Source organism: Lytechinus variegatus, chromosome 11 (assembly GCF_018143015.1).
Source record: "Lytechinus variegatus isolate NC3 chromosome 11, Lvar_3.0, whole genome shotgun sequence".
Classification (NCBI taxonomy): domain Eukaryota; kingdom Metazoa; phylum Echinodermata; class Echinoidea; order Temnopleuroida; family Toxopneustidae; genus Lytechinus; species Lytechinus variegatus.
This window is the reverse complement of record NC_054750.1, coordinates 19,162,092-19,234,180: the sequence shown is the minus strand read 5'-3', so window position 1 is coordinate 19,234,180 and position 72,089 is coordinate 19,162,092. Positions and strand designations below refer to the sequence as shown.

The following is a 72,089-nucleotide window of genomic DNA, read 5'->3' as shown; positions in this document are numbered from 1 at the left end:
CAACCAACCAAAATGGCCAAGGCTCTGTTCATCGTTCTCGCCGCCGTCCTATTCGTTGCTGCCCTCGCCGAGGTTGAGTTCGACGATGATCTCGAGACCGACGTCGAGTTCCTCAAGCGGGATCCCTATCTTCAGGAGTACTTTGAGGCTGAGAAGAGGGGAAGGAGTCTAAAGAAGTACAAGAGTGAGTACAACAAATTTCTATATTGATCATGACTTGATTTGAAATATTTTCGAATGTCTTTTTATACTCTAAATAATTCACTGTCTAATCCCTTATATGCTACTCTCATGACCAGTGATATAGCTTGGATAATCTCGCCAGGAAGGAAACAGTTTCTATAAAAAAATAGAAGAAGTTAAAAATCACTGCCATTTCCGTTAGCACCCCAACCCCACCCCAAAAAAAATTATGACAAGTAACAAAAGAAAGAAAAAAGTGGGGGCACTCTGCCCCTGCCTTAACATGATTTTATGAGAATTATGATGAGAATTCTCATAGTTAAATGGATGGAGAGGAATAGGGCTGGAGGCAGGGAGGGATGGAAATTACCCTCTTATTTTCAAAATTAGGGGACTGTTAAACAAAAATAATAAATAATAAATTCGCAGTCATTCAAGTTGATTGGCTCACAAGAGAGATCATGGAGATTGTGCATTGTTATTAAAAGTTTTTATGACTGGGGTTCTCGGATGTGGCAAACAGTGTACTGGATTTGAATTCAGGACCTAACGGGGTTGTTTTTGTCATCTTCTCGTCTTCATGTACATAGGAACAAAAACAACTTAACAATTTCGCCATTGGCTGCGATTTGAAACCGACTCGAACATTGCTGCGACCACAAGTTTGGCAAGGCTTGCCAGTAAAGAAAAAAAAATTCTTGACTATTTCTGACATTTTCAGCCTTTGAAATAACAACGTTTTTATTGAAACATCAAATGCAGATTGCAATTTGGTATAAGTAAAGCGGGTCGGACTCGTAGTGTCAAGTGTTAAGCAGAAAAGAGGAAGAAATTTGGTTGGAAACGAACCCAGCCACCCCAGACAAATACCAATTAAAAAAATAAACGAGCCGACTTTCCCATTCCAAATTTTTTTTTTCATTTTTGGTCAATTCAGTGACGATTTCTCTTGAGAGCCATAATCAATGTTTGTATTAATGAAAAATATAGGGCATACACATGCAAGCGAAGATCCTCATTTTGGTCTAATTTGTCGTAAATCACCTTTATTAGCGAGTGAAGAATTTTTTTGTTAGATTTCTCTGAAAAAAGGCCTCCTTATATGAAATAATCTTGGAGCCGCACCTGAGTCGATCATTTCTTGGAAGTAAATAGTCTAATTCGCGTATAGGAATGCATATGAATCATTAACTCTATACAATTATTTCGTTTCTTTCTCCCATTTGTAGCCTGCGAGATGTTTGGCCAAAGTTGCTACTGCTCAAGGAGGAGCAACAAGATTGTCTTCTGTGGAGGTGAGTAAGCTGAACCATCAAAATGATCAGTGATAGTGTAGTGATTGCAGTTTAGGTGCTGATCTGAAGCACTTGGATGGCCACAAAAACAAACAATCACAGCACCCAAAGTGCTGAAAATCAGCTTCTGAAATGCAATCGATATGCGGGCGATTCCCGGGGGGGGGGGGGGGGCACTTACATTGACGAGTGGATACCATGCGCGACCAAAAAAAACACGTAAAAAGGATGTCTTTTTCATGATAGGGCACGTTACGTACGTAACGTGATAAGGGTGTCAAAAACACAAAAATAATGAAAAAAGGGTATCTATTTTGCTAGGAAAATTACGTGTTTAGGGTCGAATTTGCGGGGATGAAAAAAAAAACAAAATTAAAATGTTTTATAAAGGATGTCCTTTTTGCCACAACACTTTGTGTTTAGAGTCCGATTTGCGCGAGGTGTAGAAGGTGGGGTCGTACTAAACCAAATACGGTAAAGCCGACGACCGAAGGACCTGTAACAATAAAACATTCCTGTACTTGTTTAGGGGTTCATTTCAGGGAATATTTGCCAAGAGTATCGTTTTGTTTCCAATACTTGTTAAGGGTAGGGTTTCACACGCCAATACTTGTTTAGGGGTGCATTTTCAGAATATGGAAATTACGTGTTTAGGGTGCTTTTCGAGACCCCATGGTCGTGCATGGTATCCACTCGTGAATGGAAGTGGTCCCCCGGGGGCGATTGAGCGCTTTATTTATCATTATCAGCTCCGCTTATGGTACTTAAAGAATCACCAGTCCCATGAAAGAATGTTCTAGAGTCTTGGAAAATTATATTTTGTTCTTGGAATCAATGTCATATAATGGTGGAGCGGGGGTTCGATTTTCACTTGGTGCGCTAGTGTCCTCGGAGAGGACCTTAAGCCGTCGGTCCTCTGGTTATGTGCTTACATAATTCATGCTTCCTCAGCGATCAGGTAAAACCAAAAAATCACCACCATTTAACAGAATGTGTCCTCTTTCTGCTTATTTCTTCATGCAGGAGTCGCTGGTGGAGAGAACATTTAAACACGTGACTGATCACCTGGAATCTTATTGGCTGACGCTTCTCTTACCGGAGGTGTAATCATTGGCTTGACAATCGCTCATCGGACTTAGTTAGATATTATTTTCAGTGAGGAACCCCCACCCTTAATAGATCCTAATTATATTTTTTGAAGGAAAAATTACCAACTTCCGATCCCATTCCGAACCATTGTAGTCGTCAAAGGATGAAATAAATCAATTTGGATGCAATCAAACAAATGTTGTCTCACTTATTTTGTTTCCTCGATGGAGTACGAGTTATTTTAAGATTATTTAACTATTAAAAAATTCTTGAACAATGCAGACTAGTGATCTATTGGGGAAAAGAGTAAAATTAAAGAGTTAATGAACGATTTGAAGATGAGATCTTTTGGAGAGAGAAAGAAGGAGAGATAATAATGCCGAGTGAGTTAGAGATATAGAGAGAGATGGGGGGGGGGAATATTGGTTTAAGAAACGAAATAAAATATTAAGAATATGAGAAAGAAGTGAAAAGAAAAGGAAAGGAAGATAAAAGAAGTATAAGACAGACAAAGAGAGAGAGAGAAAGCGAGAGAGGGGTGGGGTGGAGAGGAGAGGAGGAGTGAAGCAGGAAGGAAGGAAAGAATTAATAAATAAGGGTATGTGTGAGGGTGTGTGTTTGTTTGTGTGTGTGTGTGGGTGGGGGGGGGGCTTTGATAACATTAGGTGGGCCCTGATGTACATTTTATCGGTTATGTCATGAACATGGTCAAGTTTTAGGTGTGTATAAATCGACATAACAGCTTTTTAAAAAGCCACATTATCAAAATATTGTATCTCACCGTGTCGATAGATATTTCATAAGTCGACTTGAGAAGATAACTTAATAAGGATACTAAATCGATTTGGAAACATGAAACATTTTCCCATTTCGTCAAGTGGAAGGCCCTTTAAAGCCTTCTTAAATCGGGGATATAATAAACAACTCAAAGGGCATGCATAATCATAAGTTATATAATCATTTGCGGATTTAAAATTAAGAATCGTATTCAATTTTTTCCTCATTTATGCATGATTATTACATCCACAATGTTTTTCTCAACAATCCTTATAAATTTGTATCAATTTCAGACAGAAATTATATGACCTCTGAATAACGATCGATAAGTAGGCTACCTACAAGGCTTCCTCCAAACTAATTAACAGTTGGCCTTGAAACAACATTTATCTTTGAAAAAGTGAGTGTGCATGCATTCTATCTTGCAGTATTTTTAACTCGTTAAAAAATTCATTATATACATGTAGTTGCAGGTCTGCACATATCACGCAACAAAATCTGTTTGAACTGTACTTATAGTAAAAAAAGGAAATAAAAATGTATAATTTTGTGATTTATCGGTATTTCAAAAGAATGCCCAGTTGATTGATAGTAGAAGTTAGAAAAAATTTCTTCTATTTTGGTGATTTCGTTTTATATGGCGAATGCCAGACCGAGACGTAATTAAAGTGATTGGTTAACATTGGTTTGACTTTTAAAAAATCTGAGCTAGAAGGTCACTTTTGTCACCTGTGTTTGTGATATGTTACAAAAATGAAGCCCAGAAAAAATTGAGTTCGAAAGTAATTATTTAGTGCTTCAAAAATTGAAATATAAAGTGACCGGAAACACCATCTTAATTTTTAATCTTAATACTATTTAGGTGTCTATAAGACGCCTATTTACAAATCGGGGCTTGCCTTGTAGTTTTCGCTTTTCATTCTCAGGGTTTATTCTAATACATGCACTTGTACACATGTTTAATCTTCGTTTGAGAATTTTTTTTAAATCGGCTGCTCACAAAGTTAAACAATGCCTCAATGCTTGAATACAGAATGACAACATACGACAGACAGAGAGGCGGGCGAGTAAAACAGGATGGAAATAAACATAAAAAACTTCTGTGCTCTATGAATTCATAATTGATAAATTTATCTTAATAAAGCCAGGATCGACATTGCATCTTTTAATAAGAGAATTATGACATGGTCGATATTATGCCCATTGCCTTTTTATCGTTTTTATTTTTTAATTATTGCTGGGTTTTTCCTTGCAATATTGATATCCATAAACAGGAATTGAGGAAGCCAATTTCCGGGAACGTTAACTCGTAATTAAAAGGGCATTATTTCACAGGAGACGCGGGTAAAGAAAAACAATAATTTCATTCAATTTGATACCGAAGATTTAATTTTAATGGACAATTACAAGACAAACTGATCGATGAAAGACGTCCTATAAATTGTATGACCCCCTATGATATCAATAATATCTTTTTATGTTCACTGCATTTTTACTTACCTAATATATTTTTCGAATTAAAAATCGGATTCTGCTTGAATTTTTTTTTTACTCATGACTTTTAAAAAAAGTTTGAACGTGATTCTACTCCGTGGTGGGCCTGACACAATAATTGGCATTGACTTTCTTCCTTATTGGTTAAAAGTAAATATAAAGAAGTATTATTTATCGTATGGAGATGACATTGAAAATGTAAAATGTAGACATTTTCACGCCAATATGGCCTTTTATTAATATATTGCAATTAACGGAATAACAAAACTCGTTAATTAATTAAGGTCGTCAAAGAATTCGTTAATTTATTGTTAGAAAGTACATCTGCATCTCATGAAATAAGGCACGAGCGGTGATCGATTTACATGCATGGCGAAATACATATCTCGCTGGTGGAAATAATTGATTACTGAACCTCGATACACGTCTGCTTAGGGCTCGAAACATTCATCTCCTGAAAAATGGAACGTTTCCATTCCTGTAGTATTCAATATTAAAATGAAAATCCCGAGTATGACCCCCCAAATTTCATATACAGTAATTAACGAGCAATCTTAGTGATAATTTCATTACCCTTGAACCCGCCCTTAATGAAGCATTCGTTTTTATGTTTCAATTATCTTAACGCATGTATATTGACCTTCCAAAATGACTTTTTTTTTCTCTTTGTAGAAAATAGGCTCAATTGCCAATGATAATCTAAATAAACATGATAACGGGACAATGGATCATTTTTCCTGCCCCCCTCTCTCTCTTTCACTCACTAACCATCTTTGAAAAACACTCTTACAACTTCAAAAAATAAACAAGACAGTGGGAAAGTACCTAGCAACCCTAGAAGATGACTGAATGTTACCTAAAATTAAAAAAAAATCAATTATCCATGAGCCTCATACATATATTCTTGAAAAAAAAAAGAGAAAGATGACTGGAGCTAATCAATATATGTCCGTCTCACATATTTCAACTTTCACTTAACTAAATATTTTCTTATGGAAGATAAAAAAAGTATCCGATTTTATCAATGAATGTCTGCAAAATATGGTATAAATAAGAGCTGAATCGTCCCCCTATCATACAACTGTTGAAGTAAAGCTTCAGTATATATTTTATTCAGGATTTCTTTCGCTTTCATCCGAAGTGATCACCATTCGACTTCATTTAGACAGGTACGTTTTTATATCTATATATTATTTTTGATATGCTACATGTGGTAATGATAACATTTTATGCATGTATACAGCATGCCCCACAAAAAATGTGGATTGCACATTAAACGAGTATCATGTGAAAATTACCAAATCATATTGTATATAACTTCATAATCGCAAACTAGCATTTGTTTTATACAACTGGCTTAAATATTTATGCGATATGCTGAACACAGAGATATTAGCCTTCTTTCAGCACGGTATAAAGAAAACATCTCAATCAAAGTTTCGTTATTACATTGAATAAAGTATGTAGTTCAATCATTTCTTCATTCACTCACAAGCCGCCTTTTTTATAATTTTTTGGCCCACAAATTGCATGCCAATATTTAAATTTTAAAAAACAAAAAAGAAAATTGGCAAAATATATTTAATGAAACATGATATCTTTAATCAAACATTAAATTGATCGATTGATTATAGGCCTATATATGAAGTATAACAAAAAAGAAATGAATCAAAATATTTTCTTAATTCATGATCTCATCTTGATCTCATTTAATTATCAGAGAGGGATTAATAAATAGGCGATCCCAAAATCCTGAATAATATAAGATCATTGCAGATTTATTCCTGTTGCTGAACGTGAATAGACATAATTTGAACTACTTGAATTAGATAATGAATCTTGTTAGCTGAACCCGACGACGCATATTACTTACCGCAAAACTTGGATGGAGAAGTTTCCTGATGTGTAATGGAAAAATTACCATATCTTCGTGAATATTGAAACATATCACATACGATTTCACCCAGTTATAGAAAATGAATTATAGTTAACGGGTGTAAATGATTTACATCAACAAATCATTTTTTGTGAGACACACTGTATTGTGCATTATACGAGCTTCGGATGGTAAGACCGAGGGGCTCAAATCTTATTTTGTTGCTAACAACTTTTGAAAATCTTTTCCCAGCAGAGGAAAAATGGCGTCCAAGATACTCGCCCTCATCATGGTCTCAATCGTGGTCGTTGCCGCGGTCACTGACTTCGACGATCTCGACGAGGAGACCCAGAAGGAAATAGATTTCATCAAACGTGATCCGGAGTTGCAGGATCTGTTTAAGGCAGAGAAGCGTGGTGCCACATTGAGAAAATATAAATGTAAGTGCATATTTTACTTGTTGTTATTTTGAAATTAATACCTGCAACAATTGGCGGCAATCCAGGCGGGGGGGGGGGGGTTTCAGCCCTTAATTTTTTTTTTCAAATTTAGAACAGATGCCTCAGGGAGAAGGTCTTATCGCCTCCCCCATCGACCAAACATCTAAAGCTATGGTCATAAAACGCATCGCCCGTATGAGTCTGACTGTTCGTACAAATTCTAAAGTACGTATCTGATTCGCAAGAACAACTGAAGACCTTATTGAGTTACGAAATGATTTTCGGTTATACAGTGGCACTATATATAATTCTTTTATGTTTTTTTGTAAGAATGCCCTGAGTAATTCTTTTATCTCGTCAGACTTACTGCCTGTCACGATTTATGTCGCAAGACGATCTTGCGTGCAACTCAGGCCACTCTCAAGTCATTCGTAACTTTTTTTTAAAAAGGAATTTTTGTATATTTTGTCGAGTCGTTAAAAATATCCATTCGGTTTCCTGTCTAAGATCTTCACAATGTTGAAATTTTGATACTTTCAAGATGTCAGTTGTACAGAGGAGACTACGAGATCCTTACGAACGCCTTACAAATGCAAAAAGTTGTTCGTATAAGGGCACCGTATGCCACGGCAAACCCTACGACTGGTTCACGATCCAATTTTGGAACAAATCACATTTTGCTCATTTTCTGAAAATGAGAAGGAAATGCATTTTGTTTTAGTTGAGGTTCAAATTATTACTGAAAGAATACTAATATAACAATTTGGATGATTCCAAGCCTTTATTCTGGATTATAAAAGGCGAAACTAGTTTCAAATCATAGTCAATCACACGATTGCTATGACGTCATTACGACAGATATCAGATTCACCTATAGATTCTAGTAAGGATGATTGCACAAGACCCTTCCACAAATGGTGATGCGTCTCCTTACAACAGTTACGATTGTGTGCAATATATTGTGACCAAATGATCTCAAACGATCGCAAGAGCAATTGTGGAAGTCAATTCAGTGACCTATTTGAACATAGGAATTCGTACGATGATTTAAAATTTTATCTGTTTCATAATCTCAATATTCGCATTTTTTTTATTCTATAAAAAAAATCGGGTCGCAGACCAATTATAAGGTGTGCAGTGGCCTTTAGATCCCTCTACGGTGTCCTTACGATCACTGTAATAATTAAATGCTTCTAGAATTGTTTCTCAACTCTACCAAGCTCTTTAGTAGCTCTTACGAAGTTCTTAGGACGTTTGTACGGCCAGCTCATAAAGAGAGCGTTTCGTAAGAGTCCGACGTTAAAGAAATTCTTACCACCGACCACGCAGCGAATTTACGAATGTTCTGCGAACGCTGGTTTCGTATGGCCTTCTTGAGAAGATCTTGCAAAACTGTTCGTACGGCGTTATTAGCAGTTCTTCATGGTATTTGTGACCGAGGCGTAACGGAATCGGTCACCTATACCTACCAACATCTCATCCAGAGCATATATTCATGTCCATTTTTTTCTTATTCTTGAGAATAGTTTGTGACATTCGAAGATATTTCCAAAATATGAATTAAATTGAGTATAGTGATATGACAGAAAAGGAACAATGAATGCAAAACAACTGTATGGATACACGTTTCTTTTTTTCGAAGAAAGTGATAAAACTTTAATATATAGGGGGGAAAATAGTATGCCTACCGAAAGAAAGGAGTGAATTATTGCTCATCTATTCTAGCTTCATAACATTGCTCATTGCAGTATCTCAAAATGCTCAAACCATTATAAATAATCATACATTACCTTTATAGGCAAACAGTGCTGAAAATTCTTTATGAATATTCTATGATTCTGTTTCTTTAATATTTATTTTGTCAACAGACTGTCCTCAGTTTAATCAAGACTGCTGGTGTAGCAGACGATCGGTTAGAGTCCTTTTCTGTACCGGTAAGATAATTTTATTATCGTTTTCAGGGGCGTAGCTACGAGAGGTAATAGGGTCCTTAATCGGTTGTGTGTGTGTGGGGGGGGGGGGGGGGCAAACAAGAGAGGAGAAAATGGAGGTGAACACTGTAAGGTAAAGCGAAAAAAATGAATAAGAAATGTATTAAAACTGAAGTAAATTTAGAAACGAACCATATAGTTTTTACTTTCTCTCACATCGATGAATACTTGTTCAATTTGTGGATAATCGTAATAGGTCCATGCTCTTACATAAAGTATTATTTATTTCATGAGTTTTCATTTGGGTTGTCATTTTTCTTTCTGCTTATGATGACAATATGTCTCCGAATTCCCAGTTAAAATTACGACAATTTTCCACTGGGTCAATCGATTGATGTTCACAAGCGTGACCCAAAAAACGGATTTAGGTTTTTTGTTTTCAGTTTTGGACGCGGGCAGCACTTGCACTCGTAAAGGGTATAAAAAACACTGATTTTCAAAAAAAAAGAAAAGAGAGGTTCCTTTGAAAGACTGGTCAATGGCAATCACGGGGTCAGACGTATTTAGGATATTTTTTTTTCCAAAGCTTTTTTTAAATAAGACGTTCTTAGAGTATGTTTCCCCCTAGCTTTTTCCCGGGGCCTTTTCCTCGTTTCTGAAAAGTGTTCGGGTTCAACGTTATTGCACAAAACTTGTTCAGGGGTCATATTCAGGCGACAACCTATTTAGGGGCCAAAATGTGTAAATGAAGCCCGCGAAAAAAATTGTTTAGGGGGTTATTTTGCACACAGAAGAAAACCCTTTTAGGGTTTTTTTTTTAAAGTAATTTGGTCATGCATGTGTACAGCAATACACTTGTGGGCTAAACCAAAAATGACATATTTGACATTATGTCCTGTTTTATTTTCTTACGCAGGAGTAGCCGGTGGTGAAAATCTCTACGCCCCTCGAGACTAACTGCAGTCAGTACCGTCATCATATTCAAGAAAGGATGAAATATCAATGTTTACTCTTTGTACTAAAGATATGTCTTTATCACTTTTGTTTGTAATGTTGGTTGTTTTAGAATAAGGGCCTTTGGTTACATCAATTGATTTATCCCCCAAATCGTGAGACAATCAGGAAATTTGAAGGTGATATGGTAATTCTTATCATTCGTATTGCCACATAATTTGTTTAACTCTATGGCCCGTATTCTAAAGTCAGGTTTAACTTACACCATGGTCTAACTCTGTGCTAAAATTATTGGAAGCCGAAAGTGACAAAATTTCTATTAAGTTGTATGTTTCTAATTTTTCACTGTGCTCTTTCCTGATTCATCAATGGTGAAGACAATCATCTATTTATACTTCCTAGACAATTACGAATGATTTGAGAGCCAAAATGAGCTGAGTATGATATCTTTACTATTAGTGATTTATGTAGCAATTGGCTTTCCATACTTAAACCACAACTTTAAACCTGAGTTTAAGTTAAACCCGACTTCAGAATACGGGCATATTAGTTGAATGTCAGCTACACAGAAAGAGAGGTAAAGGAAGATGAACTATTTTCGTTTGGTCCTTCATATATATATTTTTTCGAATTTCATACCTTCCAAACGAACTGCTGAGATATCAAAGCACAATTTGGAATACCTTCATTTGGTATTAAATGATTTCTTAAACATTAGTCAGATCTCGAAGTCAATAATTATTGTCGTCTTCTATAACTTATCGAAAATGAAACAATAAGTTTATCAGAAAAATCGCTTATAGCGCGTGTCTATTCGGGGGCACTTTATTATCTATCATGCTGGAAAATATAATTTAAAAAATGCGAAATAAATTTGTTTTCAAAATGTTCATCGTGGGTAGTGACAAAATTTATTATTTGCCATACATGGTAAAACAGAACTACACGATTTGGGATAACATTTTAATAATTTGGTGTAGTTTAAGGCATAGGGACTCGAAAGTTGTTGTTTTTTTTTTGCTGATATTTATGGTTTATTTTGATCAAGCCTGTATACGTGTATACAAATATAAAAAGTGTGTATAGCTTTGTTCTCACCAGTCACTAATGCCACGTGGTACTGAACAGGGTGGGCAACTCTCAAATTACCCATACGTTGTAAATGCTGAAAAATTATATTCACTATCGATTATTGAATAATATTAATGATTACCATTAAACACTATATAAGTTGGAATATATCTTCAGTACTGTTTCTTTTCTTGGTGGGGAACTAAAGGAGAATAGGAGGAAGTAGAAAAAGAAGATAGTAGTATTAGTAGTAGTAATAGTAGTAATAGTATAGTAGTAGTAGTAGTAACACAGTAGAAGTAGTAGTTGTAGTAGTAGGAGTAGTAGTAGTAGTAGTAGTAGTAGGAGTAGTAGTAGTAGGAGTAGTAGTAGTACCAGCAGCAGCAGCAGTAGTAGTAGTAGTAGTAGTAGTAGTAGAAGTAGGAGTAGTAGTAGTAGTAGTAGTAGTAGGAGTAGTAGTAGTAGGAGTAGTAGTAGTAGTACCAGCAGCAGCAGCAGTAGTAGTATGTAGCAGCAGTAGAAGTAGTAGTAGTATTAGAAATTTACAAGCCCCCCAAAAAACCCTCCTCGTCAGGGGGGAGGGGGCAGGGATAGATCCCTTGTATGGGTTGTGACTCGTGAGAAGAAGAAGCAGTAGTAGTGGTAGTAGTATAATAGCAGAAGAAGAAAAAGAAGGAGACGAAGAAGGAGAAGAAAAGAAGATGGTGATGTAGATAGAATAGGAAAAGGAAGAGAAAATGAAAGAGGATGAGGGAGAAAGAGTGGGGGTAATTACGAGAGGAGAAAGAAAAGAGAAGAGGTAGTGGGAGATAGAGAGTGTGAAACGACAAGGAGAAAGAGATATGCAAGCCAACGGATGAGACGATAGATACCGCTCATGATGATTATGATATTGATGATGGTTAGGATGATGATAACAAAAATAATGAATGAAGTATAGAAGAAAAATGAAATAATTATGAACCAATGTGTGGGTGAGTGTGTGTGCGTGAGGGGAGGATGGGGGGGGGGGGTCTTACAATGATAAATAAAAACAAGTTAGCTAATAATATTGGAATGAGATGTCTCCCACTCCTCACGGATGATTTATTCTATTTCGGTAAAATGTTTTAGAAAATAGTTTAAATTGTTTCTACATCGAATTAATATATTTTAATTGAACAGGGCGGAGCGAATTCTCCAAGAAGTTTTCTGAGCATGAAATGATTGTCAGATATCTTGATTGCCAAGGATATCATTAATTTATGAGAACAGTGCCATTGAATGTCATACTTAATTACTTATTTTCAAGGAGAAGGATATAATCAGTGAATCAGAAATAGATTTACCGACATATGTATTAAGTATACTTGTAGATACTCAAAGCTTGCAAATATATTAAAGTCACGAAACATCTGTTGTATGGTTAGGCAAACTATAATGTCCAGATAAAGTTCCAAAAAGGCCAATATAGCGAATGAATGACTGGAGTTTTTGTATAAATAGAAAGTCTTGGGCATCAAATTATCAAATCTTCACATCATCACGATACTTCTCGATCACCATCAGGTACGTATGTGTGTATTTAATTCGGATTGTGCCATGACTATTATTTTAAAGGAACCTGCAGACTTTACAAGCTTTGCTTTTTATGCAGGTTCCTTCATATTTCACACCCCTCAATTGTCATTGTCACTGTCATTATTTGTTATAATGAATCGATTGTCACACTGTATTCGGTATTTCTTTTTAATAATCATATGTATTGTCTTGTATTGTGTTGTTATTTTGTTATTTATTTTGTAAAATATGAGAATAAATTCAAATCAAATCAGAATCATAGTTATGACATTGGACTGGGAATCGCGTACCCCAACTATTCGGACACCCTTTTTTCTCGAAAGGTCGTGTTCACTTTATTCGACTTTGAATATTTGGCTTAAAATTTTCACAAAAAATCAGGCAAATTGAACCCATATATTCGTATATTTTGTTGAAATTTCTCCCAAAGCGTCGGGTAATATGGACCTTTTTTTTTTTTTTTTTTTTTGGGGGGGGGAGCTTTTCTCGAATGGTTGGGTTACGCAATTGCCCGACCCGACATAACGGCACAAGCCATTATTTCTGTCTCAGTTTTAATGCATCAACGGTTTAGTGGCCACTTGATGGAATTCAAATTTGGCGTTTTCAGCTGTTCAAATTCAAATTTGGCATCTCGAGGGCTCTGTTGGCAGTGTTTTCATTTTTTTTAGCTAAGAATAACACTTGCTAAAAATTTAGCAATTTCATATTACAAATCTACGGACAAAGATGATATCCCGCAATTTTTGTTTAGTCCATTCCATATCATATACATATAAACAAGACAAACTACTTTGATATTTCATTTTGATGATATAGAATAAATAATGTGTGTTTACATATCCTAACCGTTTTGGAGCAAAAACATATATGAATCGCATTAGTGACATGCACGGGGGGGGGATGGATTTACCAAAAATAAAGATATGTTCTATAGGAATTCATCGATTATTGATGCCAATGACCGGAATAAGGCATTGGGATTTATAAAGTAGAAGGCACTGATTATTCCCGGGACGGTTTCCGATCCTCTAAATTAAACTTTATTTCAGATCATTATACGTAAGAAAGCATCGCGATCGAACGGGAAAATTTCAAATTTGAAGGGTTTGATGTTGGCACTTTAGACAATAAAATTATTTTACAGCTAGAATATGGCGCTTCTTATTACTATGATTATATACTTGCTAATCTTTCGTTCGATCTCGAATCACACTAATACTGATATAGGTGATCATGCCACGCATATTGAAGAAAATAATTGTACAGTAATATGTATATATATATATATATACATTCATAATTCGCATTGGGATTTATAAAGTAGAAGGCACTGATTATTCCCGGGATATATATATATATATGAAGAGCTTGATTCTAAAAGGAGCTATATCCACTTTTGACCAAAATTGTTTTTTTATATACATATATTATGTATATTACACGTGGGAATCAAATGCAACATATCGCATTTGAAAAAAAATGAAAGGCTGGTAAAAATTGATTGCAAATTTGGGTTTTGTTCCAAACGGAGCTAAATCCAGAACAGTTTTGTTCCTAAAGGAGCTAAATCCACTTTGCGGTTATTTAAAAGTGGTTATTATTTTTCCTATTTTAAATAAAGTTATGCATTTGATATATATATATATATATATATACAACTGTGGTGGAAGTTCTAATAGATAACAATCTCACGAAATCAGCAAGAATTAATATGGAACAATCCGTGTGTAATTTCATATTTCGGAAAAAATGAATAAACTTTATATTCTCAGTTCACATTTGGCGCATATTCTGAATATGACATCAAGACATGGACAAATTGTTTGCAGCCGATATTTGACAACTGTTTGAAATGTAAACGTTTTGGGTCCAGAATATCAATGCATAGCCAACTTGCTTACAAGGGATAAAAGCAATCGACCGAATGATGATTCAGAATTTTTTTTAAAAATTTCGTAAGAAATAAAGATGACAACTTAATGGACTGCAAACTACATGCTAAGTGTCCACGTCAAAATATGCAACAGTACATGCCGATAAGAAATATCATTTCATATGAACAAACTTTTCACGATGTGCCCGAATGTCGGTGAATATCATGGCCGGTTTGTAAGGTCAGATAGCCTATGTCAGCATAATCGGTTAGTGCGGGTACGTCCCACGGAACAACAGAACCGCTTCCTAAATATTCAGTCATAATTATAAAATGACAATAATTTAGACAACAATGTTGTTTGTATGTCAGATACCAAAGAGCTTCAAAATGGCCAAGGTTTTCTTCCTAGTCCTGGTTGCCACCCTCGTCGTCGCTGCCCTCGCCATCGATTTCGAAGAGGATTTTGAGGACGACGCCGCCGATGTTGAATTTCTGAAGAGGGATCCTGAACTGCAAGAGTACTTCATGGCTGAGAAGAGGGGTAGGACCCTTAAGAAGTACAAGTGTAAGTATTACCCGCTGTAGGTGACTAAGCTCATTACCGTTTTAAGGCCTGGTCACACCGCCCGAGCGTTGTTGGAGCGGTCGTGGAGCGGTAGGGAGAAAGGGACGAATTTCGCTCACAAAATTGGGGGAAAAATCGAAAAAAAAACAACAACATAAAATCAAAATCGAAAATGGTAATGGTAGCGAGCGGTGATGATTTCTTTTCTCCGCTCCACGACCGCTCCAACAACGCTCGGGCCTTTAAGTGCAAATTTGGTCCTGTAGATCCAAAGATGCACTCTTGCAGGATACTCTTTATATTTCAGTGCCCACATACGACAAGAAACACTTTCTTTTGTTAAAACCAATGAAGCGTATTCATGAGATGACATGTCAGATATTTTATCAGACAAGTCCTGTTTTTATCCGACAGTTACCATAGTAACAGTGCTTTTAAGCCCGTCAGGATCAAGGAAAAAAACAGATCTGACACCTTGGATGAAAATGTTAATGAAACACTGCATGTTGAAACGTGATATCGCATTGCGCCAGAAAAATGGTAAATATCACCACCACCATTGTGGATGAAGTAACTCGATGTGCATTTTCACGTAAAGTATCGCTTTATAGATTGAAGCATACTCATGACATCGAACATCATGATCATCTTTATTGTAAAAAGTAGTCAAAGCATATATCAACCAACCAATTTGTAGGCAATTTATTTCTAATATCATTTGTTCCCGATTTTTATAAGTTGAAAGGATATTTGATCTAATAATTATGATAAATATCGTCAGCATAATCATCATTATCATCATCATCATCATCATCATCATCATCATCATGATCATCATCATTATCATTATCATTATCATCATCATTATCATCATCATCATCATCATCATCATTATCATCATCATCATCATCGTCATCAATTGACACCAACATCTTATCTTTCTCGTAATTAATTCATTTGTCATTACAGTTTGTCCTAGACCTTCTGGTCAGCCTTGCTGGTGCGGCAGGAGGTCCAAGAAACTAGTCTTCTGCAACGGTAAGACACTCAACATCTATCCCCCTTCGATTTAACATGAATAATGATTATTTGATTTTAAGACAACTTTTTAAATGTCATTTACATCAATATCTTATTCGTGCCAAATCTCTTTTAAAAAACAATGTTTCTGTTTCTGTTTATGGTAACTCCCGTAGGAACTCGGCAGGACAGCATTTTTGCTGGTAAACGCCAAGCTGGTATATAACCAATTACCTCGGAAACATTTTACGTCTAGGTTAAGCAGTCATAGTGTCTGACCTTATATAGACGACAGATATTACTCTCGGGCCTTTTTTTAATCAAAGTAGAGTAGGGATTCGAACTCACAACCTTGCGATTATGAGTCCAATGCTCTAACCACTGGACCACACGACCCGTTTTCAAATGGTTCATTCTTCGTTTTGGCGCGATGATGTGAGAAATAATTATACTACCATGAGTGGAGATCGGGGGGGGGGGGGTGGGAGTCGTGTCTCATCCTCGAATTTTACAATACATCCGATCGTGGAGGAATGACCAGCCTTCCTTGCACATATCTCACGACATCAAGAAAAGGATGACGAAAGATCCTATATCCTCAGCTTAATGGTGTCTTTGGGATGCTGAGGGTTAATCAGTAGGAGTGGTTGAAGAGGGATGGGAATGCTACAAAATAAATATCTCCAAATCTGTTAATGAAATAAATCTTCTGTCTGAGACTCCTAGTTCACGTGTGTTTGTTTGTGGGTGGAGTAACTCATGTTATAGTGTCAGTGGACCGAAACAATCTCGTGAAAGCTCGTTATCATGATCATATCAATAGATGTCATCAACCACTGCATTTCGTAAGCAAGTTGTTTCTAATATTTATGTATTTTCGCTTTCTTGTCGATGAAAAGATATTTGTGATAGACTTTGCTATTAATTTTTTTTTGGTTTATTTATTTTCTGGGGTAGTATTAAGTATGTTTCAATCTTAAGAATCACTTCTTGATGTATTTTATTCGACAGGAGCTGGCACTGGTGATGGTATTTAATAGCAAGGTGATATCTAGACCTCTGGCCACCGTATTGACATCCATTCCTCACCGCCTGGCAACCATCCCATCAACCAAGCATACATCGACAAAAAACACACCATCTAATTAAATGGAATGTATACATAATGTGATGTACGGGTATAGGTAGCGGTCATGTAACTGTGATTATTGTAGAATAAAGACGCATTCACCAAAATGAAATAAAATCTGAGTCTGAATGTCTCTTGTTGCCTTTTAATATAATATGCTATAATATAATATAATATAATATAATATAATATAATATAATATAATATATATATATATATATATATATATATATAAATATATATATATATATACTCTCTGATATTGAAGAGGTATCCTCGGAAAGAAATGACTAGTTTATTTCAAAACACAGTTTTGATAGTTGAGAAGACTGAAAGATGTTGAAGAAAATAAAATTCAAGGCAGAATGAACATAAAACAAACTAGAGAGAGAGAGAGAGGGGGGGGGGGCAGAAAGAGAGTGAGAGAGATGGGGAGGGAGGGAGGGAGAAAAGGGGATGTTAGATTGTGTGTGGGAGGGGTTTTAAGCATGTTTGTAGAGGCTGTATGCTGATGTGGGCATGGATGAGTAAAAAAAAAGTGATATAGAACAGAAGAAGAAGGAGGAGAAGAAGAAGAAAAAATGAGACGAACAAGAAGAAGAATATTAAGAAGAAGAGGAAGAAGAAGAAGAGGAGGAGGGAAGTTACGGGACGGTGTTGTATCTAGGCGTGAAATGTGAAAAGGAACATGATTTTTTTTCCTGAAATCCTGTTTTGAAAGTACGATATCTATCTTTCATATCAATAGCAAACTAGAGAAATTGAAATGGCCAAGTCTTATTCTTCTTCCTCGCTTGCGCTCTCTTGGTCGCCTTCGTTGGAGAGTTCGAGCTCGACGACGATACTGACATCGAGTTTATGAAGAGGGACGACGACTTGATGAATTTCTTTGAAGATGAGAAAAGAGGAAGGGGGGGGGGGACATGAGGAGGTATAAGTGCGAGTATTTATACTTTACTTTGTAGTAATATCTTTACCTTTTCCTTCACTGTATTTATCTTTTTGTCTGAAATTGGGTCATCGCTCACAGGCGACTTCGCTCTTTCAATAATCCAAAACATGATTTTACATTAATACTCATCTCCTGTGATTTTGTATATTTTTGGTCTTTTCTATTGTTAGAGTAAGTTTAAAATAAAAAGTTTATGATAATGGCCAACATTTTAAGCTGACCAGTGGACCGTTTCTTCAACATTTTTATCCGACAAGTTGTCAGATCTGACATCTTTCCTTGATTGTGATTGGCTGAGAGGCACTGTTACTATAGTAACTGTCGGATAAAATGGGACTTGTCGGATAAAATGTCTGACAAGTCCTTTCATGAAACGCTCCCCCGATAGTAGTTGAGTAAAATACGAATACTAATGGCGCAGTCACATTTCCCCGTACGCCGGTGAGTCGAACATTTTTTTTGTATACCAGCTACGTATATGGGTGGTTTGAATAAAATTAGTTAAAACGGATGTTTTCGTCTCGCCGTACGGCGCGCCGCAGGAGAAATGTGACTGTCGCATAAGTAGCGAATGTGAATAATGATGAGTAATATTATGTGAGTACATGCAGTTTGGGGTATGGGATGAGTTACATTGTATTTGATTGTCTGAAAGATTATTTCAAAGCACTGACCGCATGACGTCGATATATATAATTATGTTCCAACTCGGCCAATTAATGTACAAACTAAATAAAGATGATCTCCCCGCAATTTTTTCAATTATGTTCTGCAAAAACTCCTCTGTACACGATTACCCTACAAGACAACTTTTATCACCTACGTTACCTCCAACTCGAACGTTACTTGCAAATATTCGTTTGTCTTTTCTGGTCCCGCATATCATGTATATTGGAATTCCTTGCCCAACGACTTCAAGGAATCCCCAAGCTTCAATATTTTTAAGCATAACCTTAAAAAGATGCTTATTTGCCAATACTTTACATAAACAAGTCAATCTACCATATAACTAAAACTACAACAAAAACTACTACCCCCCCCCTTTTTTTAACCTCTCAGGACACAACTTGCCTGCTGACCTGTTCGCGCACCTGCCATGCTCCTCTTTTCACCCCCACTTGTACCTGCACCCCTCCCTCTCTCCCTATATTTGCCTCTCTGTTTCTCCCTCATTATCACAATTATTGTAACCATAGCATTTTTTTATTTTCTATTTTTTTTAATAATTATTATTATTTTCATTTTTTCCAATTTGTGTCACTCTTTCGATGCTTTGTATAGCCTCCTTTTAGACAGTTTTCCGTCTCTCCTTTATACTTTAGTTTTGTGATGTTGTCTCTATGTTACGTATTGAAACTAAGTTACAGGGGTTTGCCTCCCATACAAGCTTTGCTTTTCTTGACAAGCCCCTCCGTTCTGTTTTATATAGTTATTAGTCAAAGTTACTTTAGTTCTCATTGTTTATACCTTCTAATTCTTATGTATATTCCGATTGATATTGTACTTTAAATTTGACTATGTATTGTTACTTTGATTTTGTTTTGCTTTGTGAACGGAAAATGAATAAAATCTAAATCTAAATCACCTGTTTTGGTATTAGTCTAACACCAGACTACCATCCCAGGTAGTATCAAAATAGCATCATTTTTTATCTCAGGCGCATCCGGCATAGATTATCCACCATTGTCACATAAATCCAGGGTTACACAAGAACCGTTTTCTCCCGAATAAAGTCGGACCAATTCTGCCGAATACGGCCTTTCGGATGGTTTCGGTGGATTCGGAACTTATTCCTATGCCAACTGAAAGTCATCCGATTAAATCCCAAATGCGGCCCGAATGAAATTTGTAGTGGTCACATTCGAGAGTATTTTGAAGGGTATTCGGCTGGTCTTGAACAATTTAAATCGAACCGAATTCCTCGGCGAATTTTTCAGCCATGTTTCTCGCATTCGCAGAGGGAGAACAGAATACTCCCGAAGCCAGCGGCAGCGATGCGTATTTTCGTTTGGTGGTGTGTGTGTGTGGGGGGGGGGGGGCAAAGCCAAGAAAGGTATGTGCGGTACGGTACGGTATGTGCCAAAACGGGCAATCTGGTGCAAACATATATTTTCACCATAAGATTATCATCTGTGTGAAGAAGTTGTGTGTTTTGTAGTAATGAAGTTGAGCAGATTTCTTTTTTATAGCGAAAAATTTGGATGGAAAAATTAAAAAAAAATCAAATCTGAAGTTATATATATAGCTTTTTGGTCAATTATGGACTAATTACTGTTTAAAGGGCATCCTTGGTTGATGTTGCGTGCACGAATCACGAGCTCAAATTTTTTGGAAATTTCATGTAATAATACATGAAAAGTCAACATTCCGAACAGTTTTTTGTAATCATGAAAAAAGGATATGAATCTAACTAAGAATTATCGCGAGCGCGCACTTTTTATATGCTGACCAGGAAAGGAACATTTTAAAGACTGCATTTACTGACTCATGAATAGGATACGGGCTACACATCTCACTAATTGAAGAATGCAAGTGCGAAGCGCGAGCTGAAAATTTTTGATATTCTTACTACAAAACAGGACATTCTAGGTATATTTTCAACAAGGAAAAGAATGACTTCCTTAATAAAGAGTAATTGGTGCTTGCGGCAAACGTTAAGTTAAAAATGTGCGATATTCCAACCTTAAAACTGGACATTCTAAGCATTTTGTAATGAACACAATGAATATCTTACTAACAGCTGACTAAGCAATTTGATGCGAATCCGAAGCGCGAGCCAGAAAATAGTGATTTTCTCACCTGAAAAGTGGATATTCTAAGCAATTTTTGTAACCGGGAACAGAATGTAACTTAATAAACAATAATTATTGATGCGAGCGCGAAGCACGAGCCAAACTTAATGTATGATATTCCAACCTTTCTCCTTGATTCCATTGATTAACAGACCAACTAGAGTAGCAGAGAACTCGCAAACTTTAATCGACAATATTTTCACCAACTTGCACCCCATTCCCTCTGCTGGCATTATTGTAACTGATATTTCAGATCATTTCCCTATTTTTGCTAGAACATCTTTAGTATCAAGGAACTCTGGCGATGCACTCAGTAAAAAGCTAACACGCAATTTTACTCAACATAACATTTCACAATTTAAGAGAGAATTGGAAAAAGCTGAATGGAGTGAAGTCCTTAATGAAACAGATGTTGATAAGTCTTTCAATAAATTCATGGACATGTTTATGTTATGTTATGATAGATGTTTTCCTATAGTGCAGAAATGTAGACAAAAATATAATAAAATACCTCGAATGCCATGGGTTACAAAATCTTTACTTAGGTCAATAAATAAGAAAAATCGTTTGTTTTGTAGGTATAAAGCAAAGCAGACCACTGAATCTAAGTCAAAATATACCCAATACAAAAATGTACTGACCTCTGCTCTGCGCCAAGCAAAGAAAGACTACTATCATTCTCAACTGCAGTCTGCATGTAATGATGTTAAAGGAACATGGAAGGTTATTCGTAATGTTTTGAAATCTAATCCTAGACCACAAACTATTACAAAACTTGTCTGGAAAGATGATTGTATTGAAGATAAGAAACTGATGTGTGAAGCATTTAATGATTATTTTTCTAATATTGGTACTACTCTATCTAGCACTATACCTAATATCCAAGAAACCTTTGATAATTATTTGGACAGTCCAAATGAAAAAAACCTATTTTTTATTCCTGTTGTCAATACTGAGGTTATAGATGTTGTAAGTGGCTTGAAAAGGAAGAAGAGCCCAGGTTTCGATGGTATAACTAATGACTTGATAAAAGATGTAATTTCATTTGTAGTTATACCTCTCACTCACATTTTCAACTTGTCTTTAGTGCATGGAAGTGTTCCTGCAAAAATGAAAATAGCTAAAGTTGTGCCTATATATAAAAAGGAAACCCTGTAGAAATGGGTAATTATAGACCCATTTCTCTACTCTCTGTATTCTCTAAAATCTTGGAAAAACTTGTATACATTAGATTAAGTTTTTGAAGTCTTGTCAAGTTTTCTCAAGTTCCCAATTTGGTTTTCGTGAGAAGCACACAACTTCTCATGCCATTCTATGCCTGTTAGATAAAATATCTTCTGCACTAGATAAACATCTTCACACGATTGGAATATACTTGGATTATTCCAAAGCTTTTGATACAGTGAACCATGATATTATGTTGCACAAACTCTCCTATTATGGGGTAAGAGGGACTGCACTGGAATGGTTTAGAAGCTATCTTAATAACAGGCAACAATTTGTGCAGCTTAATGAAACATCTTCATCTATGCGACCCGTCACATGCGGAGTACCTCAAGGCTCCCTTCTGGGTCCCTTGCTTTTTATTTTATATGTAAATGATTTTCCTAAATCTTCAGAGATGTTTTCTTTTTTGTTGTTTGCAGATGACACAAGTGTTTTCTGTTCTCACAGAAACTTAGAAACTCTTTTAGGTGTTGTTAATAGAGAGCTTGGTGTGCTGACGAAATGGATTCACGCAAATAAACTGTCCCTTAATTTATTGAAAACGAAATATATGTTATTCAGTAACAGTAAAACAGTTATGCCCGCTAATGTAGTCTTTGATCAGGTAAATATTGAAAAGGTATCATCTATTAAATTTCTAGGTCTTTACATTGATGATAAGTTGTCTTGGAAGGCGCATGCATCCCATTTATGTAAAGTACTCTCCAGAAATGTTGGTGTAATTAACAAGCTGAAGTTTATATTCCCTAGGAGTGTACTTCGCACATTGTACTCTTCCTTAATTTTGCCCTACCTAAATTACGGTGTGCTTGCCTGGGGAACCACAGCCAAATCTTACTTAGAAATACTTAGAAAAAATCCTGCTCATTCAGAAGAGAGCAGTGAGAATTATCTCGGCGGCTGATATGCGCGCTCACACTGATAAGCTTTTTTACGAAAACAAAATGCTGAAGGTCCAAGATATATATCGTCTATATCTCGGATGCCTCATACATGTATCAGTTGGAGAAAGGTGGTGTACCCATGGCTTTAGCATCTATTTTTGTTAAGAATAACCAAATACACAAATACTCTACGAGGCAAGCTGCTTTATACCATGTATCATCAGTAAGAACTCAGCTCAGAATTAATTCACTTGCATATGCTGGACCAAAATATTGGAACTCTCTAGACAATTCTATCAGGCAGTGTGTCAGCTTAACTGTTTTTAAACATAAACTAAAATTTTGTATATTGTACACCTACATTGAAACGTGACATTTCGTGCTACATGTCGTGTTGCATTATTGATATTATTTTCTTTTTCTTCTGTTTCTATATCCTACTACAAGTATATGGATTATTTATAGACTGTTTTTTTTTCTTTTCTTGGATTTATATATGTAATGTAAATAATGTATAATTTTAGACTTATATATATAACCTCTGTAGGCCTAAACTCCTCGCTGAGTGTCTAACTAAAAAAATCCTCATAGCGATATTTAAGTATTAATGCTAGATCTGTTATTTATTCATTTATACTTACTACAGACAACTGGATTAGTACCCCCCCGCCCCTGTTTTGTCGTGTGTACTTACCTTCCTCTACCCTACTCTAGTTAGTTGTTCTTTTTTATGTTACTACTGTATATATATGTATATACATGTATACTTTTTTTTTCTTGCTTCTTATCTGCTTTTTTTTTGTTTTTTCAATGCAGACGTTTAATTATATTGTATCATACATATTTTGTTGTTGTATCAAAGGTGATCTGTGCTTAACAAGCGTTGCTTCTATACAGACCACCTCTTTCCCATATTTTCGATATCTTTTTAGCTCATTGTCCATAAGCTTTTATTCCTCTTGCGTTTTTTCTTTTAACCTTATTGATATCGTACATGTATGCATTGTATTTTGGTTGTGGAAAGAAATAAATGAACTTGAACTTGAACCTGAAAACTGGACATTCTATGCATTTCTGTAACTATGAGCATGACGAATACCTTATATACTAAACAATAATCGATACGACCCCGAAGCGCAAGCCATTTTTTTGTGATTCTCTTATCTGAAATGTTTTATATTTTACTTCAAAAAGGGTATTTCATTTTGGAAAAAGGGCACATTTCATTTTGAAAAAGAGCATTTTACATTTTGAAAAAAGGGAATTTTATTCCTACGGGGATTTTTTTTTTTTTTGGGGGGGGCACTTGTTCCCTGCCCCCCGGCTCCGCCGCCCGTGCTCGAAGCCACCCGAATACGTGTATTTGGAGGATTCACAGCTTATTCAGTTCCGGTGTAACCCAAGCTTTAATCTAGAGTATAACTCCCCTTCAGTTGGTCTAATTGATCCAATTGATCCAATTCATTCAGCGTTCAACCCATTATGGGAAACGATCATAATTATTATATGGAAACCATGGCCAGCTGTTTTGTTTTTACACCTCTCCTTTTTCGCTGTGTAATATGCGAAGAAATGAAATCGATCCACCAATAAAGCATGCCCTCACCCTACAAAACTAACCGATTTTCGACAATTTATTGCCGAGATTTGTAAGTCTCTACTATATTCCAGATGCGATTCGACTCACTTTTGGTAAAGACTGATAATTCTTTCTGGATAAATTCCTGAGATTATTATTTTTTTTTCACTTTGGCAACAGGAATTCCATTCGGGGAAGCATGAGACGGCCATTTTATGCCGCCTTGGTGTTGTTTATAATCTATGTCTTATTATTCTGGAGAAAATTATTTGCATGGAAAGTCTTAAACTTATCAACGACCGAACAACATCCTGGAGCAATCGCAGCGAGAACGTATGGCACGAAATTCGATGCGGTGAATAATCGCCCTCCATTTATAATTCTTATGGCACAGTGGCGTTCGGGATCAACTCTGCTGGGAGAGCTTCTGAATCAAAAATCAAGAGCTGTTTTACATGTTTGAATCCCTCTGGCCAGCTGCTACATTACGGGAATTAAGAAACATTTCACGTGGCACGATTGCAAGCAAGGAAATATCCAGAGATATACTTCGTGGTTTCGCAAAGTGTGACTTTGCAACGGACTATGTGAAGATTTATCGGCGATGGGGTGGTTCTTGCTCGAATGAAAATCTTTGTCACGGGAATAGTACTTCGTGCAGGATGCATTCAGTAGAAGAACTGGATAACTTTTGTAAATCATTCCAAGGTAGACTGGCAACGAAGATTATTCATGCAGATCTAGAGCTGTTGAAGCCTCTGGTTACTGATGATGGAATCAATCTTAAAATCATTCATCTGGTACGTGATCCCCGTGGAACTGCTGCATCTAGGATTAATTACCTGAAGGCTTATTACAGGGAAATTATGAATATATTACAACGTATCCCTCCTGCATCAGACCGTCTTAAACCACTTGGTCTCCTTCATGACGTCCCAAAGGAGATGCTTCAATTTCAGGAAATCAGGGAAAACAATCCCACAGTGCAAGGATTGTGCAATTGGATAAGAGAAAACACCAAACTCTCACCGGACTTGTTGCCGGAATGGTTGCGAGGGCGGTACCATCTTGTCAAGTATGAGGACTTCGCTCTGGCCCCTGTACATGAATCCCAAAGGATCTACGATTTTATAGGGATGCCATTCACAACACATCTCAAACACTTTATCAACAACATAACTCACCCCAAATCCAGTAACCCGTATATATTTTCAACTTCGAAGAATGCCCAAGCAACAGCCAATAAATGGAAAAAGTACCTGACACTCCAGGAAAGAAGTCAAATTACAAAAGAATGTTTGGATGTCCTTCGGTTCCTTGGGTACGAACCAAATAACACCAGTGCAACTCCTCAGAGTTCTTAGTCATATGCAAAGGGGAATAATGGTCAACCGTCTCATCAACAAATTTCAATTAAGTTGAAATAATTGATTTATGGACTTTAGTGAAATGTCCCATTTCATATATCAGACCGGAATATTCTCCATTCATCATTAAACGCTAGAATAATTGAAACACGATTTACGTTTTTTTTGTTACAAATGAACTCATACTTGGGTGAATGTCACACTTCTTTTTTCAAAAATAATGATTATAAAAGTAATTATTCCCATTTTTTTATATTGAAATGTCTTTTTTAACGCTACACTGGAGAAACCCACGAAGGCTATCATTTTACATGTCTTCTGTCCAATGACAGATCGTCGTTCGATTTCGGGAGTATGAAGGTCCCGAATCCACTGAATCCATCCGAATCAGGCGAAGTTTCAGGCATTATCCGGAGAGCTCCCCGAATCAGAGACGAATAGGTCCGGAATAGATCCGGAATCAGAGCAGAACGCCGAAAATTGACTGCCAATGACAGAATTCCAACATCATCCCGAATGTAACCCGAATGAAATTTGACCACATTCGAGAGTATTATTATTATTTTTTTTTTTTGGGGGGGGGCATTTGGCTGGTTTTGAGAATTTCGAAAAGAGCCGAATCCCTCCATGAATGTTCCTGAATCCCTCCCGAATTTCCTTGCATTCGGGAATCCATGGGTAATACTTTTGTGATTCATGGCCTATATCTCTGCCTCTACTATAATAAATACTTGATTTTAGTGAGATTGAATGCTCGAATGCTCAGAAGTCCGAAAATGCTAAGTTCTCGTGAATTTTCTGCCTCCTTGTCAGCAAAGAAGGACCTACAACACCTACAATACATCAAAAGTAGAGCAAGTCTGATATATTGAGTTTTTTTCTGTCATAAAAAATTCACTGTCTTCACTCTTTATCAGTTCAGTGGAAAAAGAGAATGAGCCCTTTGCCGGGTATGACCCGTAACTTTCCGCAAAAATTGATACAATATACGACGTCACAACGGAGTTACCTTATGTCAACAATTTTAAGAAAGTCTTCGAAAAACGTTCGGGGATGTTTCCATGACATGTTACCTCTTTTTTTTTCCTGCACCCCTCCCCATTCTTGTCCCAACGTTCCCTATTTACTTTTGTACAGACAGTGTTCATTTTGTTATTGGACATTTTAAAATGAATATTCACCACTGTCTCTTCATCGTTTAGTTTAGTTAGTTTAGTTTACTCCAACGATGTTGTAAGACTTCCATGGCTACGGGGGTGTTGCAAGAAAAATATTTGCAATCAACTGCAAATATTCTGTTGCAATTTTACAATTGATTGATCACATTAAAATATAACAAGTTAGATTACACTCCTTGTTTCAAGGAGCAGATTAGCAATACATCACAAATTTACAATTAATTGCAAGAGGAATGATTGATTCAGGCAACGAAAATTGACTTGCAATTGTTCGCAAGTTTCTTGCAACGCCCCATAAACCTGTTCATCGATCAAAGTAGAATGTCTATTGCTGCTCTCCTTCATGTCTTTTTCATGAGAGATGTGTTAGAATTCCATCCTTTGATTGGCGGTTAGGCAATTGAATATTCATAACAAGTAACCATCAGGGGTCAAGGAACGGTATTGAAGGGGGGGGGGCTGGCCATGCAAAAAAATCACAGATGGTCATTTTTAACGTTTTGTACACGATGTTTGAAAAACAAATTGTGGAAAGGAGGGAGGGGGCTGAAGCCCCCTGCCCTCCCTGTTCTGCGGCCCCCAGCTGATCTTTCCTTGTGCAAAAAATACAATTTCTTTGATTATGTTCATTTAATTTCATATTCCATTTAATTTGTTTGTGTTCATTTATTCTAATCTCTTTTAATTCTAAATGAGTTTAATGTGTGATCTATTTGGTGTACAGTATAGATGTTCTTAGGGGTCGTTGGAAACAGCTGGTACATTTTGTCACACTTTTCACCATTTACAATTTGTGTGTATTAGGAAATTAGTATTTATATTTCTGTCCTGATCGATGAATATCTTGATGAAGAGCATAGAATTTCTTTATTATTGATATATCAAAGTCATCGACCAACATTACAAATGATTGTACCCAATTTACGGGCTGTGTGTAGGAAATTAGTGACTTAAGCACATAGAGTTTAATGTGAACAAAAACATAACTTACTGAAGTATACATTACGAAAATAATAGATTAAACAATGTTACATTAATTTTCGTGTTTGTCTGATACTGAATGTTTCGTCATTACAATTAATTATCGACTGTTATGGCCTGCATGCAGTATGCATATATCATGTGATTGTCATGAGTGTCCATGGCCCTGGGAAACGGGGGTGCTGTGGGTGAAGAAGCATCCCCAATATTTTCTCAGGGGGTGCTGCGAGTATTATTCTCCATAGGCAGCACCCCAGGTATTCTGGAAGGTGCCAACCATTCTTTTATATTGGCTTTTCAATTATCTCGGGACCAAAAATGAATACCTCGATTTTTTTTAACTGAAACCCCCTTTTTTTGCCTTTCAAATTTACATCAGCACTCCCACCAGTAAAAACAGTTCCCAGGGCCATGCGAGTTTCTCGTCGTTAGTCTGGAGGTTCGAATCTTCCGAAGGTTCGTTTGACCCGGCCGAAGGTTCGTTTGACCGAAGGTTTCTTGTCCGAAAACAAAATAACCTGTTTCTTTGGTCCGAAACTGAAATAAGGTTTGTTTTTTAGATAAAAAAATAATAATTTAGTAACAAAAAACGGGTGTTGTAATAAAAAACAAAAACAATGGTAGATAAATTATGCAATAATGGTCTCAGAGGAGGATAGTACATGAGCATGGACCGCCGAAAATCGTGTACTAAGGGTAAAAATTACCATCTGATTCTGATTTTTTGCATGATCAGTTTCCCCCTTTAAGCTCAGACCCCCCACCACTTTTAAAAACGGTTCCACGGCCCCTGATGAGGATTTTATGGCGATATAGCATGTATTGCATGCAAAAGTGGAGTGGATCCAACATCTTGACTTTGAATACTTGCTGCAAGCCTGACATGCCTGAGGATAAGAATGTTGGCGACTATTCCAGATAATGGGGATTTCTTTTTTTTTTGGGTGGGGGGGGGTGTCATTATTTAACAGCTTCTGTTGTTATGGCATGCATCGAATAGTATGTGTGTGTAAATGCGTATTGTGTGAAAAATATCTATTGTGCTACTTTTTATCTGTTATGTAAAGGTAGTATTCAGGCATCTTATACATGTCAACATTAAAAATGTGATATGAAGTTATTAGAAGTTGAGATAAAACGTGATTTATAAGGATGCAGAAAACAATGAAGGTGATGAGATGAGTATCCTTACAATTATTTCAGGGGTTCTATGTTTCTGTTTCTGTTTGTGGTAACTCCCGTAGGAACTCGACAGAACAGCATTTTGCTGGTAAACGCCAAACTGGTATATAACCAATTACCTATGAAACATTTTACGTCTAGGTTAATCAGTCATATAGTGGCTGACGTTATAGACGACAGATATCACTCTCGGGGGTTCGATGCCCCTGTTTGAGGTCTTAATCCCTCATATTCTAGTCCAAATGCCCCCCGCGTAGAGCGACTTTTGTTCAGATTTGTAGTCAGTGGTATAAATCTAATCAAGAATGGATCTTATAGTAGAGATTTTTAACTTGGACACACAAATTTCAAAATGCACCAATACTTCCCCCACGAAATCATCAGGTCTGACAATGAGAGGTGCGTGATATCGGTTCTTGGACAAAAACGAACTAGCCACATAGGCCCCATGACCACCCCTTTGAGAGAGTCCTGGGTACGTAAACGCCCATGATAACGATAGATCAGCCCCTTCACACCCTCAAATTATTGAACCGCATCGATGACCCCCCCCTCCCCACCACGCCTGCCCTTCCGATTTTCCAGGCTTCGCCACAGAATACTTCCATTCCGGACTAACGAACCTTATTTCATTTTCGGATTAACGAACCTTTGGAATAACGCCACAAAGGTTCAGATTGAGGAACCCTTGTTGCTTTCGGACCAGTGGCGTAACTACGGGAGGGGGCATGGGGGGGCACGTGCCGCCCCTTTCGGCTGCCCCCCCAAAAAAAAAACGGGGAAAAGGAGAAAGGGAGAAAGGAAGAAAAACGTAGCGGGAAAGAAGAATTTATTGTTCATTATCATAATAATAATTATGTTATGTGATATTACAATAAGAAACATTTTTTCATAATTTTATGAAACATAATTCGCTAAGGGCCTATGTCTTCTTGTCCCTTTTTCTAATCTGAATATCAAAAATTTTCAGCTTCGCGCTCGCAATATTTAATTAGTGAGATGCGTATGATAATCATGATTACAATGACTACAGAAAGTGCTCTGTGTGTTTCATATAATTCATACAAACTCAGCAGGCGCTTGGCACTCGCATTAGATGACTATGGTGAGATATATTTACTCTTAATGGATTCCTTAAAAAGATATATACAATATATACAAACATTTCAGCTCATGCTTCACGCTCGCATTATTTGTTTAGCGAGACAGGTACGTATCATAATTACAAAATTTGCTTATAATGTCCCTTTTTAGGTCTGAATATAAAAAATTTTCAGATCGCGCTTCGCGCTCGCATTATTTGACCAGTGACATACATATCCGTTTAATGGCACTGTTCTTAAAATGTCTTAGGTCAGTAAACCTAGCAACTGAGCACACTTCGCGCGCTCACAAAGTGACTCACTTTTTTGTTGGTCCCCCCAATGCCGTGGACCCACGGTACGCCACTGTTTCGGACTAACGAAATTCGAGATATGGGCAATTTACGTGTTTCGGAAAAATTACGAACCTTCGGAATAACGAACTCTAACCGATTTTTAAAGGGGTACTCCAGGCTATAGATGATTATATTTAAATAAATAGAGTAAAAGTCACCAAGCCAAATCCTGAAAATTTTATCAAAATCCGAAAACACATTAACCAGGTTATTGACCTTTTAAGATTAGCAATATTTTGTTAAAACAGTTATCTGCATAGCGCCATGTATATTCATTAGGTGGGCTGATGATGTTACATCCCCACTTTTTATTTCTAAATGTTATTACATGAAATCATTATTTCTTATTTCCATTCATGTATGTATGCTGTCTCCCTTATAACAAAATGCAAGAGTTTTTGAGAGCGTTTGCTCATTGAATATTCATGAAGACATGCATGAAACTGTTTCACGGGAATAATGCACAAATTTAATGTCATAGTCAGATTTTCTTGATCTGTTAAAATCATATCATTTTCAGCCTGCTACATGTTGCATAAAACTCTTTACCTGAGAAAACTCTGGTAAAAACTAAAAACTAAGGGTAGTCTGATTTCTGCCATTGACTTTAACACAGGGCAAAAACTCCGATAAAACAACCTGAGTTTTCTCAGGTAAAAAGTTTTATGCAACGGGCCCCAGGAGAACCTCTTTAACACAGTCAAAAGGCATAGGTCTGTATGCCTGTCGGGATGGGGGGGGGCACATTTTCCCAAAGAAAACTTGATAAGCCCCCCAAAAAAGTTTTCACTTTTTCTGCTACTGGGTGTGACTCTGACGACATATTACATTTAAACTATTGACTATGATACTCAAAGGGAGGGGGAGGGGGGCCCCGGTCGGAAATGCCCCCCCCCCGGATCCGCCACAAAACAAAAGTACGACAACCTTTGTGTGTGCAAAGCTACTCGTGTCATTTGGCGTGTACCAACGAATGTAGAGGGCAGCAACCATTTGCAGTATCGCTTTTGTGCTCACATGACTAATTTAGGCTTCCCCCATTCACTCACTTGTTAAATCATAGGTCATCAAAAGAAATAATAAAAAAATCAATCCTTCGATTTCGCTTTAATTCACTGACATTTATCACAATGAACATTAGAACAAAACTAAATAAAAGGGTACTTGTCCAGCTCAAACAAAAGTTTAATGGCCTGAAATCAGACTAACCATAATTTCGGTCAGCTCACTGCGAGAAAACCGGAACTGCATTGTGAATAATAATTATTAAAATGAAAAAAAAATGCAGTCTAGCCTCCGCAAAGGCCCTGATTATAAAGAGTATGAAGGTAGCATTATTTCTAGCATTTATATTTTGATATACAAACATTTTGTCTATTTCTAAAGTAGAGATGTAAACTAATTACGCGTTATTAGTATATATCTCTATGATTTTTAATGAATTATTTTAATCAATAAAGTCATGTGATCTTTACTTACGCTTGTCCGGCATGCTGTGCGCGCGAATGGACTACTCGCCCTACACATCTCGCGTGCCCACACTTGGCACTGCACTGATAAATGAAAAGAGCGATAGTCTCGAGGGGACGGATCACTGCAAATGTTACATCCCTTGCATCATGGGTGTAATGTATATTTATGACACCAAATGACTTTTAAATATGGTTTCAACTTTGATCAGATTACAATCAAAACAGGGAGGGGGGTGGGGTCTTAATCCTTGCCCCTTCCTAGAATCTTCGTGGAAGCGGGGGATAATTGTACAAAATTATACAGGTATATACTTCAAGTTAAGAGTACGATGAGTTACTGATGATTTTGACCAAATCCGCATACATTCGTAATTCCGAAGCTTCGTTATTCCGAAGGTTCGGTTATTCCGAAGGTTTGTTATTCCAAAGGTTCGTATTTCCGAAGGTTCGTAATTCCGAAGGTTCGTTAGTACGAAAACGAAATGAGGTTCGTAATTCCAAAGGTTCATTAGTCCGAAAACGAAATGAACAACGAACCTTATTTCGTTTTCGGACTAACGAACCTTAATTCGGATTGACGAACCTTATTTTGTTTTCGGATTGACGAACCTTCGGAACATCGAACCTTATTTCGTTTTCTGATTATCGAACCTTCGGAATAACGAACCTTCAGAATAACGCCACAAATGTTCGGATTAACGAACACTTTTACGTTTTCGGATTAACGAACATCGAGGTATAGGCAATTTACGTGTTTCGGATTTACGAACCTTCGGAATTACGAACCTTCGGAATTACGAAGTGTAACCGGTCGATATTGCTGCCCTAACATGCCTCTGTGTTTCATTAACGGCATTGATTTGGTCGGTTACAATATCGACCACACAATTTACAATTCCATCCGTATATTGGAGACTTTAAATCGCATTACTTCCATAACAGTGCAATAAATATATCAAATATGAAGTTTGTTTCAAATGTTGAATGTTGCATCACCTCTCAATATAATCTTAAAGATTTTTCAAAATCTTTCCTTCCTGGAATATTTTTTCTTTTAATTTGCATCATTGTGCTGTTTCCACCTTTTTGGATGACCTCTAATCATTTCGTAAGCATTTCGATAATAACGACACTCTTTTTTTCATTCTCCTCTTACGTTTGACCAGTGAGCAAATGAGTTTTTATTGAATAAAATATGGACTGTTTGAAATTTGATTTGCTCTGCATTATTCTTTTTCCCTTTTCTTCTATAGTTTGATCTATTGATAATTCACCTTTACCAAAATCTGTAGACATCCAAATCATTTTAAGCAACTGTAGCAACTTTTCAATGTTTGCCCATTGCGCTTGCCATCACTGCATTACTCCCAAAATTACACATCACTTGAAAGACGACATTGGTCGTCATTCTGTCTTCCAACAATTGGAAATTTGCTCGCTCGCTCACTTATTGATTTTAAATGTAAATCATCATTTTATAGCCATCGAAAAAGTCGTTATAGGCTTTTAACTGAAAGAATGTACAAAGCCATATATATATCCCGTATACATAGCTCTTGGTTTAGGGGTGTCCCCAAAATTTGGAATTTTCAGATCAATTTATTGCTATCCCCCCCTGCTCGGACCGGATTTACGCCCGTCATGTACATTGAATTGTTCTCAATTTTCCAAACATAAAAAACATACATAACGCACACGCTCTGAGGCAAATAGAAATCATGTAAATTCATATATAAAGTATGCATGATATATGAATATAGGCCTATAAGTATATGACCGATGTGCTGGCTCAGTTGGTAGAGCGCCCGTCTCACAGCTGGGAGGTCGGGAGTTCAAACCCCGGCCGCGTCAGACCAAACGACGTTAAATGATGGGACTTGCTGGAAGCAAGATGGGAGTTGGTTTGAACCCCCAACCTCCCGGTTGTGAGACGGACAATCTCCCAACTGAGCCAGCACATCGGTCATATTTGCCGCTGCTACCCTGCTTGGCGTTCAACGATTAAAGTTAATGAGAGACAGAGTATTGTCGATCTGGCGGCTGCCGGGCCCACGATCAGTAGGGTATTTTCGGAGTATTTCATTTTATGAAAATGAAAATCCATAATTTATTGTTCGAAATAGACATGAAATGAAATACTCCGAAAATTTGCTTTGCCCAATTGATCGTGGGTCCGGCAGCCACTGTGCAGCGCCAGATCGACGAGGCTCTATCCCTTTAATCGTTGAACGCCAAACAGGGTAGCAGCAACTCCCATCTTTTAACGTCTTTTGGTCTGACACAGCCGGGGTTTAAACCCCCGACCTCCCGGTTGTGAGACGGACGCTCTACCAACTGAGCCAACACACCAACACACATTTTATGTCAATTTTTAAAAAATGAAATATGGATTTTCAATAAAAATATTGATTTTTATAAAAAAAAATTAACGCATTTTTTTCCATCTAAACCAATATAGGTTATTATTTTGTTACCCGAATTTGATGAAATTTTTAGCATTTTGCTCTGTGAATTTTACTGTATTTATTTAGATATAAATATCTTCAGCCTGGTGCATCCCTTTAGCATTTTTCGAATTATACGGGTCAGAATATTTGAAAATCACACGTAGGGTGTTTTAAATATAGGTCGTCTTACCGCTAGTAACCCGTGGAAATAAGGTCAAGTATTTTGAAGGTGAGAAGACGAAGAGTGCAGATAAAACTAATAAAGTCTGTTCAGCCATCTGTCCATGTTTGTACTTTTCAGTCCACTTTAATTACGGCATTTTCTTGTTGTTTTATATGACATTCTCTCTTATCATGCTTATGATCATCAAAATCGCGACGGGATCTTTGCTTAACAAAGGTCCGGTTGAAGAGTTTGAAGAAATATCAAAGAAGGGTTTTCCTATAAATATGGTGGGGCAGTACCAACAACTTCACATCTCCTGTAGACTTCACTTCTGTTCAATAGGTAAGAATCATTTTTTTTTACCTTCGCAAGACCTTTGTGCTTTCACAAGCTGACATATCATGCAGTGGGGAAAGCATTGTTACTGCGTTAAAAGCATTCCTGAATATTACAAAGTAAATTTAAGAGCAATATAGATGCTGTGGATATGTCCAAAAATGCATTTTAAAGCTGTCAGCCCAAAAGTTTCAGGCAAAAAAAAAGAAACTAATAAAAAGATACAAAAAGAAGCACCGAAAGTTAAAAGTGAAGGGAAGATATTGCTTCCTGTAGCAGCATGCATCTTTGTTTGTCTCAGGATTTAAGCGAATAAGCCTATTCTTTTAGAATTTAAACTAACTCCATTCTTAATTGTCATGTTATACAGGGATACCTACTTAAAGCAAAACCACACTTAAAATGGCCAAGGCTCTGTTCTTCGTTCTTGCTTGCGCCCTCATCGTGGCCGCCCTCGCCGAGTTCGAGTTCGACGACGAGACCGCCGCTGACCTCGAGTTCATCAAGAGGGATGCTGACTTGTTGGAGTTCTTCGAAGCTGAGAAGAGGGGAATGGGAAAGAACATGAAGAAGTACAAGGGTAAGTTGGCAAAAGGATGTTTCACAAATATTTAAGTGTGACTTAAAGTCAATAATGCCGCCCAATCTGTCTATCCAGGTTATCTTAATTCTGTGTAACAGTTCACGTAAGCGTTATGGTGTAGTAGTTCTGACACTCGCCTTTCAACTCGCCTTTCAACCAGGGTGTCATGGGTTCCAATCCCACTTCGGGTATTAATTTGCCCAAGCAAGAAATTTATACATATTGGCTGCACTCGACCCAGTTGACATGAATGGGTGCCTGGAAGGATTGATTCTTTGAAAACTTCAACGCTTACAACATGCCGTCAGCTACCAAAGGCCGGATTAAATATTATATTCAGTGCAGTAGTGTATACATGGTATATGTGCATTATATATCCACTACTAGTATATACAAGGAACTGTTATCTTAAATATAATTCATTGTTTGTGATTCTCTATCAGCATGCAGTATGTGGGGCGCAGAATGCTGGTGCTCAAGGAAGACCAAGAAGGTTGTTTTCTGCAACGGTAAGTGCACTCCTCGTTCAGGGTCTCGTGGTTTTGTTTCTTGCCTAACAACCAAATCAGGGGGCATGTCCATTTGAAGCGGGGTTACCTTGGGTTCTGCGTGTGTTATTCTCCATACGCAGCACCCCTGGAAATCTGGTAGCTGGTAGGTATGCTAAATAGCTGAAATTTAACCGAAATAACCATCATTTTGTAGTAATCTTTTTTAAATTATTTTTTGATTGTTGAATTTTTCATGGACAAAAATCACCTTCATTTTGCAACAAAACCTTATTTTGCTTTTTTGCTCGCTTGTCAAATTTCTCGTGACCGAAATGGGCTTGATTTTGTAGTGGAATCTCTTTTTTATATCCTAGTATAGAATTACTGATTTTGCCATTGCACAACAAAGTGAATATTCAACTTATTATTTAGTAGATTTGTTATAAATGTATCTTAAGTTCTGAGTATAACAAAATAGTTAACTTACATTGTGCCATAAAAATGAATATACATATATTCCCTTCTATTATTGGTTTACAATAGCGTGTGACGTCCACATAAGGTTTGTTTGAAATATTATAGACTTTGTAAAGACTTGTGTGATAATAACGATAAGCCGGAAGAAATGCCCTCGTGAATATATTTAATATTTATACAATGACACGAACATCATTCTTGTCTCATTTCATGTTACACAGGATCTGGAAACGGCGACGGTATCTAGACACCATCCCGCACAAGTTCTGATCGAACATTTCCCAAAATGGAAATAGATGACGTCATGAAACTCGGCCAATCATGACACTCGTTTTCTACGTCCTTGAATTCAGGTTACATCCTTGTTGATACTTCTTCCTATATACCCTAAAAGATTAGAATGAATTAATATTTGCTGATCGAGTGAGATGAATAAAGTATTTTCAAATTACATCATCAGTTGTTCAATTGATCTCTTCCTTTGAGTTCATTATGATTAAAACGGATTAACATGATTGTCTTGAGTGAAGAATGCTTCAAAGTACATGAGGGACCATGTTGCAGAAAGAGATCTTGGCCTCGTAACACAAAGTTTAGCAAATAATCAATAAATGAATTGACCTATCAAAATCATCGTTTATGCGCATTTTGCTCAATAGACTAGGAACCAATCAAAATTCTTCTTTCGAATTATCGATTAATCGCTAATCTTGGTGTTATAGGGCCCAGTTGTAACACAAGTAAGAATCAAACAGAAATGGCGCTGCCGATTGGTTGAAAAAAAGTTTGATTTCAGCTCTACAAATTGCCCGAGTCTGACAAGTCGATTCCTGTTCGATTCTGTTAAAAAGGAAAAATGGTGCCCGTTGCAGAATAATAAATATGTCTCAATAACACTTAATTCAAACAATAAAAAACGACTTGATTTTCATTCAATCAGGAGCATATTATATTTTGGACTCGCGTTTGATTTACTTAGTTGCATTTTAACCCAAGTCTAATCCTTCTGTAACGGGGCATTTGCATTTAAAATTTAAAGAACGAAGACAGAGCAGTTCTGATCATGGTCATGATGGTGCTCTTCTGTGAGTACGAGTGAAAGAAATGTGTGGTTGTGAGTGTCGACTTGACGGATGTTTGAATGATGAAGTGTTTCTTACTACGAAAATGAGTGAACGTGGTGAACGAAAACATTGTTTTGCTCTACCAATTGTATTTCACTAAACATGCTAAAGCCAGGGTTGCACCGAAGCCGAATTCCGCCCGAATACGGCCTGATTCGGATGGTTTCGGTGGGTTCGGAATATTCCCGAATCCCTCCCGGATTTTCTCGCATTCGCGGAGGGAGAACGGAATACTCCCGATACCACCGAAGCCGAATTCTGCCCTAATACGGCCTGATTCGGATGGTTTTGGTGGATTTGGAATGTTCCCGAATCCCTCCCGAATTTTCTCGCATTCGCGGAGGGAGAACGGAATACTCCCGATTCCACCGAAGCCGAATTCTGCCCCAATACGGCCTGATTCGGATGGTTTCGGGTGATTCGGAATGTTCCCGAATCCCTCCCGGATTTTTTCGCATTCGCGGAGGGAGAACGGAATACTCCCGATACCACCAGAATACGTGTGTTCTGATGGATTCGCAGGTGATTCGGTTCGGTTGTAACCCTGGCTAAACGGAGACGTCTATGTGACATCTCAGAGGCTACAGTAGTAGGTAGAGATGTCTCAAGACAAGGTGACAAGGACTTAGTCTGACAGTTGCGGGGATGTTGCTACAAAGTTCCCCAAAGTCGCTGTGACGTCTAGGAGATCTTTACTTGTTGAGGATTTTTGCAGCAACACCCCCGCCATTGTTGAGCAAAGTTCTGCGCTGTGCAATGAGGCAAATCTTAGTGGAATTGCAAACTAGTCGCGAACTAGTCATGCTAGTTGCAATCCCAGTGAGATACCCCTTTACAGTTTTCTTTTAATTAGCACTTTTATGTTGACTATGTTTGGAGTCGTCTTTAAATTTGTATATTGATGACATATATTTAGGACAGACAGCTACCCAAGGGAAGAGCCCCATATTTTATTGGGCATGATAGGGGAGAAAACGATTATTCTATCATTCAGGTCCACACCTACCCACCCACCCACCACCCATCCCAACAAAATATATGTCACACACCATAGAAATAAGATGATGAATCAAATGTTGAAAGGTTGGAGGAGTGACAATCTTTTCCAAATGTTAATCCAGTCTAGCATAAAGCTAAACCAACATTTTAAGTGTTAGGTCGAACCATTTAACTCTTTGCATACTGAATTAATTTTTGGAGAATAATAATGACGATTGTCTCCATTTTATTTTATTTGAATCAAGGTTTCCATTTTGAACCATTGATCCTGATGATTATTATACAGATGTCGTCCAAGAACTTTTGCCATTTATTAGCTTCTCTGATATGAAGTTCGGGGAGAAAACGATTACTATTACGATTGTTGAATTTAATTATACGGATGTGCAAAATTGGAAAATCAGTGTGCAAAGGGTTAAAGTGGTCTATGTAACAGTTAGCAAAGATTATCATTCCTCCAACCTTTCGAACGTTCATTCAAAATTTTAGTTTTTAGAGTGCAGTGAGACACTGGAGCAGCTAACCCCAGATCGATCAAATCTATGAAGTGATTTCAAATAATATTCTAATTAGTCGATTTGGAGTCGATCTAGTCAGTGTGACTGTCCAGAAATAAGCGTCGATGTGGGTTCTAATGATTTCTCTCAACATGGTCAAGGCGCATTTTGGTAATTAACAAGCATTTGCAGAACTACCAAAATGTGCAGGAGACTAACATCACATTCAGTTACTTCAAGACCCTATTCATTCGTAAATCTTGAATCGTCTTTGTAATGATGACTGCTATCAAAATCGTGGCTGTGATTAGAATTCGAGATTCTGATCATGTTCTAGTTTGGTTTCACACGTGCTAAATATTCGTCATTAGCCTTATTTTTCACTGGAATCATCATTCAAATTAGGTTTTTTTTACCGTGTGAAAGGGCGGCAAGGATCTTAGGCCTACTCTCAATAGTATTTGCTTTCAGGTGAATTGAAACCCCTATTCCTAAAAGACTCTCACTGTGTCACGAAAATTTAAACTTGTTTCAAAGCTACCTTTCAGATGGAAAAATTGTAACGTGTATTCATAACTGCAACTCCGAAGAATTTACTAATCAGGCAAGGAGTTCCCCAAGGATCGATACTAGGTCCGCTGCTTTTTATAAACTTTACCAATGATTTGCCTACTATTTTCAAGACATGCAACATCCATCTCTATGCAGATGACACTGTGATTTACATTTCTCATAAGGATCCCCAAACAATTCAATCAACGTTAAATAGAGAGTTGCTAATTCTAGATGGATGGACACGAATAGACTTAAGATTAATTATGACAAAACAATGTGCATGCTTTTTGGAAAGGGACATGTGCTAAAATACACAATGAACTAGATATACCATCAAACAAGTATCTTTAATGAAATACTTGGATGTTTATATTGATTTAGAACTGAAATGGGATGTTCATGTAAACCACTTAAGTGAAAAGGTGGGTCGTATGATTTCGTTCCTCTGTAGATTAAGAAAATTTATCATTAGGAATAATTTGAAAATTATTTATCAGAGTGTTATATTACCCAACTTGGATTATGCTGATGTAATATGGCAATCTTCCTATGACAAATATACAGATAAGCTACAAAAGTTGCAAATTAGATCTGGTAGAATTATCCTTAATATTAGATATCGGTCACAAGTTTCTACTGACTCAATTCATTAAATAATGGAATGGAAAATCTAGGCAAAACATTCACATTCAAAATATGATGTTTAAGATCCTCCAAGTTTTGGCTCCCAAATATATAACAAAATATATCTTTTACACCTCAAGACCTTACCTTTTTCGAAATAATAATTTGTGCCTCCCCAAACCCAGAACTAAAACACCCATTTTTCTACAGGGGGACTTTCACAGTATCCCAGGTAATATACGTAATTGTATGACCTTAAATTCTTTTCGATCAGCGTTGTCACATTCCAGATCTTGATTTTTTTCTGGGGGAGGGGGTAGTTGGGTGGGAGTGAGCAAACTGATAGTGATTTATTTTCTCCTTTCCTTTTTCTTTCTATATTTTCTTTTTTCTTTCTTACTACCTTTCCTTTTCTGTTCTCATGTTCATCTCCCTGTGACTCTCTCTCTCTTTTATTTGGTGCCCATGGAGGACCAGCTGCACATATAATTGGTGCAGCTGAATATGGGTTATCTAACCGTCTTTTGTCTTGTTTGATTTTTTTCATCTTTTAACTTTCTTTACATGTCTCAATCAAAAACTTTTTTTTCTTTTTTAATCAATATTTAGAATTTATTTCATTATTTATGTGTATGTTACTCCTTGTATCACTTTACATGTATAATAATATATTGTTTTGTATATCTATGACGGAAATAAAAACAAACAAACAATCATCAAAATGGGCATTTTGTCCAAAATGCGCCAGCAAACCCAGTTTTAACTGCACACTTTGGTTACAGTACAGTCTCGTCATGTATAGGTGCACACCTATCACATGTTGGTTACAATTTTTTTTTTAGCAAGATGTGTATTAAGCCAGTTCGCAGTTCCTTTCTGCGCATGATCAAAAGATTCTACGCATGATCAGAAGAAGGTAATTCATACTAAAGTGACATGGTGCTTTAAAATCTAATGAGATAAGCACCAACTTTGATGTCTTGATTATTCATATATTCTTTTGAATTGCCGTTTTCATTTACATCCACAAAAAACAACAATGCTTCCACGAACGACTGGTATTTCACAGCTTGTCAAGTACATTGTGCAACATGCTAAGATATGCATTCAAAGTAGGAATGCAACAAATACCTTGATTAAGTGTTCATTGGTGTGCTATTCTAGTCACCTGGCCTATTCAATTTCTTCATCCTGCTATGTAAGGCAAGCTTACGTAAGATTTTGCTTTGAAATCGGCCTATCATGATGAAAGAAATGAAAGGACATTTGACCAAAATTGCCCATGAAGTAACTACGAACAGGTCTATATGTCGTAACTCAGGGCCTTTTCACACGTGAAACTTGAATCATCGGACCTCACACATGGAAACTTCGTAGCGTAATTTGAGCGAAAATTAAGCGGAATTCACCTCCGGAATAGAATTTGATTTCGTGATTTTGATTAGCGTTCGTGATTCTCGTTTGGTTTCACACTGGAATCATTCATTTTTTTCACGTGTGAAAAAGCAGATAGTCACAGCACAGTTTGGTAACGAAATGGAACAAAACAATGAACAAACCATTGCAAAAACAACATTGCTGGATAGTCTTTCTGCTTCAACAGCACTTTGTCATATGTGGCTGAGTGCAGGCAGATATAGGAAGAATGAAAAAATACATTAATAATAATAATAATATTACCCCGGTCATCGGATTCAATCAGTCATTCCTGCACACAATGTGTGCACACCCTCCACTCCCTGGGGAGTATTCCAGTCAGTCAAATATATTGTATTCAATGTCGTGCAGATGGTGTACTTGGAAGTAGTTTACTACTAAAAATCGGACATGTTATTATGCTCAGATTCACATTTTATATTCACACAAATTGAAATTTTGCTCTACATCTATTGCAAAATGCATAACTAAATCGAAGTCTATTGTGGGCAAATTTAAGACCAATTTCAAAGGAGGCAAAAGTTTTAGGATTAAATATGATTCTGCTTTATAAAAAAAAACTGCTGTTTGCTCCAAACAAATAAATAGTGTCAAAACACTAAAATTGAAATATTTCTAAAAATGATTTCGATTGCCATTATTGAGGCTTCGTGACATAGAGGTCAGGAATCTTCGATCTCTTGATCTAGTGATCCGTGATTCGAATCCATACAGGGCCATGGTCATTGTGCCATTAGGTATATTAGGGCAGTTTATCTGCGTTACCCCTACCCTCGGATATGACGTAAACCGCATGTCCCTCGTTGAGACAGAAACCACGTACTTCATCAAAACGAGAGGGGTGAATTAAAGGTAACAGTCAGATACTAGCACTATTCTCATCGGGGGGGGGGGGCAGTCAAATATATTGCTGTACACATGCGTGACCCCCCCCCAAAAAAAAAAACGTTTAAAGGGGTGTTTTTAAGTTTTGGACGAGGGTGCGCGTGCACTCGTTAAGGGTATCAAAACACAAATAAAAAAAAAGGTTTTGAAAGACTGGTCAATGGTCAATCGCGGGGTCAAACGTATTTAGGGTATTTATTCCAAAGTTTTGTTTTTAAGACTAACCAATTAAACTAGTTTAGGGTATTTTTCCCCCGGGACTTTTTAAATATATTACCAGATGAATTTTGGATGACACTTATTTACAGTATTAACATTGTATTCCTATATGTGGTGTTTTGCACTAGGGGACATGCATTACCCATGAATATAGTTTTGTCTATTAGCTTACTGTTAGCAAGTAGACAAACCCTGTTTATTGGTCATAGTCTGGCGACAACTTGTTTAGAGGCCAAAATGTGTAAATGAAGCCCGCGAAAAACTCGTTTAGGGGGTGGTTGGAAATAATTTGACTGCCCAAGGGTATTCTGACTAGTTCCTGTCATCCGGCATGATTGCTTATAACGAAACTACACATTAAAAAAAATAAATAGGATTGTAATCACCGCAAGAATTGATCACAAAGCAAGTTTTACTTCTTAAAATTTCACCCCCTAGTAACAAAACGTACGTTTTAGAAAAGTCATTTGAAAAAAAAATTACAAGCGAAGTTTCATCAATTTTTAGTACAAAATGTTAGGAAATGTTATAGAGAACAAGATAGAAGATGATTACAACTATTTGAATTCACATTTTTCATAGTGTTTAATCCAAAGACAAAAAAGAAGGCTTCAACAAAATAAAGTGTCCGGACACTCGACCCCCCATCCTACCACACAAGATTACCAATCTAGTGAAGAGTTCATGTGAGTGATTGGCATGCAGGGTAATTCATGGAGTGCAGCTGACAAAAGCATCCAGCGTAAAGACGTGAGTTAGGACTATACATGCTGTTTCTCTTCATGAGAAGCGAAGCAGAAATATATATCAGAAGAGTAGCAACTGTAGGTATGTACTAATCTTTCTTGTCGCCCACGACAGGACTTGAAGAAGCAAAGCCCCCCCGACTGAGGATACCTTATGCTCAAGAAATAATGGACAACGATCGATGTCAATATTAAAGTCAGAAGTGGAAAATGTGTATGTTTATTTCAGGTTTAGCATCATACATCTATAATTAAAAACAAAAGAAATAAACAGTTAAGACATGTTAATTAAACACGGATTTTTATTTTGAATAAAGTTTACTAAGCGAATAACGAGAGAACATTCATATTCACGATTTTATTTGACCATGGTTATACTGCCTCATCTTTATGTTTATCTCTTTATGCAAAACGTCATTTTCCTTCTTCATTACCATTATCGTGTGTAGGGGTGGGTGGGGGTGTCTCTGTTTGTGATATTCCTACAAGCATTTTCGGCGAACTTTCTGAAGAATCCTTGAACAAATTAATGATTTTCTGCTCAATATGCATTACTGGTGCAAGGGGGAAAACAATATCCAAACTTGGATCTAATACTTATCAAACCATGACTCCTCCATCGCACTTTTGTTCTGTGTTGACATGATTGAAATGAAAAAAAGTAATAATACGAACTGATGAAACTATGTCATGTCTTGCCCTTTTGGCGAACTGGTAAGAACTAATACTAATTAGCACTGACTGGTCAAGCGTTTGATTTCTTCTTGAGCAATTATCTTACATACAGCACGTTACATAGTTGGTGACATATGCTCAATGTGACGCCATCCAGTCAAAAAGCACATTGACCCACTTACCGACAATTCAACGGAATGCTTTTAAGGGGGGAAAAATTGATATACTTGACTAATAGCGAGTGACACCTCCTTGGAAAATATACGTTTTAATCCTAATATTTTAATTATCTAAAATTAGATACGTCATTCGACACAATTGAATCATGGAGATCGAAGTAGCGCTAATCCTATAAATACAGAGCATCTTGAGGACCTAATCATCAAACGGCAGACCATAGAGATATTCAAGATATACCTGTTCTCCGGAAGGTGAGTCAAGTGTTCTTTCATCTTGTGGTCATAGGGAATGTTCAGTATTTTTTATATTTCCCATATACGGTGTTTTAAGTTACTTTATACTGCTTGTGGAACTTAGAGAGTAGGCCTTAGCAAAACAGAGACGAATAAATATATACAATGAATTGGAATAACTTGTAGTAATCGTGGAGGATGTCAGGGGTCTACTGGACTGACTCTTGGAGTCTTTAGATGCAAAGAAACTAGGGAAACATATGAGCATGGTGGAAGAAAGATGGATGTTTGTACACTGTAAAAACTGTGGTGTTAAAACTGACACCAATTGGTGTTAATAGAGGACCACACCCTGGGGTGTTAAAATAACACCCTAGAGATTGAACATAACACCAGAGTGTAAATGTAACAACCATAGGTGTTGTAATAACACCTGGTGTAAAACTAACACCACCAATTTAACACCGGTGTAAAATAACTGGTGTGGTTCTCTATGTACACCGGTTAACACCACAGTTTTTGCTGTGTATAAGACAAAGTGCAATTTTTCATCCATGTGGGCCTTTTTACTATAAAAAAAACACCGCCTCGTGTAACAAACGTTGAAAAAAATGGACCAATATTACATTACACTATACAGACGCAAAATCGCTTCTTTACTCGCAGTGATCATCTATAAACTTTACACCTATCTTTGGAACCCCAAAACTCCGAATTTAATCTATACTAAAAAAAAGTAAAAGAGTGATTTTAGGATGTGTATGCTTGTATATCACTCTGTTGAATTTCATTAACCTCTCAATTTCTTCCCTTACCCCCCCCCAAAATCATGTTTTATTCAATTATCGTTACTGCTTCATTTTGCTATGATATATTCATGTGTTGATTATCGGTTGGAGTCCCCGACAAGCAACACTATGACCTTAGGGGAACAAATTAAGCGAGGGAAATAGTAAAACTTCTTTCCCATCCATGACATCAGAAAGAAAGAATCAACAATTCTGCAGGAATCCAATGTTTCATGATATAATCATTACACTATTTGCATTATTAAAATTTATATGCTTACCCACAGATCATCTGAACCATCCTACCAATCACAATGGCCAAGGCTCTATTCTTCGTCCTGGCATGCGCCCTCATCGTTGCCGTCATCGCCGACTACGAATTCGACGACGACACTCTTGAGTTCTTTGAGACCGAGAAGAGGGGTTTGGGAAGGAAGCTCAAGAAGTACAAGAGTAAGTTGATTTAGTTTATTACTATCTGACTTTGGTCATGCTAAAAAAAACTTACGTATTGACACCTGAAGACATTGCCTTGCATGCGTTGGTGTTTCGCAGCTGCATGGCGCATCTCAGACAACTCCGTTTACACGTATTCCTATATCCTCTGAGGGAGGGCGCTAAGATTAAGACATCACGCGTAAGGTCTATTGCAGTCCATTCTCAAGAAAATTAAATATCAATTACTTTATGAATATCAGTCTTCAGGCATGTTAATTGAAAACCCTGACTGCTACCCTAATAAGATAATTTTAAATTTTCTATTGCACAACACAGTCGTCAGGCTTTAATCTGTCCTGGTTTGCCAATGTTTAAGTTGATAATTATATTGCCCGTTGTTTGTTGTAATCAATAGATTTGTAATACTCCTACCACTTATGTATTACATTCCCTACCCTATTTTCAATGATCACAGTACAGGGCACAATCTTCATTTGATTTTTTTTTAATCATGTCAGTTATGCATAATGTTTCCGTGGAGAATGACGGAAGGGGGGGGGGGATGACAACTGCTTGCAATCATCTTGTTTGCTACTTAGCCAATACTGGAACATATATAGTACCCACTCTAACGATTTGCGTCACAATGATTGAAACGGTGGTTTTAATCATGGAGTAATCGTAGTGATCGTATCGGATCGTATAATTATGATCGTATCATATCGTATTAGATCGGTCGTGCCAATCGTAATGATCGTAGATTTTTTTTTTGTATGGTTAAAAAAATTTCACGATCAGTTACAAAAGTGTTATCGTGACAATGGGAACGATGTATTTCATTGCACAACGTCCTCTATTGTAATTGTGTATGTCTGGCTGTGTATATCCATGTTAACATTTTTCAAATTATCATTATTCAACTATGATTCTTCTGGCATCTTTGACTACTATATTGTATTTTATGATTTTTATGATTTTTTTTAAATGTAAATCACATGGATTAGAAAGAAGATCTTTACTAGCTGGCACATTTTTTCCCTCCCGGTATCAATTGGACCATGGACCTATTACAGTAATAGGTCAATGATGGGACTCTCCTTATTCTATTGGTTGTGATTCTTTAGTTTAGTTTAGTTTACTCCAACGATGTTGTAGGACGAAGCCTGTTCATCGATCAAAGTAGAAATGTCTATTGCTGCTCTCCTTCAGACAAAATTAGATGCGCTACTTATGTTGGCATGGAGGGGTGGCAGGGGTATCGTAGACAGTGAAAAATCCCATGGAAACACACAAGAAACGAAAATTACTCAAAGTCATAGGCAATCTTCTCCCAATGCTTATCCAGTCTATTCTTAAAAGCAATCACTGAACAAGCAGTAACTACATCTTCTGGGAGACTGTTCCACACATCTATCACTCGGTTAGCAAAGAAAAACTTACGCACATCAAGACGCGAATATCTTTTCTCTAGCTTTAAGGAATGACCTCGCGTTTTACCACCTTGTCTCAGATAGAAAAGTTCAGAACTTGAATCATAGTAACCATCCTTTACATCCTTGTAAATCAATTCGAATAACAATAAAGATTATATTAACAGTAGGCTTATGGATTCAATTTTCTTTGGTAATGCTGGTAAAATAACGTTAAGCCTGTTTATGTCGATGAAAAAAACCCTACGGCCCAGTATTACATATTTATGTGAGATATTCACAATCCGTAAGCGGTTTTTGAAAAAAAAATCAGAAGGGAAATTTCAGTCGTTGCAAATATCTTTAAGCATTCGGGAGAAAATTAAAGGCTTCTCGGAGGTATAGCCTGAGAAGTTACTTTGAAATTTCATTTTACGGAGTCGATTTCGGTAGTGTGGGACCAGCCAGCATAATCAATGATGAATAGCATTCATTTTTGCAGTTTTAAATATTCACATGATCTCCTTTTCTTTGCAGCCTGTCAGCAATTCGGTATGCAATGCTGGTGCAACAGACGTTCTGACAAAGTTGTCTTCTGTAATGGTATGTTCTAGCTTTGAAGCTTCATTGGGTAGTTCTTGTTAATTACAAATTGATGAAATACGTGATTATTCATTAAAAATATATTTGTCATGCCTGTATTCTATAACCCGACGTTTAAAGGGTAATTTTGTGATGGGGCTTATTATCTCAAAATTTGGTGTGATCCATTCAAACCAAGGATCGAATTTAATGGACATTTCTATAAATAAATGATTCCTTTGTTCAATGTTTTATCATCGGGATAACATCGAGTGAATTACAATCGATGGCGAGGAAATAATTAATTGGCAAAATTATACTTCATCACACTATTCATTTTTCAAAATCTAAAATCCTTCCCAACCACTCTTTAATTCTCTTCACTGGCTTCATTTCAAACAGAGAATTACGTTCAAATCACTCTTGATTGTCTATAAAACACTGAATAAATAGGCTCCACAGTATTAAAGTAACTGCTTGAATCTATATACACCAACTAGAGCTCTTAGATTGGCCAGTGATCACCTTCGCCTCACATATTCATTAACTCGTACATTAGCTGTTGACCGAACTTTTACTGTGTCGGCTTCAAAATCCTATAACGACCTGCCACTAATAATTAGACAGTCTCCATCATTAGCAATCTTCAAAAAGTCATTAAAAACTCATCTCTTTCATACATTGTAGTTTTTAAAATATTACATATCACTAGTTCATTGTAAGCGCTTTGGGCCTAATGGGAAAAGCGCAGTACAAATAATAAGTAATAATAATAATAAAATCTCTTGTAACATGAAGCACTAAATATCGTCTTATAAATTTTGTGATACATTGTATGCGTCATCTCGCTATTTTGGCTTGTCGTAAATATATACTTTCTTATATTTCTTTGTAACGTCACAGGAGCTGCAAATGGAGATAGCCTGTAAATTCTTCAATAAAGCAGCAGATAACCAGTCAACACAACAGAATGAAATGACCTTTGGACCGTCCTGACGCGCTCTATCTTCTCTCCTTAATTCTTGTATTTTATCGCAGTGGTACCATATTCGATGATATTTAAATAAAAAACTGTTTAAACAAACAACAACTAGTAACGTGTCTTTAATGTGGCTTTATTTATATGTGGCTTCATTTATTGTGTGCGTAATTGTAAATTGGACAAAATGGTAAATGGTCTTAAAGGGAACTGGTATTATGGTGAATAGCAATGTCACCAAATGGTTTTAAAGGAGAATGAAACCTTGGGAACAAGATAGCTTGTGTGAAAACAGAAAAATCAAAGAAACAGATCAACGAAAGTTTGAGAAAAATCGGACAAATAATGAGAAAGTTATGAGCATTAGAATATTGCGATCGCTAATGCTATGGAGATCCTCCCATTGGCAATGCGATAAAGATATGTGATGTCACTTGTGAACAACTCTCCCCATTAGCCTCTTTTATCACATCTATCATGTGTTCTTTCTATAGGAGGGCATGTAATACAGATTTTCAAAGAATACATCATGGATAAAGAGTTTGTATCACCGTAAGAAAAAGCAAAAATTGACATTTTTGGGGTATTTTATAGACCATCAAAGGGAAAGTTGTTCACATGTGACATCACACATCCTTGTCGCAATGCCAATGGGAGGATCTCCATAGCATTAGTGATTGCAATATTCAACTGCTAATAACTTTATCATTATTTGTCTGATTTTCTCAAACTTTTTTTGTTTTTATTCTTTGATTTTTCTGTTTCGACATAAACCTACTTGTTCCAAAGGTTTCGTTCCCCTTTGGATTAGACCATGGACCTATAGGAAGAACATGTGGGATTGAGATGAAATCAATCACTAACATAGACGAAGGGGACCAATGGCAACCAACTCACAGAGGGTACGGCCAAACACAAGTCAAATTGTGATAATGGGCCTAATGGGCCTACTTGATTCATAACATCCAATACCGGAAATAAACCGTGATACAGCATGACTAAAATTTCATATAACTTGTACTTGTGGTAGTTCTCTAAAGCGTTTAAAGAAAGATTGAACATTTAAGCCATAAATATTAGAAATATATACACTGAAAAAATTTTAACCATCACGAGAGTAATTTTGCGTCCAACCAATTTTGGGCAGTATTTTACCCAATGCGGGAAGCGTACTGTCCATAAGGTTCAACAGATAAGCAGCAATTACTTTAGAATGGGCAAAATTTTCATCACACTGGATAAATAAAAATGCCCTTAAGAAATGCCCCATGTTGGTTGGACACGTAATTACCCCCACGGAGCATTTTTACCCAATATTTTTTAGAGTGTAGTTCTTTCATTTCATATCTTTCTGTTTACAACTTAAGCAACACTTGACAAGGTCACGAAGTGAAGTATGTTGCGCCATAGGTCCATGGTTGAACAAAATGTGTTTACTGTGCAGGGAAAAGCAAGATGACTTAAATTCATGCAGTATTCACTTTACTCGGCAACATGTTTAACCACGTAAATACTTCCAGTAGACTACGTAAGGTGTACCAGCCCCCCCCCCCCTATATGTGAACCGGTGCTGACATTGGTCAAGGTACGGTACGTACAGTTAGTTTTTGGTTTATTTCAATTTCAACTCATCTCAATTTAAGAAAGAAAAAAAAAGATTTTCATTACACAGAGTTAATATGAAAACTCTAAAAATTAATACATATGAATATACGCAGTATGACTATATTTTTTCACGTACATTATTTTCAATATCAATATAATGCATTTAATGGCATCTTATCAGGCGGGGTTCCATAGGGCTATTATTAAGTAACACACGACGTCACGCATTACTGGAACATATTCTTAGGTGCCAAGTCAGATATAAGGGAATACATCATTTCGCAAAAATTGGTCTCCACTTGTAACTTACGAATGGCTTTATGAATACCACACAGAAGTATAATCTTTGTATAACAGCATGTTCAAAGTATTTTTTTAATATACGCTTATTACTCTGAACAGACATAGGCCCGTATTCTGAAGTCGGGTTTAACTTAAACTCAGGTTTCAAGTTGTGGTTAAGTATGGGAAGCCAAAAGTGTCACAATTTTTATAAAGTTGTAGTGTTTCTTATGTTCACTGTGTTTTTTTTTCTATATTCATGGATGGTGACGACAATCATCTACTTATACTATCTAGACAATTATGAATGATTTGAGAGCCAAATGAGATATGAAATATGACATCTCTATTGTTAGTGATTTATGTAACAATTGGCTATCCATACTTAAATCACAACTTTAAACCTGAGTTAAAGTTAAACCAGACTTCATAATACGGGCCATAGAGTGACTTTTTAATTGCATTTCGGATATATTTCGCTCATTTGGCCGAAATTTGAGTTATTCAACATCTACATTCGTGGATATTGCATTTTTTTCCAGCCATAGTATTGGGATTATCCCCCGAAATCTACAATTTTTTAAGTAGAAAAGGTAAGTTTTCTACTTTTGTTTTAATGTAAACACAATGCAAAATGTGGCTAAGAAAATAATCCATACAAAAATATATCTTGGGGGTGTTAATAAAACATTTGTTGGTATCACAGATTCCAAGCATTCTTTTTTAGTATTTACAATATGAAAAATCATGAGAAACAAGTTTTCTCATGTACTCCTTACACAATATTCACCGACGAGCACAATTTCCCTCTTTCTGTTTTTTGCACACATCATTAGACACCCGTGCCTGTTAGAATTATACTCGCAACCCCACACACTTATTTCTCTTCCCTCTCAATTTTCCCGTGATTTCACACACACAAACACATCCTCATTTGCATACTCACACTTACGTACACTTAAGCCACACACACACATCCACCCTCACATACCCTCTCCCACACACCTATACAAGCACACGCCGATCCATCACAAAGTCGCTAAATTCATACCCTCGCCTACACCACCTCATAATGCTATGAATCACAGTCTTATACCCCCACGAAATATATCTTGAAGGGGAATTAACAGCTATCTTTATAAAAAATAGCAGGGATCCTTTCATAAAGCCGTTCACAGGTTATACATAACTATTCTCCCCACTGTTGACCCTACAGTTTCGGTCGATGGTATTATTTCACATTTTTTGAATTGGTAGATTGAAATCAGCATCCTCATAAATTACTAAGTTTGATTCGGGTTACAAAGAAACCGAGCAAAATAAAAAAGAAAAAAAGAGGAGAGAAAAGTATCCCATTCTGCACACAAACGTTTCATCGGTCTTACATCATTAAAGAACATGCAGCTTTATCAAACATCACCCTCGGGATCAGTTAAATCCAAGGAAATTGTGTTTTGAATGCATCGTAGAAAGAAGTCTGCTGATAGCCTGAATCGATTTGTTTAAAAATGCATTTATTGAGTATTAGCAAGTTTTTAAATAGAGTTGGAGAAAACAGAGTTATTTATGGAGTGTCTTCTTAAAACATTTCTCTATATCATCATGATTAACCTGAGGTATAAGAGTGGAGTGATGAAATTGACGTCGTTGGAGAAGGGATGCAAGTTTGAAGTATCGGAGGTACGCCTGATGTCATATCATCGGAAACGAGTATCTGTGTAAAACAATGACACGAGCAAGAGATGACTGTACAGTGTGGTATAGTATTTATCCATGGAGATGCCGTGGCCGAGTGGTCTAAGGCGCCTGGCTATACATGGAAAGTCAGGGGTTCGATCCCGGCCGCGGCACCTATGTCCGTGAGCAAGGCATTTAATCTACAATGCTCTTTTATCCTACTTTCAAAAAAATGGAAATGCCATATGCATTATTAAAAAAAATATCTGAATGTATATAACTGAACTTAACTTCTTAATCCTACATAGACACACGAAAAAGGTGCTATAGTGCGCCAATTATGATAGTAGATTTAAGGTATCTATTCGAGAATATTTGGATTATAATTATGTTGAGATCAGTCTTTAAATTCGACTAGAGTTTTCATTATAGATTATCATATCATGAACTATAAGTATGAAGCATAATGATAAAACTCTAGTTAAGAATTAATCGTTCTACCCTTCAATAGAAGTAATACCGTTAACGTCAGTTACCGTGGTTAAGCCTTTAGATTCCGTTTCCGTCTCCGGCTCCTGGAAGAAAAAAGTTTGGGGTTAAATTAATGAATTACATGTAGTTTTGCTGTGAATTAGAGCGATTATATACCAATCTTCGAATCGAATCAAGGATATTAGCATACCGCCACTACTTTTTTAAAGTTGGAATTTGCTATGCAATATCCCTTTAATGTCTTACAATCTCGTCGTTTATGGTTATGATTATTGATTCAGTGAGTCCAAAAATATATTGATAAGGTAACAGATTAAAGGGATGGTCCGGGCTAAAGTTTTCATAACTTCATGAATAGAGTAGAATTCACTAAGCAAAAGGCCGAAAATTTCATCAAAACCGTATGACAAATAACAAAGTTATTGAAATTTAAAGTTTAGCAATATTTTGTGAAAACAATCATCATGAATATTCATTAGGTGGGCTGATGATGTCACATCCCCTCTTGTTCTTTTGTATTTTATTATATGAAATTAGGTTTATTCAATTTTTTTCCTTTAAGAACTAGAAAACTTGGATTGACAGCTGATTTAGTGCATTAAATATTTATTGCTACAACTTATTTCATATAGGAGAGATATTCCCACAAGTATGAAATAATGAAAAAAATATGATTTTATGTAATAACATAAGAAAACGGAAAGTGGAGATGAGACATCATCAGCCCACCTAATGAATATTCATGACGACTGTTTTCACGAAATATTGCTAAACTTTAAACTTCAATAACTTTATTATTTGTTATCCGATTTTGATGAAATTTTCGGCATTTTGCTCAGTGAATTCTACTCTATGTATTAAGATATAAATATTTTCAGCCCAGACCATCACTTTAAGTAAGGTAAGTAAATCCTCATAAAGGAGGTGGGCATTGAGTACATGAACATATACGAACGACCCAAGTCCACCTCTTGGCCAAAATTGGGTTAAGCATGGGAAATTTCTGCATATCGGCATATAGAGTCCATCTTTTATAACAGAATTTTAGAGTGCTCAAAATAAACTAATAGCTATAAACCAACACTGGACACACGCACAATTTTTTTTTATTTACTCCGAACTATACATGTATATCATGGATTTCTTTTGTACTTATTTTTCATATGCTTATGGATAAAAGAATGATGTTATAAGAGCTTCATCCACAATGCAGTAATTTATAAATATTATATACATTATATTCTTATTTCAAATTATAATTGATCACACACTGTTAGGAAAATATCCTTAAAATAAAAGAAGTTCCTGCAGCAGAGTCTCGCCGAAAACACATGTAATCTTACCAGATTGCCCAATCTCACAGGAAAATGGTATATGGTGTATTGAATTTTACAAATTTCCTTAAATAAAACACCATTTTCCCCTTTTAAACAGACCTGTTCTGTTAAATAGTCCTGTTTTATGAATTGACAGAATGATTCTGTTATTGCTTTCTGCAAAATCTTCTTTATTTTTTCTGTAAAATCAGGTTTTTTTTTAAACAGTGCATAGCCCAATGCGTAACTACTACAATTGTTGGCATGGTTGAGGTTTTATTTTATTCAAATAGTTACATACCGTTACAGAAGACGACCTTGTTGTTACGCCTGTTACACCAACAATCCATGTTGTACTGTTGACAGTCTGAAAAAAAAGAGGATACATATACAGCGATGTTAATAAAATAAACATGTGGTGTATTGTTTGATTTTAAAATCTTCCCAAATGGGTTTCTGATTTTTTTAGAGCGCTCTTGTATTATTTTGATATGAAATTGTTTTAGATATTTGTTTTCATTGGCCCGTATTCTGAAGTCGGGTTTAACTTAAACTCAGGTTTAAAGTTGTGGTTTAAGTATGGGAAGCCAAAAGTATCAATTTTTTTTAAATTAAGTTGTATGTTTCTTATGTTTACTGCGCTCTTTCCGTATTCATCAATGTTGAAGACAATCATCTATTCATACTTCATACACAATTATGAATTATTTGAGAGCCGAATGAGCTGAAGTATGATATCTCTATTGTTAGTGTTTATGTAACAATTGGCTGTCCATACTTAAACCACAACTTAAGTTAAACCCGACTTCAGAATACGGGCCATTGAATTTTATTCAATCAATCAATATCTCTGTCGCGATACCCCCACAAAGAAAATCAAGGGAGGGAGCAAACCAATTACCGATTTCAAATTTGATGGGGTTTACCGTCCTAAATTAAAAGCGAAGTACAGTATAAGATGCATACCTAGATGGTATATAAATGAGGGCACGATTTTATGAAAAAAGAAACACATTTTAGAACATTTAATTCCTTGCAAACTCCCTTGGAAGGCAACCTTTTCAAGCCTTACCGTCTAGATCAAGATTTCATACCGATGATCATAAAATTGATCTTTACATCAATATCATTTTTTGGTCATAATAAATAGTTGGACTGAAGCATACAGGATCACTTAGCTATTTTATGTACATAATGTTAGTAACATCAATGGAAGAATTTCCCACAAGTGCATGGGACATCTCTCAGATGACTTTAAGAAATAAAAAGATAAACTCTACCCTTAGATTAAGCTGAATTTTCGAGCATTTAAAAAGTCATAATAAGGGATTTTATTTTTTTATTTTCTACTAATCATTGCTAATGCACTGTCAAAAAATGAAGTGCTAATTCAGCACTTCCAGTGCTTGTATAGTGACTGCACTACCAGTACTGATTTTCTAGTTCAAATTTAAACTAGAAAATCAGCACTCGAAGTGCAGTGACTATACAAGCACTTTAAGTGCTAAATTAGCACTTTATTTTTTACAGTGTGGTGTATAAACTATGAAATATTGCATCTCTGTGTATTTCATCATCTCAACCGAAGCAGGAAAATGGTAAATTTGATCAATTCTGATGAGATACTGAGAAATACTTACACTTGTATTTCTTGAGGTTCCTTCCCATACCCCTCTTCTCGGTCTCGAAGAACTCTAGGGTGTCGTCGTTCATTTCGTAGTCGGCGAGGGCGGCGACGATGAGGGCGCAAGCAAGAACGAAGAACAGAGCCTTGGCCATTGTGGTTGATGGATTCCTTTCAGATTATATCTGCATTTTTGATGAGGGTCATAATCAAACAAATTTAGATTTTCCATTCAATGAGAAAACCAGAGAGCTTATGGTAATAGTCAGGTCAAAATTGGAGAAAAGTAGACTGCCTAATATAGTCAAGTTAGTGCTCAATTAAGTCTTTTTAGCATAAGTCGAGGGCGCTCAATCTAAATATGCTATTTGCCAACCTTGAATTTGATGTTAAAATCCTCAAATTGGCAAAAAGCAAATTGGCCGCCATTCTAAAAATTTTTTGTTTCTCTATTTGACCCCCCCCTAAAAAAAAAAACTTGCAACAAAAATGTACGATGAGACTTGTCGTTGGTACTATTTGATCATAGGAATTACATACTAAAATTCTACCAAAATCTGCAACCGGGCAATTGCTTATTTTCAAGATGGTGTCTAAGATGACCACCATTCACTGAAAATTAACATAGTCGATCTTTTATCCACCCTAGACATCCCTTTTCTGTGAATATTCCATGGATTAGGGGGTAAAAGATCTACTGATACAGGTAAGAGTGAACATAAGCACTCCTGTATATCTGAAAATCGAAGATGGCGTCAAAAGTGGCTGCCATAGCCTTAAAAATTCACAATTCATTTATTACTTATTTTAGTATCTTTAATTTTAGTTTTATTGAATGGCGGATTTAATGGTTAAGTAGTGCATTTGGACATGTAGCAAGGAAAGTCTTTTGTCCGGCGTCCAGTATGTCCAAAACTCCAAGATGGCTTCCAAAAATGGGGTCTTAAATGGCTGTCATCAATTAAAAATCGACATAGTTTGTTTAATAATCGCCTGGGGGATACGAGTAAATGCACAGCAATAACAATTTTATTGTACTTTTCACTTAGTCCAAATCTGTTATTTTTTACCGTTTATTTATGACTTAAGACTCCGAGTCTACTGTTGAAGACAAAATCCGCATCGCCCTATCGAAGTGCTGCCGATTTTACCTCGAGTATTACTTTCTGTGTTATTGATTAATATAAAACCATATAATTTGAACCTGATTAACGGGCTCTGCACACCGACGGATTGTAATGTGACCTGACGTTTTCTCATTTAATCCCTTTGTTCATATCAAGCATTGCATTTTTTTAAAACCCAAAATATCAAGGGTTCAAGTAATTCATATGAAGAAACTTGAGTTGTTGAAAAAATGGAATTATCGAAATCAAAAAATGGTAATAAGAAAACGGCTTGCCACGGCCAACATACGTCGCGTTGGTATGCTAGCTAAAACCTTTGGGTGTGGTGGTCCCATGCATAACATAGTATATTCCGAATAATTAAAACTGTAACAGCTTACCTGACAAATAAGAGAAGACTTGATATTTCTGCGATCAGGAGGGAAGATGAAATCTCATCTCCAACGTTCTCAATTTATACTAAATTTCAAGACGGTCCATCCCTAAGAATGTTTTAAAAGATTATTCTTTTTTTTCTTTCTTCCATCAATCACCACTGGTAATTACGATCCAGACCGAAAAGGGTCGACACTCTCTGAGCTTTCATTAAATTAATCAAATTCAAGAGAGTGTATTGTCTGAATTAAATGTCAATGTGTAAACGTCTCCCCCACATATGGTGGCTAAAACTCTAAATAGTCATTAACTAATGTAAAGGTGATGATTGAAATTATCCTGGAAGGATTAAAGTTTTTTTCCGAAGAACACCGAGGTCACAATCTGTCTTCACCTATGTGCACCTTTACTGTGACATAAGGCTTCCACCATGGAGCTCACGGCTCGCGGCAATGCTTCTGCACCGGCTGTCGATCGTTTTAACCGTCTTGATGTTAGAAAAATTGAAATGATAACAAAATACAATTCAGGGTAAGATTAATGTTCTGATAGATTATTTCATGTCGACAGACAGGACAGCATCCAGCCCATGACGGAAAGCCATGTAGCGGTGAATAATATAGGTAATTCATGAATGCAACAGAATATAAAAAAACTTTGTCATATTTATCTAAAAAAAGGTCATTCTTATTCTCAGAGTGACTTGAGCATACACATGTTTTACTTTTACGTTTCAGTAGTCTGCGCTTTTCTTTTTTTCCATCAAGTTTCAATTGAGCGGTTTGCGTAGTGATGCTTTATAGAGGATGTTTGTGAGATAAAAAGATGTATTTTCTAAAGGACATCTTAATTTCTTGTAGTGGCCCTAAATAGGTGTATGAAGACGGAAGCCCAAAATAAACATGACATATTTACGGGAAAATCCTCCCGTATGCTTTTGCCCACTTGCCGAACATAATGTTTCTATATTCAAAATTGTGGATAAACGTGATTGTTTTTTGTGTTCGAGTTCATACGGAATACCATGGATGTTTCAGGATTTAATATATATATATATATAATATATATATATATATATTTATTTATATTTGAATTGATAAAAAGGACCTGTTAGCGGCTCCTTGCAGTTAGCCATAAAGACATTACATATATTTTACCAATGAAATACTACGTGCACGAAGCGCGAGCTGATTTTTTTTACATTTCTACCTAAAGAATGGACATTCTAAGCACATTTTGTAATCGTAAAAATGATAAATATACAACTAAACAATTGATGCTAGCACGAAGCGCGAGCGGAAAAATCGACATTTACACCTAAAATGTTTTGTAAATCATGAAAATGGTATTTAACTGGAAATCTTTTTACATTAATAATGCGAGCGCAAAGCGCGAGCAGAAAATTGTTGATATTGTGATCCAACTGGATGATGTAAATAAAGAAAAAGCTGCGTATCTGAATAAACATGCACGGGCGTGTTTCAGATTTCGATCTAGAACCTAGGGCACTCTAAATGCCTGTTTTAATCATGAAAATCAATAAAGCAAGCGCGAAGCGCGAGCTTGAAATATTTGATATTTCGATCTGAAAAAAGATTAATTTAAGCTCTGTATTTCAAGCACTTTGTAGGAAAATTGTAAGGTGGATATGGATCACAGTTACAAAAGAGCTGATGTGTTTCATTATTATTGCTTTGAGTTTTGACATAGGACCGGGACATTGTAAGAACATTATGTCATCATATGAAATTATGGCTATTCATATTTCTCTGACTAAGCGCAAGATCAAACTTGTCAATATTCCATTCTGAAAAGGGACAACTTGATTATCAAAATTAATATCTTATTTCTTAATCTAATAAACCTAATAAGAGCTCGAAATCTGTAAATATTATGGCCTGAAACCTGGGCATTTCAAGCACTTGTGTAATTATGAATAAAATGCATGATTTAATTTTATTGTCAACAATCAATGCGAGCGCAAATCGCGAGCCGAAATTTGTTATAGAATTGATATTGAGATATACATAACTCTTCAACTTATGCGTGCGTGCAGCGCTAGCTTATATGTTTTGATAATCTGACCTGAATAGGGATATTTTGAGAACTTTATGGAATACAGGAGAATAATAGGTACCTGACGAATCAAATTTTGTCAGCGCGAGCACATAATGTTAATGTTAATATTCAGATTATAAAACAGATTTTTTTTACAGAGCACTTTTAAAAAATAAATTTGTGAATCAAACAAAATAATGAAAGTTCGATTTTTTAGCGGAAATATGTTTTGTATATTGGCTTCAAAATTTGACATTGCAAGCTCAATATTGAGCAAAATATGTAAATCACATAAAAGGCAGTGCGAGGGTGAAGAGCGAGCTAAAATGTTATTTAGTGTCATGAAAGATTCTTTTTTATTTTTTTCTTCTTATTTTATTCACTCCTCTTCTTGCCCTTATGTGTCCCCTTTTTTCTCCTCTCTGTTCCTTCTTTTTTGGCTCGGCCAATCGGGGGGGGGGGGGAGAGGGGGCGGGTCCCTCGAGCCCCCTTGTAGGCTTATTTTTCCATGAGTTGTCCTGGCTTCTCACATGTTCTTCTCTCGTTCTTTTCCCCACTTTCCTTTCGTTTTCAATATTTAATGTTTTTCTTACTTTTCTTTACACCTCTCCCTTTCCCCCTTTCCTTTTCCCTTTCCCTTTCTTTCTTCCTCCCTGTCCCGTTTTTTTTTTTCATTTTCCCGGTGAAATCCGTCAGGGGGCAGCCTTGCCCTCGCCCCTCCCCCCGCCTGTAAACGCCATTGCAAATCCTAAATATATAATGCACTATTCGGTTGACTTTACTTTGTTTGAAGAAGAAGAAGAATAGGTTTGTGCCATTTTTTTAGATTACAGAACGTCAGTCTCTCCACAACCAGTCATTCTTTGACCTTGAGTCAAAGTCACACCGATTTCTTTTAAACATGCGCAGTCTGTTATCCTCAATCTGCTGTAACTTATAATGCACTTTTGCATTATAATGCACTTTTTAGGAGGGGAATCATTAAACCTTTGACTCGTTTGTTATCCATCAAGTTTAACACATGGTATGTTTTTCGAACCAACATAATTGCGCCATAATTATGACAGTCATCAATATAAATATATACCAACACATTTTTATTTCAGAGTAACAGATTGTGCATTCATGTTCATGATTATGATGATGATAATGTCATTCATCAATGCATCATCATGCCTACATATGTCGTAAAGTTCGTTATTTCTTTAGGAAGAAATGATGCACTCATGCTCATGATGATGATGATAATCATCACAATCATGATGGTGGCAAAAGTGCCGATTACAGTGGTAAAGATCTCCTGAAATGGTATATAAAGGGGACGGTATCAGGTCATGATCAAATCAAACAGAACCAGAAGAGATCAACAGTCAGATTTCATCCTTCACCCTTCAACTTGAGTCAAGGTAAGGAAAACAAGCTTTCAATTGATATTAACCGTTATTCAAGATCAGTTGCTGATGTAGGATCGAATATCAAAAGAACTGGATCAATTGCCAATTTAAACGTATTTATACGGTCAGTATATAGATTCCTTATACATTGTTTATCATTTATTTACTATTTTTTTTGTGTATTCAGATGACCAGGGCTCCGTAACACAAAGGTTTGCGATGGATTGCAAATATGAAAGAACTGCATTGATTGGTCCCTGGCCAGTATTTTGAACCAAATGCGCATGTATCATAGATATTGATTGGCCATTTCATTTAGCGATTGATCGCTATTCTTTGTGTTACTGAGCCCAGGTCATGCAGGTGGGTGTTTCATAAAGCTGTTCTTAGGTCGTTGGACACGTGACCTTTTCTTGTGGTAAATAATGTGTGTGAATCTTTCACTTACGTTGATTTTCATTGGTTTTCATTTAGCTCGTGAAGTGGCTAGAAACTTAGGAACAGCTTTATGAAGCACCCAACAGAACAGTAAGGTATCTATTGAGACGTCTACGATCAAAGGATTCTTCTGGCATTCATGGATGGCCTCCATGTACCATGGTTGTGCCACTGTACTCATGGTTCTGGGCCTCTAACATGTTATCCGATGTGTGTTCTCACGCAGGTTGCCTCTTGTCACCTTTTGAGAAAGTAAATGACTTCTAACTGTTAAAAACACATCTAAAATAATTATTAATGTGGCATTTCCTCGATGGAATAATTAACATGGGGATTCGGTACATTTGAACACTCACAAATCAATAGGAATATCGACCAATATGAAGTTAAGTGGACTTTCAAAACAGATTTTTTTAAATCGTTTTCTAAATGAAGTTCTCTCGTATATAAAAGTTCATTGACTGTTTTTTTTTTATGTTTACCTTTAGACACCCAAAACCAATCATGAAGGTCCTTATCGCAATCATGGCCCTAGTCGTCCTCGCTTCAGCTTTCGAAGAAGAGGAGATGGAAGCTGATGTTGCTTTCATCAAGAGAGATCCAGTACTTCAAGATTACTTCTTGGCCGAGAAGAGGGGAAGGGCTATGAGGAAATACAAAGGTAATACTGTCTTCAGAAGTCAAGCTGTTTAGGGTTGGTTCAACTCAGCGAATACTACAGAGGGAGGGGGGGGGGGGGTGAAAATTGAATGAAGGAAACGTGGAGAGAAAAGGAGACGAAAATATAATCCGACTGTTTATTGATATTGAAATTATGTCCGCAGTAGAAAAATGATTCATTTTAGTGTTGTTGTTCATTTGTTGACATTCTGCGTAGAGCGAACTCGAGTACTTGTTTGGGATTTTTTTTTTTTTTTTGGGGGGGGGGGATAAGACGGAAGGCACTATTTGTCATGAAGTTTTCTTTTTTATTTTACTGGACTGCAATGAGATGAGACATTCATTTAAGATCTTTCCATACGTAAGGAGAGCTGTCAATTGACTCTATTGTGCTTTCATTTTTTTATGTTTTCAGCCTGCGATAGGCAGTTCAGTTCAGAGCAAACCTGCTATTGCAATCGCCGTAACGGCGCCTTTGCTTTCTGCAGTGGTAAGAAATTAATTTAATCTTTCTTTCGTTCATTCATTCATTCATCCATTCATTACTTCCTGACCAGTAAAAGATAATAATTATGTACAGATACGAGAATTCCAAGTAGATTATAAATTTACAAATATATCAAAGTATACTTATTATACAAAAAATATATGGAAATATATTCAAAACAACAATGGGAAAGGACTAATAAGGATATCTTATTCGTGAACAAAAACCATCTTTATAAACTAACTTCTTGATACTATAGCCGATGAAAACATGTATAGCCGACCTGTTCACTTAATGATTCTTATTTTTTCGAAACTACATAAAAACGTATTCATTTTCAACCTTAGGATTGGTATTGTGTGTCTTTTTTTCAACTGATATTCCTTTAGATTCATCGGTTCCGTAACCATTCTGAGTTTTTATTCTCTTTCATTCACATATAGGCAGTGCTGGTGGCGAGGACATGTAAACCTCACGACATTTAGCCTTCGACCCTCGCCAATTAATCGATCGATTGATGTCCTAGCAGCTATCGTAGATAGGCTTATGAATAAGTATTGTGAACTACGGAAATAAATGAAATGTATTATCAGAACAAAAAATACTTTCGAATTTGTTATTCTTTCAATGTTTTCCAATTGTATAAACGATTGCACCTTTCAGCATAATATGGAAAGATAATTATACTTGCTTATATAGCGCTTAATACTTACTTTGTCCATGTTGTCAGAAGTCTCTAAGCGCTCTACAGTATATGCAGCATAATTACCCTGGCTTTAGCAGTGCAGCTGTTACGCGCGCTGCGTTTCAAGGAATACATTCCTGCCAGGTACCCATTTATAGACGCATATAAATACATGGTGTGTGGTTGAGGAAGTTAAAGGTCAAGTCCACCTCAGAAAAATCTTGATTTGAATCAATAGAGAAAAATCAGACAAGCACAATGCTGAAAATTTCATCAAAATCGGATGTAAAATAAGAAAGTTATGACATTTCAAAGTTTCGCTTATTTTCAACAAAATAGTTATATGAACGAGCCAGTTAGAGAGTTTGAGAGAGTCGATTATGTCACTCACTATTTCTTTTGTTTTTTATTGTTTGAATTATACAATATTTCAATTTTTACGAATTTGACGATTAGGACCTCCTTGCCTGAAGCACAAAAATGTTAAAATAATGGAATTCCACGTGTTCAGGGAGGAATGAAACTTCATTTCCCATGACAATGACGAGAAAATAAAAATATTTCATATAATAAAATACAAAAGAAATAGTGAGTGATTGATGTCATCAACTCTCTCATTTGGATGTAACTGGCTCGTTCATATAACTATTTTGTTGAAAATAAGCGAAACTTTAAAATGCCATAACTTTCTTATTTTACATCCGATTTTGATGAAATTTTCAGTGTTATGCTTGTTGAATTTTTCTCTTTTTATTCAAATCAAGTTTTTGTTGGGGTTGACTTGTCCTTTAACGGAAATAGATAGTATATTTTATAGAAAGAAAGAAAAAAAAAAGGAAAGAAGGAAAGGGGGAGATAGAGGAGAGTCAGTGGAAGAGAGAGATAAATAAAATGAGTTAAATGCTATAATCATGGGGGGGGAGGGTTAATACGAATTTCGGATATGATGGCGAATCCGGGGTGGGGAGAATTATATATTTACTGTTACATGCCATTAAAATGTGAGAGGTGCGTCTCTTTGTGACCTTTGAATGGACAACATTTTTTAATGCAAATACATGTATTTCCTTCATTTGAATAAGAGTAGAAGGGTAAATAAGAGACTCAAAATTGAAATATAGAATAATGATAAAGAATTTTTTTTCTTTTAATTGAATCAACATGAATAATTGCAGCAGATAAATGAACATGCGGACTTCAGTTTACGAACACATACGAGTTTACAGGGGGAAAAAACTAGACAGGATAGGTATTTCTGAGGGTAGTTTTATTTATTTTCTGTCAAAGAAATAAAATGAGATAAATGAAGCCACATCTTTGAAGGATAGTGTACGATATTTCTTTGATAATAATGATAATGATATCAATAATCAGTTTAGAGAGATGCACAATACCATATGAATAGTCTCTATAAGCGTGAGGAGGAATTTAATTTATTTTGTATAAGGCTTATATATGCATATGCTTCTTAAAAATGTATGCTGTTTGTGTGCGAGCGCGCGTGTGCGGTGTGAGGGTGAGTGTGTATAGCATACATGTCGAGGTAAATTGCCAATTCGTCTACTGCAAACACGTCCACTCACCACATGGTCTACTTTCATTTAGTCTAATGCCATTCCGTCCATCAACATTTCGTCTAATAACCATTTAGTCCAGTCATTACTTCGTCTAATCACCATATATATGACCATTTCGTTTTATAACCAGTTGGTCTTATATACATTTCCATTTCACTCACCCTCACACCACACTCGCGCACACAAACAGCATACCTTTTTAAGAATCACATGCATAAGCCTTATACAAAATAAATACAATTCCTCCTCACGCTTATAGAGACTATTTATATGGTATTGTGCATCTCTCTAAAGTGATTATTGATATCATTATCATTATTATCAAAGAAACATCGTACATAATCCTTTAAGGATATGGCTTCATTTATCTCATTTAATTTCTTTGACAGAAAATACATAAAACTACCCTTTGGAATACATTTCCTGTGATATCCTTTCCTGTAAACTCGTATGTGTTCGTAAACTGGAGTTTGCATGATCACTTATCTGCTGCAATTATTCATATCATTACGATTAAAAAGAAATATTTTTCTTTATCATTATTCTATATCTTTGAATTCGAGTTTGTAATTTATCCTTATACTTTTATTTCAAGTGAAGGAAAATATTTGTATAAAAATGTTATCAATTTAAAGGTCAAAAAGAGACACACCTCTTACATTTTAATGGCTTGTACATTAGATTGATTGATTGATTTTATTCGTCAAGAATATCACAAGAGATTACAATGAAATTGAAGAATACCTTGACAGGATAGCACATGAAAGCCGAAAGGCTTATTTCCAATGGGGTCCTATTGTTAGTATAAAACATTAACATATTGTAACAACACTGGAATATGGTAAAAAAAATAATAAAATACATACATACATATCCATCAGTCAAATAATAAGCAAACATCTGAAGCAAACAACAATCCTCCTAATATGAAGATGTATCCTTCTCCCCATCCCCGGGATTTATCCAATTCGTTTAAACGGTTTCATGGTATTCGCTCTGGCGACAGACGAACTTTATTCCTCAGAGAAGGTGAATCATGAACTCAGAGATGTGCGCATCCACATTGACTCCCATGGCCACTTCAAATGGCAGGAAAGCTGTTCGAAAAGCAGAGAAGTTCTCAGACAGCTCGAGCTCTCCCTCTCAAAGGTCTTGTTGCCATCAACCCCAAAAACTTCATCCTGCAAACCACCCGGCAGACTAGAGGAAATAGTGTCAAGTTCCAGCGTCGGCTAGTCAAAAGGGACGCTCATAAATACAGCTTATTCCCTACCAAAGATTGGAATGAGTTAAACATCGACACAACATTGATAAACTCGTTGGACTCTTTCAAATCCAAACTCACTCAAAAACCGAGCAAGTGACCTGCTTACTTGGTGATCTCACACACATCAATAAAGTTGGCGGAGTACAGCAAGTCTGCATTTGCCGACTTAACCCAAGACAAGACAAGATAATCGTTCCGATGTAAAATCTGCATTAAAAAAATATTAAAAAACATGAAATCCAGCCTCCATAACTTAACAAACCCGTATCATTATCTTTACATGATTCTGAACCAAAGACTCTTAATACAATCCTATTACTTTTATCCTATGCCCTCTGAGATATCAAAGCCGGAGAAAATGTCGCAGAAGCAATTGTCGTGTCACCGTTTTACTGCACTTCTCTCTCTTTAACTCATTTCCCTTCTGTCTCATTTACTCCTTTTATCTATCTCTCTTTCAATGACTCTCCTCTATCTCCCCTTTCTTTATTTGTCTTTCTTTCTCTCTCTCTCCCTCTCTCTTTCTTTCTTTCTCTCTCTCTCTCTCTTTCTTTCCTTCTCTCTCTTTCTTTCTTCCTTTCTTTCTCCCCCTCTCTCATTGTATATGCCGTGTAAGTAAATAAAACATGACACCCACAAATCCCAAATGTAAGGACAAAAATATGTCATAAATAATTTGATAAGCCATATTTATGTGGTATGTGTCAACGCTTGGACGATCAGGAGGTATTCTTTGAAGTGATGTCATTTTTTAATTGCGCCAGAGTAAGGTATGACTGCAATGAATGTATCCAGATGTCATTGATGTCATATTTCTACCAGCGTGACAAGGGTTGCATTAAAATCCACTTCAAAACACTTTCCCCCAAAGTTTTTTTTTTGACTCACAAGGCACACAAACACACACACGCAAACACACCCTCACCCACATACCCCATCCCCCCCCACACACACACATATATATATATATATATATATATATATATATATATATATATATATATATATATATATATATATATAAATACATATATATCTTTCCGTTATCTTCCTCAACTTTTATTCCATTACCTGCTGAAATTTGTAATCTTTAAAACAATTGGAAAACAAGTAAAGAAAAAAAAAATGCAAAAATAATTTTTGTTCTGATTTATTTCCGTACGCCACAAATATGTTTTATTCATAAGCCTATGGACTATAGCTGCTATTACTGGCCAGGATATCAATCGATCGATTAATTAGCAAGGGTTGAAGGTCAGAAGATCACATGTCATGAGGTTTACAGGCTCTCACCACCAGCAGCGCCTTTGAAAAAAGGAGTCAATAAAAACTCATTTAGGATGGATGGGTTACAACACCAATAAATCTTGAAGTACAATATTAGTTGTGCAAAGTCAAGGAATACCTACATTAAAGTAACAAAACAAAGTACATCTAATAAAAAAATCATCGTTTATAAGTGCACACGTCTGCGATACATGTCTTTTCATCAACTAGTATCAATGGTTTTAAAAGATGATGCTACATTCAAATACGGGATAGGATTTTGTTCAAGAAGAGGATATCATAGTCCTTTTCCAATGATGTTTTGATTGCATTTCTTAGTATATTATTTAGTTAGATATACTTTGATATCAAGATACATTTGTAAATTTCTAATCAACATGGTATTTTTTGTAATCTGTACATAATTGTTTTTGATCAATAAATGAATGAATGAACGGGTACAGTTTATTTCTTACCAGAGCAGAAAGCCAATTTACCACCACGGCGATTGCAATAGCAGGTTTGGTGTGAACTTAACTGCTTGTCACATACTGAAAACATTAAAAAAATAGAATAGAATGCTCACCGAGCATATGGAAAGAAATTAAATAAATGTCTCATCTCACTGCAGTCCAGTGAAATAAAAAACACTCAACAAAACCAGACTGTCCATGTTTGATGACAAAATGGTGGCTTATCTCAAAGCTTCCATACTCCTAATACGCGGTTGAGTTGCTACTCAGAATGTAAGAAAATGAGCAATTAAATTAAAAAAATAATATTCTACTTCGGAATTCATTTCAATAAGAATACTAACAGAAGGTTGGATGATATTTTCGTCCTTACGTTTTTCCTTATTCAATTGCAATTATAATAATTCAATTATAATAATTTGCTGAAGTAAACCATGCAGCCCTAAACAGCTTGACTTCTGAAAACAGTACTACCTTTGAATTTCTTCATGGCCCTTCCCCTCTTCTCAGCCATGAAGTAATCTTGAAGTTCTGGATCTCTCTTTATGAAAGCAACATCAGCTTCCATCATGTCCATCTCCTCTTCTTCGAAAGCTGAGGCGAGGACGACTAGGGCCATGATAGCGATAAGGACCTTCATGATTGGTTCTTGGTGTCTAAAGATAAACATTTAAAAAATATACGGAAGTACTCCATAATTAAAGAAGACGATCAAAAATATATTTAATAAGCCCACTTACCTTCGTATTGGTCAACCTTCCTGTCGATATTATAGTTTAATTCAAGTGATCAAGTACACCAGAATCCCCGTGTTCATTCTTCCATCGAGGATTTGCCACATAAATAATCTTTCTAGATGTGTTTAATAGAAGTCATTAACTACTCAAGAGGTGACAAAAGGCGACCTGCCTGAGAACACACATGAGATAACCGTGTTATATGCTTTTCACACTGCACTTTTTTCCTTAACCCCGGGATATTGGCGGGACTAAGGAGGGGGTCTTAGCCCCACCGATTTCCTGGGGTTAATCTAAGCTTACTTCGTTTTCACACGTTTTAGCAAAGTGGGCTAGCACGTAATATTAGGACGGCACTATCTGCCCCTGCAAGAAAAAGCAGGGTTAGCCGGCTTATTGTGGTGCTAGCACCACAATTGCGGTGCTAGCACCACAATTGCGGTGCTAATAGAGCTGCAGTGTGAAACGAAAATGGGCTAAGCATTAGCCAATCACAAGTCAAAAGTGCACGTTAATCGCGCTCTGTATGGTAAACTTATCAATATTCATGTGAGCTGTGTGATAGTCCAAGGCGTTAACCCCGGTTACGCAAATAATATGGGGTTAAGAAAGACAGTGTAATCCAAAAATGAAAATAAATAAATAGTATGGGGTTAAGGATAGTCCGGGATTAAGGGTAGTATGGGGTTAAAGAAATGCAGTGTGAAAAGCATATTAGTGGCCCAGTTTTACGATTACAGTGGCATACCATGGTACAAGGAGGCCATTAATGCCAGAAGAATCCTTTGATTGTAGACAACTCAATAGATAGCTTAGGCCTACTGTTTTTTAGGTGTTTCCTAAAGCTGTGGTAATTTACTAGCGACTCAGTTACGAGCTAAATCAACATGAATGAAAGGTTTACACACATTATTTACCGCAAGAAAAGGTCACCAGTCGAATGACTTACGAATAACTTTATGAAACACCCACCTGGTCAATTCTGACTGACCTAAAGAATAGTAAATAAATGATGAATGATATAGGATTTATATACCGACCGTATAAATACATTTAAATTGGCAGTGAAGTCAGTTATTTTGATCATCGGCGGTCAACCGAACCGTCGTATCCACATACGACGATCGAAAACCCATTTCAGAGAAAATCGACTTCAAAATTTACTATAATTTTCACACTTAGTTCTCAAGCATTACAACATATTCATTGCTAGAAGAATACATGGTTGGAAATTAGACCAAGACAATTACGTGACAATGGTATTTTTATTTTTACACAAAACCAAGGATTATAGAAAATATCGCAAAAGAACCCCGTGCTTGTAATTTCGGTTTGAGCGGTTTAGATTTGCCCTGTACAAAAACGCCATAGGGAATACAATAACACTGACCGCGATTTTAATGCGCGCGGTCAGTCAAAACGTCGTATCACTTTGCACGGGCAAAGTCAATGCAGTGCCGATACGACAGTTTGATAGACCGCGTGCACTGAAATCACGGTCAATCAAAACCTCGTATCGCTCTGCTACAGTACACGTTTTCAATCCCCTTATATCTCAGAAACTAAAATAAATTGCTGCCTAGAAATTCATTTATAATTAGAAGAGGACTTGTACATTCATTTTCTGAAAAAAACTTAAAATCGATTTTTTAACCAAAATTTACTGATACGACGGTTCGGATGAACGCCGACGCTATATCAACCATTAAGGCAAAATTCCTTACAGCCTTTGAATAACGTGTAATATCACTTGAAAGCTTGTTTTCCTTACCTTGACTCAAGTTGAAGAGTGAAGGATGAAATCTGACTGTTGATCTCTTCTGGTTCTGTTTGCTGTGATCATGACCCGATACCAACCCTTTATATACCATTTCAGGATATCTATACCACTCTTATCAGCACTTACGCCACCATCATGATCGTGATGATTTTCATTATCATCATGAGCATGAATGCATCATTTCTTCCTAAAGAAATAACCAACTTTACAAAATATGTAGGCATGATGATGCATTGATGAATGACATTATCATCATCATCATCATGAACATGAAAGCACATTCTGCTACTTTAAAAAAAAATGTTGGTATATTGATGACTGTCATAATTATGGCGAAATGATGTTGGCTTAAAAAGCATGCCATGTGTGAAATTAATAGAATGTTACAGTCTCTTGATGGATAACAAATGAGACAAAGGTCAGATGTGTCCCCTCCGAAAAAGTGCATTATAGTCAAGATAATAAGTAAATCAAGTCGGTCATTCTAATGTTAGTTTCTTAAATGTCACCGCGGATTGAGGAAAAATAAGGACTGGTTGTACTTATGAAGAAATCGGTGTGACTTTGACTCAAGGTCAAAGTATGACTGGTTGAGGATACGTTATGTATTCGAACAAAGTTGCACAAACCTATTCTTCTTTTGACAAAGTACAGTCAACTGACTGGTGCATTGTAATGACTATATTTGGCAGGTTTGGTGTGGAGCATGTTAAGTGCAATTATAAAAGATTCTACAAAGTTACTAGGTGCAGCTAAAAACACATTGTTCGTCTCTTTAATCGTTAATAGCGACGCAAGGTGTTCTGCCCCTCTTGCTTGAAGAGGATAGCAGGGGTGACGTTGGCTACTTCATCTTCCAAGGAATTCCATAACCTGATTGAGTCTGGGGAAAATGACTTCTGATTAGAGGAAGAGTCCGTGCAAAGGGTGTTTGGAATCGCCGAGAGTGTCCACTGGTTGATGTTATCGCTGGAATGAGGTATATCTGAGGAACTTTAACCAGAGTTAACGGCCAGCCTAATTCATATATCAAGATTTCTTTTATATACTAAACCTGCCAGTAATACATTTTTTAATCCGATGTAGTAAATAATATTAGGACATTTAAACGCAGACACATTATTCTACGTGTACCTTTTGGCCAGTTTTGTGGTGACGCAATTGACGCCGATAAGGGGAGGGGTGGACTCGGATTTTGAAAGGGTAGGGGGTGTCGCTTTAAAATCTGAAACCTTATCCTTATTTACCATATTTGAAATAAACATCATGTTTCTCGTATTTTAATAAAGGGGCAATCTGGGCTGACAATAACTATATATTAGTAAAAAAAAAAAAGAAAAATTCACTGAGCAGAATGCTGAAAGTTTAATCAAGATCTGATAAAAAACAACAAAGTTATTGAATTTTAGAGTTGTCTCGTCCCCACTATTACTTTTTTATGTTTATTACATGAAATCATAGTTATTGCAAGGATATTTTGAATCGCCGATAGTGTCCAGGACTTGGTGTTATCGCTGGAATGAAGTATCGCTGGGCTTAGGGTAATTTAGTGGTGATGCAATCCCCGGGTGGGGGGCACTCGGA

The 72,089-nt window shown here is 36.5% G+C and overlaps 5 protein-coding genes and 1 long non-coding RNA gene across 6 annotated transcripts in view; 4 read left to right on the top strand and 2 right to left on the bottom strand.

Moving 5' to 3' along the window:
- The window catches only part of LOC121424524, a 2,775-nt gene extending 28 nt beyond the window's left edge, over positions 1-2,747 (top strand). Inside the window, exons 1-3 of the mRNA XM_041620239.1 lie at positions 1-184; positions 1,413-1,478; positions 2,502-2,747. The exon at positions 1-184 is cut by the window's left edge and continues 28 nt beyond it. Of these exons, the coding sequence (XP_041476173.1) occupies positions 13-184; positions 1,413-1,478; positions 2,502-2,527 (264 nt within the window). The 5' untranslated portion in view covers positions 1-12 and the 3' untranslated portion in view covers positions 2,528-2,747. The remainder of the gene's footprint in view (positions 185-1,412; positions 1,479-2,501) is intronic.
- Positions 2,748-25,046: 22,299 nt separating this feature from the next.
- On the top strand, positions 25,047-26,178 carry LOC121424515 (carbohydrate sulfotransferase 2-like). The gene has a single exon (XM_041620231.1). The coding sequence runs from the start codon at positions 25,153-25,155 to the stop codon at positions 26,059-26,061; it is 909 nt and encodes a 302-aa protein (XP_041476165.1). The 5' UTR covers positions 25,047-25,152; the 3' UTR covers positions 26,062-26,178.
- Positions 26,179-35,203: 9,025 nt separating this feature from the next.
- LOC121424408 lies at positions 35,204-37,266 on the top strand. The gene is made up of 4 exons (XM_041620095.1): positions 35,204-35,270; positions 35,635-35,844; positions 36,291-36,356; positions 37,037-37,266. Exons 2-4 carry the CDS (start codon positions 35,667-35,669, stop codon positions 37,060-37,062), a joined length of 270 nt encoding a protein of 89 aa, XP_041476029.1. The 5' UTR covers positions 35,204-35,270; positions 35,635-35,666; the 3' UTR covers positions 37,063-37,266.
- Positions 37,267-43,854: 6,588 nt separating this feature from the next.
- On the top strand, positions 43,855-49,299 carry LOC121424240. Its single transcript, XM_041619848.1, has 5 exons — positions 43,855-43,905; positions 44,877-45,007; positions 46,065-46,230; positions 48,162-48,227; positions 49,110-49,299. Exons 1-5 carry the CDS (start codon positions 43,855-43,857, stop codon positions 49,200-49,202), a joined length of 507 nt encoding a protein of 168 aa, XP_041475782.1. The 3' UTR covers positions 49,203-49,299.
- A 3,282-nt stretch (positions 49,300-52,581) lies between these two features.
- LOC121424550 lies at positions 52,582-57,773 on the bottom strand. The gene is made up of 5 exons (XM_041620274.1): positions 57,689-57,773; positions 56,198-56,366; positions 54,859-54,924; positions 53,286-53,324; positions 52,582-52,786 (listed from the first exon to the last, which is right to left on the bottom strand). The coding sequence occupies exons 2-4, from the start codon at positions 56,334-56,336 to the stop codon at positions 53,299-53,301; spliced, it is 231 nt and encodes a 76-aa protein (XP_041476208.1). The 5' UTR covers positions 56,337-56,366; positions 57,689-57,773; the 3' UTR covers positions 52,582-52,786; positions 53,286-53,298.
- A 9,610-nt stretch (positions 57,774-67,383) lies between these two features.
- On the bottom strand, positions 67,384-68,062 carry LOC121423693. Its single transcript, XR_005971305.1, has 2 exons — positions 67,992-68,062; positions 67,384-67,554 (listed from the first exon to the last, which is right to left on the bottom strand). It is a non-coding gene; the product is annotated as an uncharacterized LOC121423693 (long non-coding RNA).
- Between the last annotated feature and the right edge of the window lie 4,027 nt (positions 68,063-72,089).

Coding starts and splice junctions, on each gene's coding strand:
- LOC121424408 (XM_041620095.1), top strand. CDS start 35,667: ATGGCCAAGGCTCTGTTCTTCGTTCTTGCTTGCGCCCTCATCGTGGCC. Junction 35,845..36,290: donor GAACATGAAGAAGTACAAGG/GTAAGTTGGCAA, acceptor ATTCTCTATCAG/CATGCAGTATGTGGGGCGCA. Junction 36,357..37,036: donor GAAGGTTGTTTTCTGCAACG/GTAAGTGCACTC, acceptor CATGTTACACAG/GATCTGGAAACGGCGACGGT.
- LOC121424550 (XM_041620274.1), bottom strand. CDS start 56,336: ATGGCCAAGGCTCTGTTCTTCGTTCTTGCTTGCGCCCTCATCGTCGCC. Junction 54,925..56,197: donor GAACCTCAAGAAATACAAGT/GTAAGTATTTCT, acceptor CTTTTTTTTCAG/ACTGTCAACAGTACAACATG. Junction 53,325..54,858: donor CAAGGTCGTCTTCTGTAACG/GTATGTAACTAT, acceptor TTTTTCTTCCAG/GAGCCGGAGACGGAAACGGA.
- LOC121424515 (XM_041620231.1), top strand. CDS start 25,153: ATGTTTGAATCCCTCTGGCCAGCTGCTACATTACGGGAATTAAGAAAC.
- LOC121424240 (XM_041619848.1), top strand. CDS start 43,855: ATGCAGGGTAATTCATGGAGTGCAGCTGACAAAAGCATCCAGCGTAAA. Junction 43,906..44,876: donor AAAGCATCCAGCGTAAAGAC/GTGAGTTAGGAC, acceptor ATCTAAAATTAG/ATACGTCATTCGACACAATT. Junction 45,008..46,064: donor ATATACCTGTTCTCCGGAAG/GTGAGTCAAGTG, acceptor GCTTACCCACAG/ATCATCTGAACCATCCTACC.